The 72,089-nt window shown below is 38.5% G+C and overlaps 2 protein-coding genes and 1 pseudogene across 2 annotated transcripts; 1 reads left to right on the plus strand and 2 right to left on the minus strand.

Annotated features, from left to right (window-relative positions):
- Positions 1-22,806: 22,806 nt before the first annotated feature.
- Positions 22,807-23,512, minus strand: LOC121252591 (annotated as a pseudogene).
- Positions 23,513-27,920: 4,408 nt separating this feature from the next.
- On the plus strand, positions 27,921-28,490 carry LOC121253398. The gene has a single exon (XM_041153417.1). The coding sequence runs from the start codon at positions 27,921-27,923 to the stop codon at positions 28,488-28,490; it is 570 nt and encodes a 189-aa protein (XP_041009351.1).
- Positions 28,491-45,557: 17,067 nt separating this feature from the next.
- LOC121252374 (probable L-type lectin-domain containing receptor kinase VII.2) lies at positions 45,558-48,391 on the minus strand. The gene is made up of 2 exons (XM_041151967.1): positions 48,185-48,391; positions 45,558-48,148 (listed from the first exon to the last, which is right to left on the minus strand). The coding sequence occupies exon 2, from the start codon at positions 48,067-48,069 to the stop codon at positions 46,018-46,020; it is 2,052 nt and encodes a 683-aa protein (XP_041007901.1). The 5' UTR covers positions 48,070-48,148; positions 48,185-48,391; the 3' UTR covers positions 45,558-46,017.
- Between the last annotated feature and the right edge of the window lie 23,698 nt (positions 48,392-72,089).

Raw genomic sequence — 72,089 nt, forward strand, 5'->3', positions numbered from 1 at the left:
GTCATCCACTAAGGGCCTAGGGCTTAGGAAATCCTAATTAGGATTTTGGGCATGGGAGGCACCTACTTGGGAGGGGAAAAGCCTTTAGCTTTCCTTAGAAATCCCATCATTGGAACCTAGGGAAGAAGCATCCTTGCTTAGCATATAGTTGCCACTTGACAGACATGAATGAAGGCTTCTAGAAGAAGCCAAATTTGCTAGAGGAGAAGTCTAGGGTTTGCCACACATAGGGCACATGCCCATTGCACCACCTACATGCCACATGACTTACATGCAAAGCCTACCCCTAGACCACATTAAACTTGGATGTGAAACTGGAAGAAGGGAGAGAGAGAAAAGAGGGTCTCGGAAACCAATGTGCCACACGCCCACCCATGCAATTTTAGTGAATTCCTAGAAGATATAAATGATGAGGAATGGGAAGAGACGCATATGGAAGATTCAAAATCTGAAGCACAAGTCTCAAAGAGACTTTAAGGTTCGGCCAAAGGATCTACACACCTAACCACAAAGGCTAACCACCACTTTTGCCACTTGTCACATATGCATGAAGTATGAGAGTCTCTAGAAGGGTGTAATCATAAGGAAGAGGAAGAGGAAGAGAATGACACACATGACTTTTGAAGATTTTAGAAGAATCTTAATGGGAAGTGAAGTCAAAAGGAACAAAGAGAGGGTCGGCTAGGGTAAGACCCACACGCACGCCACTACCATAGGGTAGCCATGCACATGTCCCAAATCCTCTTGAAGGTTCATTGAACCTAGTCTCTTTAAGGAACACCCCAAGGGCATTTTGGGCCTTCCGTCTTATCAACTAGTTGTGCCATTTTTCCTTCATGCATAAGGGTCTTGATGTTTGTGAAATCTAGGCAAGCATGAGGGAAGAAAGGGAGGGTTTTGGCCAAGTAAGAAGCATGGTTTCACTTGGCACCCATGCACCTAGGTTTTGTTTTCTTCTATGTCAAAAATGATGATCAGAGAGGGGGGCTAGTGTGGGAAAATGAGGGACTATTTAAGAGGGGTTTAAAGGGCCAAGCCCAAAAAAGAGGATACCAAAGAGTCATTTGACATCTCTTCTTCAAGTCAATCATCACTCACTTCACTCTTTTCTCGCTTGCACGACCACCATAGGAGGAGACCAACTCCTTCATTTTCTCACCTACCAAACACAACTTTATCTCCAACCAAACACTTCTCACAACCATACCATTTCCATCCATGTAACCACACAAGTGAAAGGATAAGGCAAGAATCCACACGAGGAGGGGTTCACACGGTGAGAACCCCTAACTTTCACTACAACCTTATCACCTACACACACACACGAACACATGAAGTTTAGTGTGATGAAGGGCTTGTTAAGTGTCTTTTGCAAATTTGAAAGGGCACAAGGGATTAGGTCCATGTTTGGGTTTGAGCGAGTGATGTTCGAGGAAACTAGGGTTTTTCACAAGCATAACTACCAAGCCACTACTAGTGAACAAGAGTGAAAATTGACCCTTGAAAGGGTAAGGGATTATTGGCCACCATTAGGGTTTGAGTTAGGGTTTTCCTTTTGAGGGAGTTTTTGACTAGGAGAAATGATACTTACCATGCATGGCACGCACCACAGACGCAAACAAGCCATGCACACCACAAACACCAATCCCTTATGAACATGAGTGGCATCCGGTCTAGGGCAACCCCTTGAGGCTGAACACATGGAGAGCTACATTAAGCCACCAAGCAAACTCTAAACACACACACAGTTAGGGTTCCGTTATCTAATGGTTGTATCATATATTTTCAGCTTTCTTGTCGTTGGTTTCTTTGGATATTTGTGAGTTAGCTTCTAACTTGTCGTTGGATAATGTTTGTATGTACGATGTAAACTTTGCTTGTTTTTGATTAAATTTGATTGAGGAATTGTTATTGAAGTATGCTATGTTTAGGCCATGCCCACTTATGCCATGCTCAATTGTTGTTTGGATTTTGAGTAACGTTGCACTCCTTGGTTGTGCTTTTACATGTTTTGTATGTATAAGAATATAGCATGTTCTAATTCTTTCAAGCCGTAAATGTGATGCACTTCAGTACATGGCATGAAGACATGATTCCATTGCATAAGAGTTACACAGTTCATGGCATACATTTTCGGGTCTTACATTTAAGGAAAATGAGCCTTGTCACAAGAACATGTCACATGCATTTCAGGTTGTGTTTTTGAAATAGAAAAGGGATACATATTTTTTCACGATCCCAAATGCTAGGATGAGAAAATATCCCAGTGGAACTCCTATATCCACTCTAGAGTGCTTAAATTGGAGTCGTAATCCTTAGGTTGACGAAAAACAGTCAACGAATTTTGAATGGGTCATTCTTGAAGGATTCTGGAGCGAAGTAACACCTAACGCAAAAGGGTACAATGCATGGAAAATATGATGAAGGTGTTACAATCTATCATATCATATTGTAGACATAGTGAAGGTGAATTGCAAATTGCCATATCACATGGACTTTAATGTACTCACTCCCGGTCAAGAGGGCCGGTTATGTGATGTTTTAACTAGCAGGGAGCCCACAGTGCGTAGAGGAGTCGTGATGTATCCACCCACCTTTTTATATTAAAAAGATTACTAGATATTAACAAGGAATGACATTCTGTTATTCGGTTATACTATTACTTGGTTACATGGCTATGAGTTCACTATTAATCTATTACATGGATACACAGTCAATGATTTTGAGAAGAGCACAAGCAGGAAGCAAGTTTTTGGGTCAAATACATGTCCATGCACTCATTCTCATGGTTTGCCTCTACATGCTTGTATTATTTTCGTGTATGTTATTTGTTAATTTGTTGAGATTTCTCGAAATCTCATTGTGGTAGTTTCCACTAGCATTCTCCACCTGAAATGGTAGAAGTTGTGGCAGTATCCGAGGACTCATCTCTAGATGGACGAGTTGCCTAACCTGATCGAGGATAAGTTCACTTTTGAGGCCCGTAACTATTTTGTTATTTCTTGTCTAAAGCCTACTTCGTGCTTCCTTAAGGAAGTTAAGGACATCCTAAATAAGGATTATACGCCACAATGGTCACCCGAGCTTGAGGAAACTGTCAACCTAGAAAATCGAATGTACTACATGACTGACTATATAAGACAAGCATAAGAATATATGGTTGAAGCCCAAGAGGTTGCTTGAAGTTTTGAGATATAGCAACTAGGACTCTATGCCCCACGGGGAAACAGTGTCTTTTTATGTATCACAGGATGTGGTGAACTTGGTATTATGAGGGTTATGGTTTAACCCTCTCTTGTATTGGAAATATTTTGAGCAAGTACACTTTTGAGCTTTCTTAGTTATAATATATTGGTACCAGATATTAATTGCTGCAATTTTTACTTAGAATCAAACATTTTCCGCTACAATTATTTCATACTGCTAGAAACATACTAGGTACATTGCATGTTATCTATCATGAACAGGGGTATGTGGTCTTGAGTTACATATACCAATACTTCAGTCTCTGTCCAATCCCAAGTTGGGTTTGAAGGCATCACAAGCTATGAGTACATTAATATATGTGTTTCACCTGCTATTAAAAACGTAATGTATGTATCCCGTGACAGGTATCTGCTTTAGCACGAGTATGTATACATAAAAATTCAAAGTATGAGAGGCACCATCGACATTAGTGCTTGACTTCACTCTGGTAACCAGTTAATTAGGCCCCATTCAAAACCTGTTGATCTTTACCTTGTCAACCTAGGACATTTCACACTAGTTTAGCCACTCCAGCATGAAAAAATGAGTTCCACTAAGATATTACCCCATCCTAGCACTTAGGGTCATGATAAATATAAACAGATTTAACTTGATGTGAAAATATTATTTTCGAGACACTCTATACTCAAGAGATAACGTGATATGAAATCAAAAGGATAGATTACCTGACGTAACGTAACGCGACATTGATGTGAAATGAGTGGCATGGCATAACATGAAATAAATGAACATTTCGTGATATGAAGTAACATGTAACACATAACATTTCGTGACATGGCATAATGTGTAAAGGATAAACATATCATGACATAATAAAATGTGTAATAGATAAATATTTTGTGATATGATAAAATGTGTAGCAAACATACAGTTCATTACATGGCATATATAAGAAAATAAGAATATGAATAACTATTTTCTTGCCAACAGACACACAATATCTTGACAGTAAGTTAGAAGATATGTTACGGTGATCGTAGTATGAGGAATTAAAATGCGTAAAATACGAGAAACTATAAGAAAAGATTTCTAAACATTAGAAACTTCTCACTAAAAGTTATAGAAATATAAAAATATTGACTCAGTATGTGTATCTATATCTCTGTGTGAGTATGTGTTATGTGCATCAATCTTCATGGGGCGAGATGGAGTTCCTCGTGCTCATTCCTATGAGACTTTGCCATGAGCTTCTAACGGGTAGAGGGACTCCCCATGAATGATTGGGGTGGGGAGGTATCGTGTTGGCCTCACCTGATAGACAGGATGTAGAATTTTCCTGTGTATCATGTGTTGGTGTTTACGAGTTGGTTGGCTGGGTAGACGTTTCCTGGTGCAACATGTTATCTTTATGAAAGAGTCAACATGTGTTACGGTATAGGCAAGTTGGCTTGCACAATTCCAATCAAGTAGAAGGGACTTCCCTAATATCGAATAGTGGAGCAACTCATCCTCTGTTTGCCCATCAGGCAACGAAATGTCTATGTGACAAAATGTCTTTATGACATATCTCTATGTGTTGGTAGTTGTTTTATGGATTTGATATACTAGAGTGACAATTCATTCCTTGCCTAAATATTACTCATACTTTAAAGTACAATACACAAGAGGGTAACTTATGAGAGGGTGATTTCTCGCGATGCTTATATAAATATGTGTTTCACTAAGAGGGTGATTCCTTGCCATCTTTTATAAACCCATGCGTCTATACCCGAAAGGGTGATTCCTAGCCAAAGCATACATATATGTTTCCTTTCATTATTTACATGAACTGTTCATTGCATCTTCAGAGGTCTTATCTCTCATTAGCAGTTCTTCTCATAACGACCAAACCTATCTATGGTTTCATTTTCAAAACCGTAGACTTTGATGCAAAGTTAGAACCATGAGTGATGCCTGAGGAGGAAAAGCCAACCCTGCCCGAATCTTGAAGATGAAGGCCTGTCTCAATTCTAGGAGCCATGCATTATTTTGAGTTTTACTTAGCCCTTTGGAAGGGAGAGACCAACTATATTCGGCCTGCTACCTATTAGGCTATGAACATACCCTTTTGGGTTGTATGTTCTATGCTAATGTTTATGTGGAATGACAGTAATTATTTCTTAAATGTATTTTTGTTTTTGGTACTGCAAGGTCTAGTTTACCAATTAAACCTCCATCTTTTTTGCTGCGATGATATACCTTTATCCCACATGTGCACTTCCATACCAATGAGGAACGTCTCACCTGATCATATCTTGAGTGTTGACCACCTGGCTTGCACCACGTAATCTCATCAGGACCTTTACACGAGGGAGGGGTGCAATAAGGACTGTGTGATGCCCCCAAAATTTCTGTTTGAAATTTGGAGGACTCTGAAGCATCAGGATATGCAACATAAAGTTACCAGCCTTCGTTCATGGCAATTAAAGATGCAATGTACTTAACATGCCTTTAAGAATATGCAATATTCATAGAAGATAATGTTTTTTAGCAATACTATGTACCAGTAGTAACTAATCTCAAAACCATAAACATACTTCACAAAATTGACATAACAAATGTTCAAAAGTTAAGTATATGTCCAAGGATCTATAACAATACGAGTACTAGAGACAGCATTCCTTAAGTACATGTAAATACTACTAAAATATACTTGCCTAATCCTTCGAGTAGCTCGCACAACTCGAAAAAGGAAAACACCATACTACTAATGAATTGGTGCATTGAGGATATAAGCTCGTGTCGTGGCTTTGCCAGCTAATCAAGCTCCTTTAGTCAACCATTGGTCTCGTCTCCCGATCCTGGCACATGATCTACCATTCTCGGGGGAGTGGTAGTTGGGACTACCAAGTGGGATTTGATTATAAGACTCAGTAAGTTAAAAAATTGCTTCAACTAGTAGTAAATAGATGCATGCATGACAATGAAAATGCAAATGTTGAAGTGAACATGAATAACATGATATGACTTGGCAAATACGTGGCATGACCTAACATAATCTGGAACTGACGTGAACTAAACTTACATGACATGAACTTAGACTGTACGTGAAATAACGTGACATGAAAATTGAAAATTACATGAACTTGATCTGAATTGAACTTGAAATTGAACATGAACCTGAAATCTTGTTCTCATATTAACTGTTTGCTTAAACATGAACTGTGAATGCTACATGAATCCCCTTGAGTCATGTGTCCTTATCGATATTGCATCATATCATAGGTATCTGCACCAACTGTGAATGGGTTAACATACAAATAGAACCATGGTATCTATACCTACTACAGGTACGTAATGTACACATCCTATGACATGTATCTGCACTTGCATGAGTGCGTATAACATGAACAAGAATTATGGTTGGCACCATCGACATTGGTGCCTGACTTGGATCTAGTGACCAGTTACTTAGGCCTTATTCGAAGCGTGTTGATAGTATTTTGTCAATCCAAATAATTTCATACTTGTTTAGACACTCTATTATGAATAATGGAGTTCCACTAGGATATTACCATATCCTAGCACTTGTGGTCATGATAAAAATAAAATACTCAACTGACTTAAAAATATTATTTTTGTGACAAATTCCAAACTCGTGACATGATGTGATGTGAACGAAATGATAGATGACATGACATAACGTAACATGACATGTGTACGTGTGATGAATAACATGGCATAATATGAAACAAAAAAATATTTTGTGACATGGCGTATCGTGTAACATATAAGCTTTTTGTGACATATCATAAAATCTAACAGATAAATATTTTGTGACATAGCATAATGTGTAATCGATAAACATTTTGTGACATAGTATTTTATGTAACAGATAAACATTTCATGAAATAGCATAATGGGACATGTATAAGAGCAAAAGAACATGAATAATTGTTCTCTTATGAGCACACATATACAATATCTTGACAATAAGTTAGAGGCTAACTTATAACAATTGAAGCGTGACAAAAATTCAACGCGAGTAAAATGAACTGTAAGGGGGTATTTCTAAAGTTTAGAAACTCCTTAATATTACACTTAGAAAAATAAAAATCACTGACTTAGAATAAAATGACTATTTTACCTCCAACCTAAGGACTTCACATCCTAACTTCAAAACTTGCCAAAATTTAGGAATGTAAATTTTGTCCTAAATCTAAATGTCTAATTAGAAAATTTTAAAATACAACACAAGTATGTGAACCAAGCATATGCCGAAACATGAAAAGTGCTAAAACCCTTGATATTTGTTGCAATTCTTTCAAACCCTATCTTTCATGCCAAAACCGAAACATGCAACATACAAAATCACATCCTATGCCTCAATAACATGCTAGGAAAAACACAAAACCCATATCATAAAAATCATAACTTCCTTCATATCAGAATTTCAAGTTTTTTACCACAGCCCTTGATGTTCTTGGTCTATCCCTTTCAAAACAACTCCAAGAACTCCAAAAGTTCATAAACATACTCTAAATATGTTCATAAAACAATCCTAAGGACTATCATGCTATGAATAATTAAACCAAAACCAAAAAAATGCACAAAATCAACAGAACATAATCAGTATGCACCTATTCTCCAAAACCGAGTACTATGTGATTTGGTTTTCTATCAAACCATTATATTTCAAACTTCCATGAAGTAAATCATCAAGAAATAATATCATATGCTTCATATTCAAGTTTAAAATAGATCTAAGCATCAAACCTAAGATTAAATGGCAATAATTGCACAAAAACATAGATCTATCCGTGAGCCTCACATACAAGACCTAACTAGACCTTTGTATGCATAAAAGTTCCTAACTTCCTTATGGACACCATAAATCTTCAAAATAAGATTCTAACACTTAGATCAAAGTCCTAACTGAATCATATGTGAATATCAAAGTCAATGGAGGAAGCTTTCATAACGAAAGACCTAGGCTTTCCCAATGTTTTCATAATCTCAGTTTTCAACTTTTTAGATCTATGCGAACCTTTATAAAAAAAAATATAACATGCATCGAGTCTGCATCATACTTGCATATTAACATGTTAACTACAAAGTATTAAAAGATCAGACCAAGATCTTATCAAGAACATCATTAAAAAAAATTAAAGAATCACACACTATCCAGTTTGTCGCCCAAAATGACCTTTGCATGCTTAAACAAACTTCTCACCCATCAAACGTCCATGAAAATTTACACGAAATATACTAGTGGAACAAATTATGTGAAGATAGCTTCGTGAGAATCCAATTACAAAAGCTTCAAAAAATTCAAGCAAGAAAGGCCAAAATAGCTATACGAGAGCTCCTTTGGATTTCCCTCCAAGAAAGTGCTTCTAAAGTGACAAAGGACTAATGAAGTCAACATGGACAAGACTTATAATGCAGGAGGGGTTGAGAGGAGACGTGGAAGTGACTTTTGGGTGATGTCGTGTCGGCACAACCACAAACAAAACTAGGTGCCACAACCCATGGTTTTTTAGCCTACTGCTGCTGTGTGAGAGGAAGGTGGTGAGGTGGCTCTTGGAGTTCCCATCAACCATTATTTTGGGTAGACTTGGGTAGTAAAGGACACTAATGGTAGGGGAAGCTTCCACTAGAAGGCTTGCCTTGGTGGTGCAATTTCATGGGCCTTAATGGACAGTAACCGAATGGACCGCATTTGAGCTTTCATTGGGGTTTGGGTTTTTAACAAGCCCAAATCTAACTTTTCTTGGCCCAATTAAAATACTATGGTATAAAATAATTAATGAGGGTATAATGACATGAACTTGAGTGGTTAATAACATGTAAAAATGATTTGATCAAGTGATTAAACACTAATCTACAACCAGCCAACACTTAGGGTTTGAGGTTACAATTTAGGGTTTGGGAAATCATTTAGGGTTTTGACTTCCACAAGGAATTTTGGATTCCATGTATTTGGGATTTCACTAGGAATGAAATCCTCTTTAGTTTGGCACAAATCGGATGGTTGGATGCAATAATGTTTGGCGTAGCTACCACGATCACAAAGCATGATTTTCCTTCACATTTCCATCTCATGGTTTGTCTTTGAGACAAGGGTCCACTACTATTTATCAAGTGTGGCTAAGATCTTGCCAAGTGTCCAAATAAAACTTACCTAACCTAATTTTGACATTACACATTGAGATTTGAAAACAACTAGATTGAGTGCTACATGATGCTTACATAGGAGTCACTATTCACTTCAAAAATAGTGAAAATAACTTTGCACCATACAGTCCTAAAAAATCATAAGAAACTAGGAGTGTACTTCATTTTGCAAAATTCATATCCTAAGTGCCTCAAACAAATCAAAACGTGTTTTCAAACAACTGTTGTCCAGAAAATGAAAATCATTTTATTGCGCCGTAAAGTCCTAAATATTCATCTGAGACTAAAGGTGCAAAACGTTTTCTCACACTCCGAAGTACCTCAATTAAATAAAATTGTATTTGTGGCACCTAAGTGGGCTAGAAACTGACTAACACAATCAATCATATACTATTGCTCGATTTGTGAGACTTTCCTAGGTTTTCAAGATGATCCTAAAGCTTAACAAAATTCATCCACTGAGTTTATAACGCATTGTTACAGATTGTCAGTCATGGTCCTAACGAATCTTAACCTCTGATTGACTAAAAAGATGATCTTGAATCTCAATCTTCCATGTGTTGGCAAGACTAAATAATGGTAGAGACCCAGTGGACTAATGGGACAAAGCGACCACATCTCTACAGCTTGTCTCAGGATCAAGTTCGCAATCCTTCTCCTTATGAAAGTCTGGCTTACTTTTGAGATCAAGCGTATGGCTTGCAAGTCTGTATCCCTCCTTCCCCAAACATACTCCTATTGTGTCATCATTGATGGACTATAGGAATTGGTACGTCACCTGTTACCATCTAACGTCCTTTGTATTATCTCGGAGTGCTCCTAATCTTCACACCGAGCTTGCCTTTGCCAGTTGCTCGCTCTTCGTATGGTCAGCACGTCCATTGCTTGCCTAGTGTAGAATGAACCTCCTTATTTACCATTGTTCTCTTTTGCTGCTCGTACTAACCAAGCTTTCCACAACATGATGCTCGCTATGTTGTGTCCTTGGTCAGACGTTGCCTGCTTAGTTGCCTCCTTACTACTAGCATTTCACCTGCATAAGGGTATTCCCCTCAATTCGTTGGGTTCCACACATAAACAAAAGTTGTAGCAGAATGGACTACTACTAAAAACAACTCAAAGCACAAGATAGCTATTGCTAAAAGAAAATGCACACGGTCCTAAATTCAGACACGGAATAGTTGTGGATTAATTTGTAATATTATTTTATAAGTATGTGGTTTATGGAAAAATGTCTAGATTGTAATAACTTTTTTGTATATTTGTTTGTTTCTTTTTTTGTTTTTTCCTTTATTTGGAGTTTGGATATTGCAATTTTTTTATTATTATTAGGATGATTGCTAACCTTCATGGATAGATAAATAGTGATGGTGCGCATCTTTTAATATAACAAAAATGTAGTTTAAATGTCTTTCTAAAACATTTCTTATGAATAAGTCCCTAATATGTTAATTACTAATTTTTCCTAATTTTTCTTTAGGCAATTTTTAAGAACAAAATGGGCAAATGAAGTTAAATAGTTGATATTTTCAAAACTGGAAGTTTTTTAGTCTCATTTTTTAATTGGGCTGAAATAAATAATGTTTACTCAAAAGTTGGGCCTTTAGCAAAAAAGTGGCTATTTTGCACAAGCCTAAACCGATTGGACTGAACAGACAAATAGATAATGGTCTGGTCCAGTCTGGTCTCAGGGTGGAAAATAGGTTGACCAAAATTTTCAGTTCGGTGAAAAAATAGCCCTTAGGATTGGACCAATTACACTCCTAATCAAACTTTCCTATTTATTATAGTATAGCATTGCATTTTAATAGTGTTTTTAGAGTTTGAAAAGTGAGTTGTTAAGGTTTATTAGTGTGTTCTTAACTCAAGATATGCTTTTGGGTTTTCTATTGGTGTTTGGATATATTTTTTTAAATAATACATATAATTACACCAAAAAATTATTAAAAAAATCTAAATCGAAAAAAATATATATTTATATAATTCAATATATGTAAAGGCATACCTCTCAAGATTTGAAAGAGGTTGTCTTGAAATAAAATCTAACTCAGCTTTGTGTTGATGTCAATTTTTATATACAGAAGCTAACACTCTTCGGATCACTAGGAGTTGGATGGTGAACAAAGAAAAAATAAGGAGTTGGATGGTGAACAAAGACAAAAATAAATCAACATAAAAACTCTATAAGTAGAGAAATCGTGGGAGCAATATTTAGCATGGTTCGGCACTAAGACATACATCTATAGATAGACTAAGGTAAATTTCCTATAAAATGAGGAGGGCATAATATGGATTATGGAGTAAATCGAGCTCTACTATCTTTTTTTATGATAAATATTTCATTAAACTAAAAGGACATGAAGTCAAGAAGATGTGATCACTCAAGTGATTTTTAGCACAATCAATTGTTAAGGTCTTGTGAAGGGTGCTCTATAAGATCTCAATTGGAGTAATACTATTGAAAGCTAGACCCAAGTTGTTATTTGTAAGGGGATTTTCCCCCCACTAAGCCCAAGAAACCCATGGATGAAGGAGAAGTAAAGACCAATGGCCTAGCCCAGGGCAAATAGTTCCCAACCCAACCTGCGGGAAAAGTCCTCTGGACGCAATCCTGTAGGGAGATGGTGTTGCAAGGAATGAGACTCATCAATCTGGAGGACTCTCGAGTTGTGTCCAGTCTTCAAGTACCCGCCCACATAGCAGGAGTAATATGCGGGGAGCCTTTGATCTACAGATAGAAAATATCAATGGACCATGAAAAAGACAGTCTAAGAGAAGAAAGTTAGAGAACCACGCCGCATTAATGGCTCCACTATTCAGGCAACACGCTAGATTAATGAAGCAACCACAAAGCCACGCCGCATTTAAAGATTCTGACACAAGGAATAGTTTGAAGGATGCAGACTCCATGGGACAAGCACGATCTATCCCCCCCCCCCCTCCCAAAACTAATAGTATAAATAACATATACTAGGTATGAGAATATCTCTCTCTGATCCCTAGATTCCTCTACTTATTTAAAACTTTCAAAAATATTAACTGACTTTGGCATCGGAGGTTACCTGGCCCCTAGGCCGCCTTCTCCAAGCTGTACTTCTCTCTATTTTTTACAGGCCCATTTTTTAAGACCTGAGTTGTTGGAGCTTGACCCAAAGGCGTGCGCAAACGACGTTAATAGTGGTGTCGTCTATGGGATCGTTATAGATCTTACGTGTCTTTCTCATGCTTGCGACAACCCATCTTGAACAACTCAAGAGAAACATGGGAGACACCATGGAAGTGAGGTTGAAAACTATGGAAGAATGGGTAACAAAATTAACTAGGGAAGTGCAAACATTTTTCAAGAAAAATGAGGAACTTAGAAAACCTCAGCAGTAGTACGGCGGCGGAGCAGAATCCAACAACAGTGAATGTGTGGGGTCTCGGAACATGCAAGTTGGACAAAATAAAACAAGCAAAAGAACATGCAATATGAGCTGCGCAACCTTAAAGGGGAATATGAGGAGATAGCAAGGAAGGTGGGTACATCGTCAACAGTGGACCAGTTGCTCACAAGCACTGGTCAACCCTATACAGAAGAAGTGAAGGCGGTGCCCTTACTGCCAAAGTTTAGGATCCCTGCTATGGAGATATATGATGGAGGAAGGGACCTTATTGAGCACCTGGAAACTTTTGGGGCTTACATGATGTTGCATTGTTTCCTAGGGGAAGTAGCATGCAGAGCGTTTCCACTGACCCTGAAAAGGCTAGCTTGTGTATGGTTCGGGTCGTTGGCACATGAATCGATAGCTAATTTTTGGCAAACTTACCAGACTGTTCTTGACCCATTTCAATGTCCAATCAGAGGAGGCAAAATCCAATGGTGTAACTCCTCACCATCAAGCAAAAAGAGGATGAAAGCCTGAAGGCCCAGCTATCTCGGTTCAACAAGGAGCGCATGACTATCGACGATCGAGAGGAGAAGATAACCTTGGCGGCGCTTCTGGGAGGAGTTTGGCCATGATCCCAGTTTATGGCCAAGCTGGCCAGGAGGACTCCCGTGTCTTTGAAGAATTCGTGGACCAGGCCGACCACTTCATCAATGTGTAATACACACTTCGAGCATTGATGGAGCCTCGAAGGAATGAATTGGAATGAGCAGAGAAAAGGGCGAAGGTCATGACCAAAGCCAAGCCCCTTCATCTCCTTCGTAGAGGTCGACAAAGAGGGGGTTCTATAACCCCATGACGACGTGCAAGCAGTCATTATGCTTGTCACCAACTTCACCGCCTGTAGAATCCTCATCAATAACGGGAGTTTCGCAGACATCCTATTTTGGGGAGCCTTCACCAGAATTGGCATAGATGCTTCTCAGCTGTGACCTGCCCCCATGTCCTTGAAATGTTTTTCCAAAAGTATGGTTCAGCCTATGGGAACCATCGCGTTGTCTGTCCCTGCTAGTAGCAGCCCCTGCACAGCCCTGTCCTGGTTGACTTCTTGTTAGCAAAGAATCTGTCGTCATACAACGTCCCACCCTCAACAGCTTGTGGGTCATCACATCGACCTACCACCTCAAAATGAAGTTCCCAACGTCCTAGGGAGTGGGGGAAGTCCGAGGCGAATAGGTTTTAACAAGAGAATGCTACATCCAAGAGCTAAAACAGATGGATGGTGAGCCTGCCTTGGATGACTCTACAGGGAAAAAGTAGGCCAGACACCACTGAAGAAGCCATGGCAGGCTTCTATCTACAACTCACCCTACTAGGCTCGAGGGGGAGTAAGGAGCGATGCGCAACCCTAGATGCAAAAATGAATGACAGAATCCAAGGCCAAAAGATTCGTCTCCTGTTGTCATGTAATACTTTTTTATCCTGCATGTAGTTTCTTTACCTTTAAAGAGAATATGATTTTTCTAGACAATATAAAAAGTCTACTTCAAACTTTTGTACCATTAGTGAAAGCATCAACAAAGCCACTTTGCGACTAATAAAATCTACGACGACAAGTTCACCGTCAAATTAACAATTACCTCCCCTCGGGCACCATAGGGAAAGGTAGGCCTAAAGATTTCCTTATACCTCCCGCAACAGAGTGCGGGTCAGCGTTTGGGCAGCTCGAATATAAAGCCTTACCTTCCTTGCAGGGGTCAACAGGCGGGAACAGGTGTAGTTACAAACTGTCTAAGTAACGTACATCCCTGCGAGATTCCAAGGGAAAAGGTAGACCCAAGGGTTGCCTTATTCCTCCCCCAAAGGAGAGCGGGATCAGCCTCACGGCTCCTCAAATGAACTACCCTAGCCTCCACTGCAACAAAGAGTGGGATCCACACTAGTCTAACCCAACACTTACCTTCCCTGCTATAGCAACAAGTAGGAATGAGACCAATCTCAAACTTCCTGAACAATGTACTTCCCACAGGATCAAAGGAATGAACTAGGCCGAAGGCTGTTCTACCCCTTCCTCTATAGAGGCGGGCCATGCCCCCTAGTGACCCAAACAACTTATCCCGACTCCTATCGCGGCGAATGGCCAACTGGATTGCTGCCCGAAGTTACCTCTTTGCAGGATACCAAGGGAAAAGGTAGGCTTTTAAGGTTGCCTTATCCTTTACACTTTGGAGTGCAGGTTAGTCCTCAACAACTTGAAATCGGAAACTATACCTTCCTCATAAGAATCAACAGGTGGGAGCAGGCACAGTAATAAACTGCCCTAATGAATTACCTCCTTGCGGGGCACCATGGGGAAAGGTAGGCCTAAAGGTTGCTTTGTCCTTCCCATGGAGGAGAGCGGTTTTAGCAGCAAACAGTGTACTTACCCCAACTTCCGCTATGAATGAAAGTGGGTTCAGCTCCAGCCTGGCCCAAAAATGTTACCTTTACTTGTGATGTCAACTAGCGGGAGTGGATTCAGTAACAGACTGCCCGAATGACTTATCTCCTCGAAAGGATACTATAGGGAAAGGTAGGCCTTAAGGTTACCTTATCCCTCTCGCAAAGCAGAGAGAGTTTGGCCCTCGAGGAGGCCCGAATATTTGCGTTGAATGCAATCACAGCAAAAGAGAGGATTGGACCCATGGCCATCCAAAGAAGTTACCTTCTTGGGGAACCAAAAGGGGCTGGCTGACTTGAGGCACCCCAACCTCTCCACAATGGAGTGCGGGCTTAGTCTTTCGGCTACCCAAAGGAAAAAGAATCTCTAGAAAGGAAACGACGTCACACAGAAGGCTCAGGTTTGCAATATTGACTACCTTCTCCAATTGTGTAATGATAACCCCTATTTGATGAGCAGGAGAAATACAAAAATAAAAATAAAGAAGGGCTAATGTGGCTCCAAACTAACTGGGCAACCCCCATCAACGTGGACAAAGGAGATAGATCCAGCTCAAGGTCGTCTAGCCCCACCGGAAGATTTTACAATGAAAAAGGGATGAAATGGGAAAATAAAGTAGCAAGGTGAGCTAGAACCAGTACCTAAAGGCAGGAGGAAATAGCATGAAAAAAAAAACTATCAGCTAGCGAGGTCGACAGGGTTAAATCGGATGCCAGCAGGGTAGGTCATGAATCCTTGAACCCAACCCCAGGTTATGGGCACGTGAGAAGAAAGAGTGAAACAACGGGGAAGGTATGGTCGGGCATGGTCATCAAAATAGCAAAGTACAACTAACTAAATAACGAGAGGTTGGGAGCACGACTAAAGTAAGCAGGTACATCTAAACTGAGAAGGCATTGACAACAAAATCAATAGCCATGTCCTGAGGATGGTTGTCCAGAAAAGATAAACAAAGCGTAGCACGGCTGACTAGCAAGGTGGGTAAGAGCCCTACGAACTCCTATGCCAAAACTCTCTCGGGCTGGTCACCAAAGCAAAATAAAGAACACACTCAGAAAATAAAAGAGAGATAATTTTACTAATTAATATATATATACAAGTCGTTGGGTGACACATTGCAGGTACATGTACAACTAAAAGGGAAGAACAAAACAATGAAGCAGGATTAACCGAGTACATCAAGTCTTAGCTCAGGAAACACCAGCCTTGGTAGCAACAGGAGCATGATTATCCAACACTGCGGGAATGACTAGATCCAAGAAAGCATCATACATCTCCTTCCTTCCAAGATGGCTGTTGGCTTTGAAGGCCACGGTGCTTGCAGGAATTTTGTTGACTGCAAGTCCCTGTAGGTACTTTGTGAAAGACCTCGAACGTAGCTTCGGACTCTCCAGGAGGAATGTGCCTACATTGACCTATGACCCTCGACAATCCCAAGTCCCCATGCTTTGTCACAGATTCTGCACGAGGGATAAGTCATCTCAAAGAATTTGGTTAAGCCACTCCAATTGTTCCTTCTCCTCTTTCGCTCCCTCTTGTACTTCTTCCGGCAGCGCTCCAACTTCCTCACCCTCTTGTGCTCGTCTACCAGGTCAAGTTGTGTCCTCCCCAACTCACACACCACTAACTCCCTATCTTCTCTCTAGGCGCGATCACAGTCAAGGGAAATTCTGGTCACCGATGAAGGCACAAGTACTCTTGCACAATGGCCACTTGACCATCCACAATAAAAGCTACTAGTTGAGAAGTACCCTGCGACAAAAGAATCGACATCCAACAATCAGTAAGGGGAGGCAATAAAGAAAGGGAAAGATAGGAAAGGAATGACCAAACCTCAAGGAAGAAGCCAAACAAACACTTGACGACCCGACCGATGGCCTCATCTGAGACAAAAGAGGGAGAACTTCCATAGAACCCTTTACTTCAAACAATTTCGCAGCTTCAGGAGGAGCAGGTTGGTCCCCGCACAAACCCTCCTAGTTAAGGCAAATTACAACATTTAGAAGGGGATCTTCCTCTGTTGGGTGTTCGGCCTGGAAGGGTGGCTCGCCAACTATAACATCCAAAAGGGCATCATCCCACTCTAGATGCTCGGCCTGGCGAGCGGTTCAGCGACCGAACTCCTCAAACCCTCATGGGCTATAACATTCGGAAGGGATTTGCCTCCCGAGCGGTCCTCTATATCTACGTGGTTGCTGGAAGTAGCCGTCGCTGCCCTCTCGTCGGCGGCCTCGAGGGAGTGACTACCAACGAAAAAACAAGAGGAGGAAGGAGGGGAGATCCACGAACAAGAATGTTGCCCCTCACCAAGAATGGTGGCCGCAAAAAGACTCTAGAGTAGGGCCTCCATCTCAATCTCATCCCCGGGCATTTCAACAGTAGCAGTCGATAATGATGTAACCGGAGGATCACTAGCCTACTCACTCTCCGGCACCTTCATCTGAGTTGTGGTAACAATGGGACAGCTAGCCTCCAAGATAGCCAACTCCCGCGGTGGAGGATTTTGAGCCCTATAAGAAAGTCTGCTCTCAATCTGGGCACCCTCTTGACGAGGTTTCTTCCCCTTGTCCAAAGGGGGAAGATCTGAGGAGCCCTTCGAGCAAGGGAGGCCTTGGGAACTTGAGGTCGGGCAGTGATCGCCTTATCATCGGAAGCAAGGTGACCTATGGGAGGCAGAGAACTTCTTAAGCTCTCCTCGGAAAGGAGGACCTCAGAGAAAATACTTTTAGGGTTATTCTGCACCCATTCTCGGACAATCGCGATACACTGCGCTTCGTAAGAAGTAGCTGGCGAGCACACAACCTCGTCCTCCAGGACCTTCCCCCAGTTTGTCCGTATTGCGAACTCGCGGTGGTTCACTTGGCCTATTGGGACCTTCCATCTACGGCCATACACGAAGAAGAATTTGGGAGACCAGTCTTTCACTTTTCGATACTTCGGCTCCAAGGTGACTAGTAAGTGTATCGCCTTCAAACTGCAGACATTTTCCTTTTGTCGTAGCACTTTATTGGTAAGAAACAACTCATGACCGGTAAGATCCGCATCATCCAAGAAGGATTCCAGTAGAGCATGTCGCCAGATAATGCTGCAGCATATCAACAGTCTCCTAGCATTCGGGTGCAATTTGGGTGGAGCAAGACCCAGGCGGTCTAGAAGGTCGCGAACAGGGCGAGGGAAGGGCAACCTCAAGCCTCACGTAAATGTGGAAGGAAATAGGGCCTCCCTTGTGGAATGACCCTTTGCATTGACGTAACCCTCGTTGGGGCCAGGAACATCGAAAAATGCTGACTTTGGTACTTGGTAAGTAAGGGCCAAGGAAACCAGTGTTGGTGTTGTGGTACTTGAGCGCCATCCACTACCCCCAAACAATGACCCAGTATCAACAGAACCTCCACTGGAAACATTGTGTTGAGTAGATTTTTCAAAAGCCATCACCACCAATGTATGAGATAGTGAAGAGGATTGGGAAAAGGAAAGGAAAATGAGAAAAATAAAATAGCTGGACGGTTATAGTGCAGTAGACAGAAACCACACCCCACTCTGACTTTATGTAGGGGAAGGTGACGGTTAGTCTCTCACACACCGTGGCAAAAGGGGAAGAGCGTGTTGCTTTGAATTTTGGGAGCGAAGTCTACTAAGCGACACAAACACGAAGAGCTACTTGACATCCTCTCAATAATGAACTTGAAAAGACATCATCAAAAGGTGAGCCAATCAAGGACGATGGGAAGCGCTGACCAAAGGCCCAGCCCAACGCAAATGGTCTCAACCTAGCCCATAGGAAAAGTCCTCTGGACCCAACCTGCAGGAGGGACGGTGCTGCAGGGATAGGTAACCTTGAGTAGTGTCCAGCCTTTAAGTGCCCGCCTACATAGCAAGCATAATATGTGAGGCACATATTAGACCTGCGATGTGGGCGGGCACTTGAAGGCTGAACACTACTCGAGGTTACCCAACCCCTAGGCCGCCCTCTCCAAGTTGCACTTATCTCTATCTTTTGCACACCCGTTTATGAATACCTGAGTTGTTGGAGCCTAGCCTAACAACTCAGGTGCTAAAGGTAGCAAAGTTGCACAGGAGTTCGGCAGATTGTGAGGAGCAGCACATTGGTGGCAGTACTTGTCCCACACATACCGACCAAAATAAAATCTCAGCTGGTGAATGTAGTCACTGCTAAGGGGCACATGTAGATGATAAGCACAAATTGGAGCTCCAAAACTCCTGAAAAACCAAGCAAGAAGCCAAGAAAACAAAGGAAAAACTATATAAAAAGAACATATTTAAAAATAGAGAAAAATAAGAGATAGTAAAAAGATGAAAAAAGAGATGAAACACACCGAATAAGGTTGCACATAGGGCTCATGCCTCAATGAAAATAAGAAAATAGCGATATAGACCAGTAGATAAGGAGGAGGGACTTACATGGTAAGGTGTGTGGGGGTCAAGTGGTGAGATAAATGTCTAGTGGCACAAGCATATTTGTAAGATTTAAGAGAATATTTATTAATATTTAGTTTACTTTTCTTTTAAAGAGGTTTTGTGAGGTGATGTTATTATTGTATTGAGGATTTTTACTATAATTCTTGCTAAATATGGTTAAAAGTTCCACCCTTGGTACCGAGTATGATAAATCATATTAGATCCTATCTGATCAAAAGTAGGCCTGTGCAAAAACACAATAAGCCCGACCCACCCGACAAAACTGATCGGATCAGCCCGCATAAAATCGGATTAAAATTAGATGTAGGTTGGATGATGTCCAACCCTCTTTTAAGTGGACGAAACCGATCAAACCGTAGCCCCCCCCCCTCTCTCTCTTTCTATCCAGCACAAACCCTAGCCCTACTCCCTCTCTCTCTCTTTCTATCCAGCACAAACCCTAGCCCCGCTTCCTCTCTCTCTCTCTCTTTCTATCCAGCACAAACGCTAACCCCGCGCTCTCTCTCTCTCTCTCTCTCTCTCTCTCTCTCTCTCTTTCTATACAGCAAAAAGATGATGCGGATGAAACCTCTCTCTCTTCTAAATGCTTTCTTGCAAACTACAGTTCACCTAATAAGAGATGAGAGTCTCGAAGCAGTTCAGCCCATCCAAGTCCTTTGCGAACCGCAGTGACCTCCACTATTGCGGCTGCTTCTCCTTCTTAACATACGTCGCCAGTGGTGGCTATGACTGTGAGTCTCCCTACTGTTTCTTGTTCATGTCGATGCTGGTGGCGTTGGTATCACTGCGCCCCTTGGCGATGGAAGGAAGCCCTCACCTTTTGGCCCAACAACTCCGCACACATGGCGTCGAAGGAAGTGAAGATCATGGAATTCATGATTAACCTTTGTCTGATCTCTTTACAAAATATTTATTGTTTACGGAAAGTGCTGAAATGGTTTTTCCTCTCTCTCTCTGTTTGTTTCCCAAGAAATTTCCTTTCGGTTTCTCTTTTATTTTTCTCCTGTCACTAAAGTAAGAAGAAGACGCTAAAATGTTGCAAACTACACTTTTCATTTTTTTTTTTTGGGATGTTGATCTAAGATTAATAATTTGATATTGTGAACAGATCATACAGATGATAGAAATATTTTGTAAATCGATGCAGAAGTGAAGAACGCAGATTTTTTTCTTTATTTTTATTTTTATTTTTTTTTTTTTTTGCCCTCTGTGGTGAATGTCGGGTCATACAGGCTTGACCCGATCTTTGTTTGTTCGGGTCAAGTCGGGTCGGTTTGGAGTCTTGGATAAGAACAATCAGGTCAGGTCAAACGCAAACCCGATTGTTTCAAGTCTGGTTGTAGCCTTAATCAGAAGTGTGAGACTTGAGCCATCTCATCTATGATCAAATGGCCCCAACAAGGATAACATATGTGACTTAATTAGGTCATTCCTTGAGGCATTATAGGTACTTTAGATATGAAGGTGTTTCAACAGCTAAAGAGTCCCAGTTATTCCTTGCAGGAAAAAGAAGTTTTCTTTGTTGAAATGGCAGAAGCCAAAATTGGGGTATTTGGAACTTAATGTTGACGGAAGTACTTTGGGTAATCGGGGGGTTCTTGTGGACTTGTAATAAGGGATGAAAGGGGCTGTTTTGTAATAGATTTTTTTTCTTCCTAGGGCTAGAATTCTAACATCTGGGTTGAGTTCTTTTGGATGCAATGGGACCCAAATTGGACTCCCCCCCCCCCCCCCCCCCCCCCCCAACCCAGGCCCCCACCCAATAAAAAAAAAACATTTTGAAAACACAATATACCCTCTTAGATTTTATACATAATTATATGAATATAGAAAATTGCCCCCCAAAAAATTTATAATCTCCATATACTCTCTAAAATTTTCTAAAATTTCAATATACTTAAAATTGTCTCTCTCTAATTTTTTTCTTATAGTCCCAAAATTCTATATATTATTTATTTTCAAGGATGTGGCCTCTTCAAAATTAAACTTAAAACTGAGTTTAGGAGAAATAACAAACTTATTAATGTGGATTTTAAAGTTTCTTGTTATACAATATTGGGCTTCTTTATATGGAATACAAAGTGAAAGCACAAGAAAAATTATTTAAGGTCGATGATCTATATGAAAAATAGTTGCGAGATTTTATCCTATAAACTTCATTGAGAAAGAAAATAATTTATTTAAACTTTCAATTGTAGCATTATATGTTTAATGTGATACGAAAAAATCTAGATTTTGCATGAAATCTGATAAAGTAGCTTACATACTAGAATAAAAGATGACATTCTAAAAGATCTCTTGATAGTTTATATGAAAAAAATAAATTCTAAATATTTCATTACAAAAATAACAGTAGATGAATATTATACCATAAAGCATTATCGTCAAAATCTGAAACATATATTAAGTTGTACTTTTATAATTTTATTTCTACATATACGTAGCAAATTAACGAGATATAGTTTTATATGTAGTTATGTTTTAATGATTTTTCAATCTCTTTTTAATTTACATAAAAGAAATAATGTTGGCAGTCCTAGGATGTGCAAGCCCCACTTGCTCCCTTTGAAAAAAGTAGGTAAATCTATGACTCACATGAAAAAATTATTTTTTAATGATGGACTTCACTCTTTTTTTAAAGGAAGCGTGTAGTACTTGCACATCCTACAATTGTATGTATTATTACTCTTTACATAAGTGTGTCACACGATAAAAAAGTTGCTCCCCCCCCCCCCTCCTTAACATAATTGCTAGTTCTGCCACTATTTGGATGGTTTGAGAATCTGTTCATGCTTGAATGCTTCTGGTGTTGAAGTTGAATCTAATTCTGAACTAAATTTTGGATGACTAAGCTGGTGAAATAACACATTGGGCATATGTGGAGATATGGGAGGAAATTCAACTAGAAATAAGGAAGTTTATGATTCAGCTTAAATACGTATATAGAGAAATTAATATGATAGCAAAGATGGTCTAATGTTGTGATAAAAAATTTATAAGGTTAGAACACATCAACTCCTAGAGAGATCCAAGGTATCCTCACACAAGAAAGGGTAGGTTGTCCTAAGGCTGCAACCCAGCCCGTCACAACCAAGTTTACACCCGATCCGACCTGACCCGCTCTATTTATGGCACCAAACCGAAGCAACCCAATCCGATTAAAATAGACTTGGGTTGAATCCGTATGACCCAACCTTTACCAAACAAAAAAACATCTAACTTTCTGCACATCGATTTATCTCAGATCTAAGCCTCAAATTACAATATCAATCTCCATCGATCTCAGATTCTTCTCAATCTCAAGAAAAAACCCCAAAAAACAAAAAATGAAAAGAGCAAACTTTGCAGAAGTCATTCGGATGTAGTCATTTGCAAAAGTGGTAGTAGTAAACAAAAATAGTAGATATTCAGTCTTCCTCCTTGCCCTCATTCTCGACAATGTTGAAGTAAACATTCATGTCCTTGTTGGAAGCAATCACCCGAAGCCAGTCCCTCACATTGTGCTTCTTCAAGTACTTGAGATACTTTTTAGAGAAGTTGCTGTCAGAGGTGATAGAGATTTTGCTCTTTTCACGGACGACGGTGATGGATTCACAGAGAGCGCCGGCCTTGCCTCCGACCTTGATCCCTGAAGGAACTTCTCAAGTGAGGCAAGATCCATGATCTTTTCCTCAACCGGTTTCACGCAGTCAATCACGAATGTGGCTCCCTTCTTCTTCCCCTTCAGTCCCACCGCTGTTGCCCCGTGACTCATTTTCGCTGTGATTCTTCACTCCACAAACACGAGAGATAAGGGAAGGGTTTTCCGCTCGGGACTTGGAGTTGGGGGTGGCTAGGGTTTGATAAGTTTGTATTTATATTTGGACGGGTTGACACAAACGTAAACAACCCACGTAACTAGTCGGGTTGGAAACCGATCAGATGACAAACCGATAAAAGTTGGGTCGGGTCATTTTAAACGGGTCCAACAGGTTTTCGGGTAATCTGCACAGCCCTAGGTTGTCCTGTCTTGACTCTTGAGCTACAAATAGTGTAAATATGTAGTCTTTGTTGAGTTTTTATTTCTTTTCATATGTTTCTGTAGGTTTTTGTGTCTTTTATTGGGTTTTATTCTCTTGGTTTGTGTTTTTGTAACCCTGTCACAAGTGAGGGTATATTTGATAAAATTAGAATATTCTCCTCTAATAGAGAAGTTTAGTACCATGGATTTACAAAGAAAGTGAGGGTCCAAAGAAAGAAGTTTAATACCATGCTTTTTCAATTAACTATTTTTGTCATCTACTTGCCAGTTGCCACTAATTCTAAGCAACATTTTCCCCAGGGATAAACATATAGTTTTCACTCTATCCAACCCAGTATGTTCAGGATTTATAGGAATAAACAACCACCTAACGTTATTCTCTAATTATTTAATGACTCAAAATACTTCTAGTGCAAATTGAATATGTATAATTCAGCCATGATCACTATAGAACATCCCAATTAATACCTTATAAACACTCATTTTTCATTTTTATCTTGTCTTATCCGAAATTTTCACATTATCATTGTTCACTATTCACGGCATCTAGCGTATGGTTTCTCTCCAAGTGGGTTGCACCCTTTGCTCCCTTTCATCATCTAGGGTTGTCATCTGATAGGACTTAGTGGTCTACTACCACGAGTATGCATCCCCCAAGGACTCCATCCACCATTGGATGTATTACAGTATCTCATAATCATATTTGGTACCAATCTTAGAACCGGAATATCTTTAATTGAGTCTTTTAATTGTGTAAATTGACCAATACTATCTTCATGTTTCCATCAGCTTGATATTAGGATATGCTTAAACTAATATCGTTTGTGCGAGCATGTGCAACTTAATGGGTGACGGAAAAAGGACACAAGTTTGGCAATTGCAATAGTCATTTTCAGTTATTTGAACAATTAGCAAACAGATGCCGAAAAATGACAAGTAATAAATAATTAAAAAACAAATAAATAAATAACTATTATTTCAGCAATTGGTTATGAATCCAAAACAAAAATCAATAATTTCACTCTTTTTCCATTTCTTTCTTACCTCCACGTACGTTCCTTCCCTCTTTTCTTTCTTCCTCTCTTTGCTTTTGCTCTCCCGTCCACGCCCTCACCTTCTCTCGTTTTCTCTTCGTACATTTACAAATGATTCCCATTTCCCAACGACTGTTATATATACTTAATATATTTTTATTTATATTTTTATTTACAAGATTTATTTTATTTATTTTCTTTTAAATTTTAAATTTTATAATTTCTAGTATATCAATAACTGATATGTAAAAAAATAAATTTTTTATAAATTTTTCTTAAGTACATTTATGCCTCATTTATTTTTATAAAACTTTTTATTTCATCTCATCTTATCTCATATAATCTAATCTAATCTAATCTAATCTAATCATTACAACTTTCTTAAATTCTAACATAAAATATAATAAACAATTCAATTTTTTTAAATCTAAAAATAAAAATAATATTAAAAAAATATAATATAATAATATTTTATTCAATTTTTAAATTTTATTTTAATACTTCTCATTTTATCACAAAAATATTTAAGATTTTAGTATTTTCTATATATATATATATATATATATATTTATTCATATTTCTTTCTTAGTACTCAAGTTTCTTGCGTCAGGAAAATCTTATCACGTAGCAAGCACAAAACGTTGACCGGATTGAGTGGACGATTAGTTCGGCCATACACTTTCTTTTTCTCAAGTCGGTTGTGTCAGCCAACCTTATCCTGGCACTCCTACACTCTTGTATAGGTTTGGGCAATATTGGGTGGGTGGAGGTTCTTGTAGCTAGGTGCTATGATCATAGACCCATCCTATTATGTTTGACCCAGGAAAATACCAATATATGAAAGAGGAAGAGGCTGTTCGGTTATGAGGCCAGATGGTCTTTGGAGGAAGATTGTGAAGAAGTTATTAAAAGAGCTTGGAAAGTGAGAACAAAAGGGAGGGACATAGACATGGATTTGCAGATGCTATTGGAAGACAATAGAGGAGCTTTTCAAAGGTGGAGTAGGAAGATTGTTCAAGATAAGAGGAGACTTCTAAAGGAAAAAAACAGAAAAGCTTAAAATATTACAAGAAGATGAAGGGAGTCACAATATGGTAGAGATAAAGAAAATTCAATAGGAGATAGGGACCTGTCTTGAGATGGAGGATATGATGTGGAGGGAAAGGGCTAAGATGGATTGGTACAATCATGGGGATCGAAATACAAAGTTCTTCCATAGTTGTGCAAACCAAAGGAGGAAAAAGAATATGATCAAGCAGATTTTTTATGTTTATAATATGAGACAAACTAATCCTGAGAAGGTTGAAATGGCTTTTAACAACTATTTTCAGAATCTTTTCACCTCCTCAGACCCGAGTTTTGAAGATATTGAAGATAGCTTGAGGGAGGTGGTACCTTGTGTAACAGATGATATGAACATTTGCCTAACAAAACCTTTTACCAGAGGAGAGGTCGAGGAAGCTCTTAAACAAATGGCTCCATTAAAATCACCAGGTCCAGATGGATTTGGACCATGTTTTTATCAAAAGCATTGGCATATAGTAGGTGATGAAGTGTGCAAAGATGTCCTGTCATGGCTCAATGGTAATGCTCTGATTCCCTCAATGAATTATACTTTTCTTGCACTCATTCCTAAGGTTAAAGATCCAAAAGTGGCTAGTGACTATAGGCCTATAAGCCTTAGTAATGTTGCTTACAAGATCATGTCAAAAGTCTTGGCAAATAGGTTGAAAAAATTCCTGAATGTAGTAATTTCACCCAACCAAAGTGCTTTTATCCCTAGAAGATTGATTACTAATAATATAATGATGGCATATGAGGTGCTTCATTCAATGTAAGCTAGGAAAAAAGGCAAAGTAGGAAATATGGCTATCAAACTAGATATGTCTAAAGCTTATGATAGGATTGAATGGTGTTATCTAGAGGCTGTCATGGGGAAGTTGGGATTTTGCAGGAAATGGATTGAACTCATTATGAAGTGTGTTTCAACTGTGAGCTATTTTGTTCTATCAATGGAAGCCCTGGGTCAAGATTCTATCCTATGAGAGGTTTGAGACAGGGTGACCCATTGTCTCCATACCTTTTCATTTTGTGTGCTGAGGGGCTTAGTGCACTGCTAAATCAGTCAGACATGGAGGGTTATACAAGAGGAGTAACTGTAGCAAGAAGTGGAACTCGTGTAAACCATTTACTTTTTACAGATGACTGCATTTTGTTTGGAAGAGCCTTAGCAGATGAATGGATAAAAATACTGAATTATGAAAAAGCATCTGGGCAGTTTTTGAACAAGGAGAAAATAGCAATTTTTTTCAGCTCTAAATCAATGGCTAAAGAAAAAAGGAAGATCTTGGTTTTAGGAGGCTCAGTTATGAAGGTAGCTATGAAAAATATTTGGGTTTGACTCCTGTAATAGGGAAATCCAAGTACAATACATTTAGAGGTATAAAAGAAAGGCTGTGGAAGAAGATTAGCAATTGGAAGAACTCATTTCTTTCTTCAGCAGGCAAGGAGGTTTTGATCAAGGCAGTATTACAAGCAATTCCAACATATACTATGAGTGTGTTTAAACTTCCAAAGAACCTGTGTAAGGAATTAAACTCACTTATGGCAAATTTCTGGTGGGGCAACCAATCTAACAGCAGCAGAATTCATTGGTGCAGTTGGGAAAAACTTGGAAAACCAAAAAGGAAGGGAGGCTTGGGTTTCAGAGATCTCGAGAGCTTCAATGTGGCTTTGTTGGCCAAATAAGGATGGAGGTTCTTACAGAATCTAGGGAGTATGGCAGCTAAGATTTTTAAGGAAAAATACTTCAGTTCAGTCTCTTTGTTTGAAGCTAAGTTGGGATACAGACCTTCATTTATATGGAGGAGTGTATGGGGTGCTTTGAAGCTGTTAAAAGAAGGTTAAAGGTGGAGAGTTGGGGATGGGAGTAGTATAAGGATATGGGGGCAGAAATGGCTTCAAACACCCTCATCTTACTGTGTGCAATCTCCTTGCTCGATACTAGATGAGGAAGCAAAAGTCAGTGAGTTGATCTCTGAGGGAAAATGGAATGTGCAGTTGATAGAAAGAATATTCAATCAAGAAGAAGTGGAGCAAATCTGTAGTATCCCTATTAGCAAGCTAAATTCTGAAGATATAATGATTTGGGGAGATACCAAGAAGAGACAATTTTCTGTTAGCAGTGCATACCAGATGGAAATGAACAAGAAAGAAGCAATGAAGGGGATACTCGATGGCAGGAAATATGGGAAATGAATATTCCAGGGAAGGTCAAACTTTTTATGTGGAGAGCTACAAAGGAGTTATTAGCAACTAGAGATAACCTGTCTCTAAGGAAAATAACAGAAAGTTCAAAATGCCCAATTTGCAAAAATGATGATGAATCAGTGATGCATGCAATTTGGTTCTGTCCAGCAGCAGCAGATATTTGGTCGGAATCAAACATTGTCATACAGAAGTGGAGATCAAATGAAACTGAGTTACTAGAATTATGGGACAGATTGGTGGAGAAGGTAAGCAAAGATGTCTTAGAGGAGATAGCCATGGTTATGAGGAACATCTGGTTAAGAAGAAATGAATTCATCTTGGAGGGAGTTTTTAAAGGCTCAAGCCAAGTGATAAAAGCAGCTAGAGATGAATTAAGAGTGTTCCAACTGCTTCAACAAAATGCAAGACTTACCCCAGCTCCAAGAGTAGAAAGAGAGGCTGTCTTGTGGAGCAGACCAAGAGAGTCCTTTGTTAAAGCAAATTGGGGTGCAACAGTGTCCATAAAAGATAGAAAGGTGGAGCTCGGGGTGGTTATTAGAGATGAGGAAGGGTAGATTTTGGTTGCCGCAAGAGAACAGAAAATTTTTTTGACAGATTCTACAACAGCTGAATGTCTTGCACTTTGGAAAGCCATGGAAGTGTGTAGAGAGCTCAACTCCAACAGAGTTTTATTCGAAGGTGGTGCTCAAGTCATAGTGAATGCTGTCAATAAAGGGGAAGAGGATTTTTCCTCTTATGGGAGGGTAGTTGAAGATGCCAAAAAGTTGCTAAAAGCTATAGAGAACTGGAGTGTTAATTTTGTTTATAGGGAAGCAAATGAGGCAGCTCATGTTTTAGCTCATGAAGCTTTATTTTTACATCCTGATATACTTTGGATTGAAGAGATTCCTAATTGTATTAGGAGTATCATCTGTAAGGAGAAATCCAGTAATGAGGTTATAGTTCAATGAATGAATACAGAGGATTCATTTTAAAAAAAAAAAGGTTTGGGCAATATTTCTGACGCCCACCTTTCGTTATTTTATAAATAAAATTCTCAAAAATAACAATATCTATAGATAAATATAAAACTAATAAATAAAAATAACCTCTATTTCCTTTTGATAAAAGAACATGCACCACCATTACTAATCTGAACTACTTGCAACAAAATATAATAAAGACTACTTTAACTGTTATTTAAGGATAAATAATCAAATATTGGTATATTCTATCTAGAATAAAAGAGTGAGTTTGGATCCAACCATATAGGAATTCACTTGGCCCAAACTACCCCTCTACAAATCCTAACATGGACTGAAATATCCCAGCTATAGACACTGATTCAACCAGATTTTAAATAATTCATGTGATTGAAAATATTGTTATATTTTCTTCCGTTCAAATTTTAAATTATGTATATGTGGAACTAGAACTAAAGCAAAATTGCCTTGCTCGCCCCCGCCTTCCGACTCGAGCGCAAGCACTCTCACTTGCATTGTGCAAGATTTGTTATTGCTCGCCCTGGAATTCGAGCACTTGTTATTTGCCCAAGGTGTAGTGTCATTGTGTATTTTGGTCTAATCAATTTGCTCATTTTTCTGGCTTCAACCACCCTTTGCTTGCCACGGGAGTTGGATATAATTGGAAATCACGGGTATGATTTACATGCTTGGGGCCCAACCCCAGATCAAATTGGTTGAATCATGTGGGAGCTCAACTCCCATGTATATGAAGCGTAGCCCAGTCTCCAAAAGTATCAAACCCATATCACATTGGTCAGATTATGTGAAAGTTTGGCTCTGAGCATGTATAGGATCTATTAGGGGGGCCCTCCAAAGAATGGCCTAGGCCCAAAGAGATCAGGCTGTGGAAACCCCAGGCCCCTCAAGCGGAGACCCAAAGTACACCAGGAAGCCACGTATCGAGCCCAAGACCCAGCTACCCATCCGAAAAGGCCTTGGCACCAGCTTGACCGATCAAGGAGCCCACCATAAGGCAATGATCGCCTAGGACCTAGGTGGGCTGCCAAGCCTTGCAATAGGGTATGTAGCGCACAACTGTAGAGGGACGCAGGCAATTGGGCACGTCCGATTGTGGATGCACCAGGCCGGAGACACACCGCATTCAATGTGTGTCAGGGAACACAGCACACAATGACATGCTACTAGAGGTGTCGTAGGATGGCTCAGCCACAACCTGACACCCCACGATCTCCCTTGGCAGTCGGACTCAAGCCAAGTATAAATAACAGCAATCCATCTCAAGGTAAGGCTCTCTAAACTCTTCTACTATTCAACCCACTTAGCTTTCTTCATCACTCAAATATTCTCCACTGGCTTTGGCATCGGAGCGACCCTGGACGTCACCGGAGCCATTCTTCCTCTTAGCTACAGGTCCTAAGAGTTTGGCTACTGTGGTACTGCTCGGTCTATGAAACACGACATCAATAGTGGTGCCGTTCGTGGGATATTTTCCATAAAAATGTGTACTTCACATGTCGGCAGCAACACAGTCCCAAACTACATGGGGGGAGGAGAACCAAAACGAAGCAATGGAGGCGAGATTCACAGGGATGGAGGAGACAATAAGGAAGCTGACAAAGGAAACAAGAGCGCTCCACGAAGAGAACGTTGCACTCAGGTGGACCAACGAGGAGCTGGTGGGAAGAGGAGAACCTAGCGGCACTGAGCATGTGGATTCACTACGAGTCCCTGTGAACACCACAGCAGAGGAGGAAAGATGCAAGATACACCTCGTCAGTACTAACTTACCATACAACGCAGGAGTTATGGCAGTACCTCTCCCACCCAAGTTCAAAATTCCCTAGATAGAAGTGTACGATGGGTCCAAAGACCCGCTAGAGCACTTAGAGACATTCAAGGCCCACATGACCTTACACAGCTTCCTAGGAGAATCTCTCGTGCTTAGGACCATAGATAGCTACGACGAGCTCGCTCACCTCTTCATGGCACAATTCATGGCAAGCCGGAAGAAGAGGCGCCCGGCTGCTTTCCTCATGGTTAAACAGCGAGACGGCGAGAGGCTAAAGTTGTATCTCTCCCGGTTCAATCAAGAACACATGACCATGGACGACTAAGATGAGAAGATCACCTTGGCAAGCCTCTTGGGTGGGATTTGGCCTAGGAACCCGTTTATGGCTGAAAAAGCATGGAGGACTCCAACCACGCTAAGGGAGTTCATGGACCGGGCATATGGATTCATCAACAATGAAGACACCCTCGAAGCGCTAATGGCTACACAATAGTTTGAGATGGAGCAGGTGGATTGGAAGGCGGCTAGGCAAAGAGGAGGTCACTGCCGCGAAGGGGGAAAAATGGAGCGCCGGACACAAAGAGAAAGGAGGAAGCCCTGACCCGGCCGCATGCCTACACAAGTTTGGCAGCAGAAAGGGATCACGAACAGAGCCCTCGAAGGGAGCCTAGCCGAGCCCAAGTGAGTCACCAATACCGCGAATACCACATGACTGATTAGCACAACACCAAAAATTGCTATGCCATGAGAAGAAGAAGGGAGGAAGACCAATGGGACTAGAGACGCCAGTCAGAAGACAGAGAAGATCAGCGTGAGGGGGACATCTAGGCCCTTGGTAGGGTGCAAGTCCAGGAATTTGGGCACCAGACCCCAAGCCCTTATCAAGGTCTCACGAACAAGCAAGTCGAGTCCCTAGACTCGCTGCAGGGTAAGGCCAAGTCTCTAAACTTGCTAACCCCCAGTCCAACAAAGAAGTCGAGTCCCTGGACTTGTTGCGGGGTAAGGCAAAGTCCTTGGACCTACCAAACCCCCGTCCAATAAAGAAGTCAAGTCGTTAAAGTTTGCTACGGAGTTGAGGAAAAATGGGAAAGGCATAACCAGTCGGAAGAAACACACTTATTATTTCATTTATGAACAACGTGCAACCTTTACAACTAGGGAGGAGGAGGCGGAGGAGCACCTGGGGGGTATGGGAGATATGCACACCTCCCGAAGTTCTTAACGAAGGCTTGCGCCTGGAAGTTTGAAGGAAGGGAAGTCAAGGACAGAGTGTGCAGATCCAACCCGGGGTGCTTCAGCAAGTGTTCACGCATTCATTCAAGACCCTCTTGGTAGCCGTAAGACCAAGCTACGTCCCAAATAGCATTAGCCTTTGCGAATCGAGACTTGATTTCCACAGAATGTTGGGCGACGTTGTCCAAGCGAGACCTCAAACCAGTGATTTCTTTGTCACGGTCTATGAGGTCAATATTCTTCTTGGTCACTTTCTATGAGAGTTCACCAACATCACCTGCCACAAATGTTCCCTTTGGTGCTGGGCCTCCTAGGTGAATTTGAAGTGATGGGACAACAGCCTCGAACGTTGCCCGACGACCGAAGGCTAATCCCGGGGAGACTCTTCCAACTCCTTCCGAGCAAACTCTAGCTCAGCTTCTCTGGTGACCAAGTCCAGTGTGGCCACGGTGCAAGCCTCCTCTAGGTTTTTGCCCCTAGACGCCCAATGGCTGAGGTTCTCCTCAGCCTTGCACAACAGTTTTTTCACAACCTTCTTCTTCTGCTTATGCCACGCGACATCTGCCTCCAAGCGTTGGTTCTGCTCCTTCATGTACTCCACCTTGTTGACCAACCCTTTGTGCTTGGCCTTGAGGTCCTTGATCATCTGGGCCGCTTGCTTCAACCTTAAGTCCCCAAAGCATTCCAGCGTCCCAAGCTCTCGGTTGGCCTCCTCCAACTCCCCCTGCTCCTCGCCAATCATTGCAACCAACTGATCTGCAGCCTAAAATAGAAAGAATAGTTAGAAACGTCAAGGCAAGGAACAGAAAGGGCCAAACGAAATGATCTGAGTGTGGGGGAAAACCTACCTGGGCAAAGAAGGTTCGCAGCATCTAGGACGCCGACTTGGTTGCCACGGCCTAGGCTTTGTCCAAGTTCGAGGCCAAGGTTTGGCTTCTTCCTACCCTAATGGAAGAGGAGGGGTTGGCGACCTCCAACTGCCAAGAGAAGTCTGGTATCCCCCCTTAGCCTTGCTTCTATGTTCGACAGGAACCTCACCGGCCAAACCAGGACCAACCGATGATAGAGCCTGAGAGTCGTCGTCGTCACTTAGCTCCACAATGGAGTGGGAATCCTAGGGTGCTCCCTCGCAGCCAACGCTGATCTGCTCGGCAAGGGGAGATGGGTGGAAATAGTCCTGACGTGGGGAGAAGTAAACCTTGTGACTTCATCTTGATTATTGATCATGGGGGAAGGGGCCTTGGGGGAGGTTCTCCCCTGTCCTTCTGGTCTGGCTTCTTCTTCTTCTTCTTCTTCTTCTTCTTCTTCTCCTCCTCCTCCTCCTTCTTCTCCTCCAACTCCTCATTCTCCTTCTTGGCTTGCGGCCCTAGAGGCAACTGGGGAACCTCAAGGGGAAAGGCTATGCTCTTCTTCCTAGAGCCCGACCTCTGAGGTCATTTACGGAGCCTCACGAGAAGCGTCCTCCTTCAGAGTGTCTTCGAAGGATATGAATGGTTCGAACATACTAGGCCCGCGAGGGGGTATTCAGAAGGGAGCTGAAGAAAGGTGCCTAAAGGTCGCACTCTGGCAGAATGGCTCGAACATGAATGTCTAATGCCATGGCAGTGTGTCAGGTCGTGGCTGAGGTACATGGCACCTCTAACATGCATTGAATACAGTGTGTCTCTTACCTGGGGCGCCCACGATCGAACATGCCCTACCACCTGCGTCCCATTGCATATGTGCGCTACGTACCCTATTGTAGGGCTTGGCAGCCCACCGAGGTCCTAGGCAATCACTGCCTTAAGGTGGGCTCCTTGATCAGGTCGAGCTCGATGCCAAGGCCTTTCCAGACGTGCAGCCAGGTGGTGGGCTCGATACGCGGCTTCCTGGCTTGGGCTCCTGGCCTGCTTTGGGTCTCCATCTGAGCGGTCTTGGGGTCTCTGCGACTTGATCTCTTTAGGCCCAAGCCACTCTTCAGAGAGGCCCCCCTCACAGGATCCCCCATTCTCCAAAGTATCTAACCCATATCAAATTGGTTAGATATTTGATCAAATTGATCATACCAAAATAGCTCTTACGTCCAAAAGGGCACTCTAGTCGGACAAATATTTATAGTAGGGGTATCATGTAAAGCATACCCCAATCTCTAAAAGTATCCGACCCTTGATCAAATTGCTCGGATCTTTGAGCAAGTATAGCGTCCTCATTCTCCATAAGTGGTCAGATTACGTGGGAGCTCAGCTCCTGAGAATGTAAAAGCATGCATCAATCTCCAAAACATAATTTTTAGAGATTGAAGTAAGCTTTACATGCTAGAGAGCTCCCACGTGATTAAGGAACTCTTTGCTTGTTGTGGTGGATGAACAATTGTTTTGGAGATTGATGCATGCTTTACATGCTAGAGAACTCCCACGTGATTAAGGAACTCTTTGCTTGTTGTGGTGGATGAACAATTATCTTCCATAGCATTTTTAGAAAATTATTATTTTTTCTTCAAATTTGAAATTTTTTTGTATAGGGGGAACAAGACACATGCCTCCCTAGTATAAATTATAATTTTGGGAATATTACCTCAACAATAAAAATGTGTGATTAATCCTCTGGGTATTACAAGCACCATCAAGGAAAACTCACCACCTCAAGAATCAACCACGAGAGAGAAACTACTTGAACCGTAGGTGAGCATCGTGGAAGGCAAAGTGCTCACACTCCGGTGAGAGTGCTTGCAACCGATGCGAGCATCTAAGGAGAAAAAGTGCTCGCATCCTCGGTCCTATTGTATTTTTCTATCCTATCTCCATTTGTCAGTTTTTCGTCCTATCTTCATTTTCTTGCCCTTTAATTTTCCGTTCTATTGCATTTTTCTGTCCTTTCTTCCTTTTGACATTTTTTCAACCTATCATCAATTTTCGCCCTATCTTCAATTTCGGCCAAATCTTCAATTTTTTGATCTATTTCATTTGTTTGTACCATCTTCTTTTGTCAATTTCTCGTTCTATGTTCTTTTCCATCCAATGTTTAATTTTCTGTCCTATCTTCATTTTTCCGTCATATATTTAATTTTCCATTTTATCTTCATTTATAACAAAATTTAACTTAGCTATTATCGAATAGTGGTCAATTATTAATATATTTATGGATAAATATTTGCATAAATTCTAATCATGTGAATACTGCTTAAACTACAGAGTATGTATTTACTGTTCGAGTATTAAAAGTCTTGTTATTTTTCATAAGCAAATTTTCATTCAAGATGACTGAGAAAAATAATAAAAATAAAAAAATAAAAATCAATTAGTCTAGTCTAGACACCCATTCGCCTTCACAAATATCAATAAAAAATATATCTATTTTTTTAAAAATAAAAAAATTATAGAAATTTTACCTACTAGGCATAATCAAAATAAATTAGAAAAATTCAAAAATTATATAGAACCTTTTGAATGGGTATAACTGTCTATTAAAGTTTCGTTTCTTTTGATGTGTGGTTGGAATTTGTCAATTATGTTGAGATTGTGTTTTGCGGGTCTGGACAACTCCACGCTCATAGGGCTCAGTCTCTTTCCTGCAAGATGAAGAGAGGGGAGACCTCGGGGGCCATGGGGAGCTTGGGGGCCATGATTATTTTATGGAATGAATACTAATAATTTCTTCTTCTTTTTCTTTTGAGAATTTAAAGATAGCTTTTGTCGCCTTTTATGTTTTCTTTTATTGATTTTATTTGACTATTTCAACTCCTAACAACTTTGAACAAATGACATGTTGATTGTGTTTTCAGACAAGATTTCCAACATGCCCATAACTTTTTCATCATAATTACTATGAAAACAGCTTGTTTCTTTGACGAACTAGCAGAAAAAATTGTTTTAGTATTTCACGTTGTTTAAAAGATTTATGCTATTTACAAGTCTGTGTAACATACCGCTAACTATAGTACCCATTATGAGAAACAGGTAAATATTATGACTATCTAAAATATGATGAGAACTGAAAAAAGCTTTACCACATGACGAAGGTCCTCCTGGAGTGAGGTACTGTCTTTGCTCTGAGCAAAGTGAGTCCCTGGAGTTTTTGTGGCAAAAACTGCAGAGGATAGTATGGAGGCCGAACTAGAGAGACTATGGAGAGGATTCACATTAACAAAACAGGAAAATCAAGGATTCTCAGTCACAAAAGCAGAGGTCGAAAAAGTGGCAGGGGACAAAAAATTATGTTTGTTGCTCCTAGTGGTTGCTGAGAAACAGGTAAATAAGGAAGCTTTTAGAAACACTATGTCAAAGATCTGGGGTTCAGTTGGCTGGATCCAGTTTTAGGAAATGGGTATAAACAAATTCCTAATGGAATTCGAGCTAGAACAAGACAAAAACAAAGTCCAAAAGGGGCGTCCTTGGACTTTCGACAGATTTCTAGTCTGCATGGAAGATGTAGACTGGATAGTTCCTCCAAACGAAATCACCTTTTCACATGAATCCTTCTGGATTCAAATACATAACATGCCTTTGGGTAGTATGAATGCAGATATTGGTTCCCAAATAGGAGCAAGCATTGGAGAGGTAATGAAGATAGACACAGATAGTTCTGGATGTGCATGGGGTCAATTCCTATGTATAAAAGTTTGCATCAATATCACGGAACCTCTGAATCGTGGCAGACTTATGAAGATAGAAGACAAAACTCTATGGCTCCCTTTCAAGTATGAGAGACTACCAGCCTTTTGCTTTCACTGTGGCTTTATAAAACACAAGAAGGAATGATGCACAAGCCTAGCAAGACGTAGCCATAACTCCAACAAGCTCGAATACAGCCCTTGGCTTCAGGCAAACATTCCAAAATCTGATAGTTTAACCATGAAGCGTTACGAGGGAGGAGGAAGGGGAGAAGCAGAAAACTCATGGCGGGGAAATACTGCAACAGAAGAAACTATTCTTGGTCATAGGTAGATGGGACACAAGCCAGTGGATCCTCTCTCAATTCAGGAAGCAGATAGGGCGATAACCAAGGACACTGCTAATGAACAGAGTGGTGTCTCAGAATAGGACCTAAAAGGGTATGTTTTTAAGGCTACCCTACCCAAGGTGTTTGACTCTTCTCGAGAAAACAAGCATACATAGAACTCTGCTGAAATTTTGCACCAGGCCAGACCCGAAGTCCCAGGTTTTGCCAAGGGGAGTGGATATTCTGTTGTGGAAGAGGGGAAACGCAGGAAAATAAAGACCCAACTAGACAAGGTCCAACAGGTCTTAGCCCCTCTTATAAAATCAGGCCCATCCATTGCTAATCAGGTTAGTTCTCTCAACCTTTTCCTGGAGTCACAGATTAAATTCCTTTATACCCCTAATAAGAACACATGGAAACGAAGAGCAAGAGAGCAGAATCCAAACACAAGAGAAAATGAGAAGGAGGACCTTGTTATGGGGAGTGATGATTTACCTTTGAAATGAAGGGGGGATTGCCATCTTTTCAATGCAGACTCGCATAAAAAATAGAAGAAAGATGAGATACAAGCAATGGTTATTAAGCAAGAAGAAATGGTGGAGGCTACTGGGCAGCCCACCAACAACCATGATTTGTTTAAGTTGGAACTGCCGTGGGCTTGGGAACTCTCGGATAGTTCAAGAGCTTCACCTTTTGGTGAAATCCAAGTTCCCTAGTCTCATTCTCCTTATGGAGACTAAATGTATTAGAAACAAGATTGAGCTAGTTAAGAAAAAAATTAAGAATGCCTCACAGTTTCGTGGTGGATAGTAGAGAGGCTAGTGGAGGTGTGGCTTTCATTTGGAATGACTCAGTTAATGTGAATCTGCTCAACTACTCACAACATCATATCTCCCTTATTGTGAGCCTAGAAAATGACAAGTTGACTTGGACAGTCACTGGATTCTATGGCAATCCTGTTCCTAGGAAGAGGAAGTTAAGCTGGGCTCTCCTTCGTGCCTTGCAACCAGCTAAGAATCACCCATGGCTTTGTTTAGGTGATTTTAACGAAATCCTACACAATGGGGAGAAAATCGGGGGTGGACAAAGGCCTCTCTCTCAAATGGAGGACTTCAGAATAGTACTCTTGGAAACTGGCCTCCATGATCTAGGCTACAAGGGTGACCAATTCACTTGGTGTAATAATAGGGAAGGTCTCCAATTCACAAAAGAGAGACTTGATAGTGCATGTGCTATTTCCCTTGGTAGCTTTTATTTGGAAATTCCTCAGTCACTACTACAGCAGCTACCAGCTCAGATCACAGCCCACTTGTGGTGTCGATCTCTGTTATTGAACAGCTTGCAAACAGAGTTGAGAAACCCTTCAGATATGAGGCCAGCTGGGCTTTAAAGGAGGAATGTAAGAAAGTGATTGAGGAGTCTTGGAACAGAAATAGGACGATGCCCAACAAGTTGATGGTAGCTACTGAAAATCTAAAAAGGAGTAGAGAAAAACTAAGTTGGTGGAGCAAAAAATCTATGCAGCCTAATACAAAAATATTTCATAACAGGTTCCAGAAGCTACAAGCTCTTCAAAAAGCAAATAAAGGGGACCTCAGAGAGGAGATTCAGGCCACTAAAAACGAGATTAATCAGTTATTGGAAGAGGAAGACACTTGTTGGAGACAAAGGGCCAAGCATAAATGGCTTCGAGAGGGAGATAGAAATACCAGATTTTTTCACCAGTGTGCAACCCAGAGAATGAAGAAGAATACCATCAAGAGAGTAGTAGATGAAACGGGTTCCACAGCTTCTTCACCCAAAGGAGTTAGTGCAAAATTTAATTTTTTCTTTAAGAATCTGTTCTCCACTTCAAATCCTCAGGGCTTATCAGAGTCAATGCAGCACCTCAAACTTACTGTAACAGAGGAAATGAACACAAAGCTTATGAGAAGGTTTACAAAACAAGAAGTGGAGGAGGCAATTTTTAACATGAATCCATTTAGCTCTCCTGGACCAAATGGCTTCCCCCCTGGTTTCTATCAAAACCACTGGTCTCAAGTGGGGGACGAGGTAAGTGAAGTTGTTCTATATATTTTAAATTCTGGTGGCAAGGTTGATACAATCAATGAAACTCAGATTGTAATGATCCCCAAGAAGAAAAACCCCTTAACAGTTTTAGATTATCGTCCCATTAGCCTCTGTAATGTCATTTACAAAATGGTGTCCAAGTCAATTGCTAAGGCTAAAATATATTCTGTCAGAAATCATTTCAATCACACAATCTGCTTTTGTCCCGGGTAGGTTGATTTCAAATAACCTCATTGTTGGTTTTGAGGCTTTACACACTATGCATAGCAGATTAAGAGGCAATGAGGATTTTATGGCCCTAAAGCTCAACATGAGCAAGGCCTACGATAGAATTGAATGGCAGTTCCTGAAAGAAGTTATGCTCAAGATGGGTTTTGCTATAGAATGGGTGCAGCTGGTGATGAACTGTGTGGAGACAGTGTCTTACTCAATCATACTGAATGGCTGTCCTCAGGATTCCTTTAAACCAACTAGAGGCATTAGGCAGGGAGACCCGTTGTCTCCCTACCTTTCTATTTTATGTGCAAAAGTCTTAACTTTTTTGCTTGATAATGCCGAAAAAACTAAGGCCATAACAGGCGTTCCAATTGCTAGAAGAATAATCACCATTAACCATATGTTGATCGCAGATGACAGCCTCTTGTTTTGCAAGGCAAGCTCTCTTGAATGGAGTAGGATGCTGCATGTCCTCAATACTTATGAAAAAGCTTCTGGCCAACGACTCAACAAAGATAAAACTTCAATCCACTTCAGCAGCAAGACCTCCAAAGAAAATAAGAATCTGATTTTGAGTATAGCAGGGGTAAACTCCACTCAAAATTATGAAAGATACTTGGGCCTTCCAGCTTTAATGGGCAAATCAAGAACCAAATCTTTTAAGTCAATTCTGGACAGGATCAAACTTAAGCTCAGTAGCCATAAAGTTCAACTGTTCTCACAGGCAGGTAAGGAGGTGTTTATTAAATCAGTAGTCCAAGCTATGCCAACATATAGTATGGTAGTATTTAACCTCCCTGGGACTCTTTTGAATGAAATAAACAAGCTGATGAGGAATTTTTGGTGGGGACAGGTTGAAAACGAAAAAAAGGTCCATTGGATCTCATGGAAGAACATGGGCAAGGCAAAAACAATAGGAGGTATAGGCTTTCGAGAACTTCACAGCTTCAATCTTGCCATGCTAGCAAAACCAGGGTGGAGGGTAATCCAATATCCTCAAGCCCTTGTCTCTAAAGTACTAAAAGCAAAATACTTTCCTCACATGCAGTTTTTGAAAGCCAAAGTAGGATATAAACCCTCTTATATCTGGAGAAGCATTTTGGCAGCTAGAGCTTTGATAGAGAAAGGGACTAGATGGAGAGTTGGCAATGGCGCTAGCATTAACATACTGCAAGATAAATGGATCCTGAGGCCTACCACTTTCAGAATTCAATTCCCCTTGGCTAGTATAAGCACTAAGGCAGTGTAACTCCCAACTAGTGACACAAATATTCTCTCAAGAGAAGGCTGATATTATCCAATAGATTCCTCTCAGTATTTCCAACTGTGAGGATAGACTGATCTGGACTGGAACCCCTCAAGGCACTTATTCAATAAAAGGTGCATATCATTTGTTAAGGGAGTTTGATGAATTGGATAAAAGCCAAGGGTCGAAAAACACTCAAAGAGATCAATTCTAGAAAAAGGTTGTGGAAATTGAAGATAACTCCTGCTGAAAAGAATTTTCTGTGGAGGGCATGCAATGAGGCCTTGCCTACCAATTTTAACCTATTCAAAAAAAAGATTCTCGACAAGCCTCTCTGTCCCATATGTTTGCAAGATGAAGAGACAGCCCTCCATGCCTTATGGTCCTGTCCTGCTGCCCAAGACGTCTGGCACAATTGCTCCCGAAAACTCCATAAGTTAAACTCAAAATGGCACTCTATTCATGATCTTATGGTCTCACTCGACTCAAATGGCCTACAGGATCTAGTGGAGGAGGTAGCTGTGGTAGCCAAAAGAATATGGTTCAGAAGAAACTCCTTTGTGTTCAAACATGATTTTAAGGACCCTAATTCTATAGCAGAACTGGCTAAATCTACATTAAGGGAAATGAGGAGCATGCAAATTCAAAACTCAACAAAACTCCAAAGGCAGAACCAACAAAATGATACCTGGTCCCCACCCCCTCCCCACACCTACAAGATCAACTGGGATGTTGCAATCGATAAAATGAATTGTAAAGTGGGAATCGGGATCATAGTGAGAGATCATTCAGGGCAAGTGGTGGCCTCCTCAAGACTGAACAGATCACTTTTTCCTGAGCCATTCCTGGCAGAAGCAATAGGAGCTTTGGAAGCCTCCAGAATTGGCAACCACCTGGGTCTCACCAAGATCATCCTAGAAGTGGATTCCCTTCAAGTAATTCAAGCTATCAATGGAAGGGGCGAAAATTGGTCTTCAACTGGGATGATTATCGATGATATTAAGGGCCAGCTTAGCACTCTTGAGAGTTGGTCAGCAATCCATATACGTAGAGAAGGAAACAAGGCAGCCCACGTGCTTGGAAGGAATGCACTTGTAAACTCTACTTCTTCCTTAGATGTAGACTGTATTCCCTTTTGTGTCTCTAACTTCATTTGATGAATTGAATGAAGTATGAACTATCAAAAAAAAAAACTATAATACCCATTATATATATATATATATATATAAGTAATCAAAATGTCAATAGTGTGCCAATAAAATACTTGCAAATAGATTTATTCTTAGAGATATATGTCATCTGAATATGCTTTGGGTGCCTTTTCTTTTCTTGGTAAGGGCATTGGTAGTGGCTTATCCATATTTATATTCATCTTTAAATTTGAATAATATGTCTTTAAATTCATCTACATTGGCTTATACATATCTAAATTTTTGTATAGTTATGAACAATACTTCTTCAAATTTGAAGAAGTACTGTTTACTCTTCAAACATTATTTTTAATGTTTTTCTCTATCCGAACAAGTCTCTCTCGCGCATATTTCCTCAAAAGTTCTCTCCATCCTCTCTCTTGCTCGCTTTACTCTCCTCTTCTCTTCGACACCAACATTTACAGAAACAATATTTCAGCCTTTTCTCTGCTCTGCTACACCATTGCCCAAAGCAAAGCTCAACTACACCACCTAGCGGTTCCTTCATCAACAACAGCCTTTCTCTCTCCCGGTACTCTATTTCATGCAGCTGCTTGGAAACCCTAGAAAGGTGATTTCGTGCAAGCCACTTGTTTTGATTTCACAAATTATTTTGTGTGATTTCTCTTTATTAGAGTTTTTTAGGATTTTTTATGTGATTTTTCCTAATATTGAACGAGAATAGGGATACATAGAGTAGGGGAGTTTGGTTCTTGGGTTTTTTAGATTATTAATTTTCTTCTTGATCTTATACATGCCTCTGTACTTCTCGATCTTGGAAAGTAAAAGATAAGGATAAAAGACTTTTAAAAGAGAGGATACACATAAATTTCTGGCATCTTCTTCTTGAAGATTCATCATATATTTCTTTTGTTTTTTTTCTCAATTTTGATCTTCAACGGCCTTTGTAATAATCTTATTTCTCGTGAAAAAAATTCATGGGCTGTATATGTTGTCTCTAAAAATTTGGGATTTGCTTCTTATGGTTTGCAACTAAGAATGTATACTAATTACCTACACTGATTGGTATGATTTGCTTACGTTCTCTGCCCATTTATTGCCAAAATAAAGAAAATTATTTTGTATTTAGCTGAGCAATATGTTTTGAAAAATGATTGGTTGCATGTTCTTATAATGTGTCTATAATGTGCCCTTTTATTTTTGCTCGTTGTTACTCCAGTGGCACCCTTAAGTCAGCAGGTATGCAACTATGTTTTTGTATGCCCATAGACTAGATGCACAACATGTTTATGTATGCCTTTAGACAGATTCACAGAAATAGAAGGTAGGCATATTTATGTTTTTCTCTTGTGCACTGCATACATACTCTATTTTTCCCATGTATTTTGTTTTTTTCTATGTTGCATACATACTTTTTCCACGTGTTGTTTTAGTTACATTTTATCATTCAATATTTTGTTGAATGATGAACTATTTAATTGATGAGGATCCATTCTTCACCACACTGTTGGAAAGTGGTGAATGTAATATTAGCAACCCCCCCATGGGCAGTGCAAGTGTTAATGTCCAAGCAACACAACCCCAAAGGGAAAAAAGGAAACAAAATCCCAATTGTGTGTGTCATTTACTATAGAGGAATATACTCTTCTCATTTTAGCTTGGCTTAACATTAGTATCAATTCCGTATATGGGATTGACCAATCATCTATAAAATAATGAATATTTTATTATTATTTGGTTCAAAGATGCATAATCCAATATGAGAGTTTTTTTTCATACGCAAAATCAATTTTTAAAAGATGTGATTTTGCATATGAAAATGCATAAACCACTACTAATGCTCTAAGAAACAAAGCCAAAGAAAAGTCAGTTAGCATTCAGCAATGAATGCTCATTGAAAAAACTAGGAATGTATTTGAGAAATCTAATAACAAGAAATCAATTTGGTGGGAAACTTCACTCCCATATCTGTGAAACAAATTCGACTCCATTTAAAACGATAATAACTATTGATAAAGTATTTAAACTGCATGATTAAGTTGCTTAAGTTAATAAATTATTTAACCAAAAATGAATTAAACACTTAATTATGCAGTAGATTATAATATTTGACTTAAATTGATAATACCTGATATTTTACACTTAAAAAGATTCATAATGCAGCTGATTGTAATAAGGATACAAGTGACATTGCTAAGCCACATTAAGTTTAATATTCCAGCTTTGCCCTTATAGTGTGATAAGCACTTGATCCTATTTGCTGTAGGACATTTTTGGAAGATAAAATACCAACTGAATTGATGCTCTTTTTGAGGACTCACTCTATGTGCCTAGGGGAGCTAGCGAGAGAAGATTTTATGGTCCTAAAGTAATATGAACCCGTGGAAATAGAATCTCTTGAACCCATAATCAATTTGAAAACTCACTCAAGAAAGCCAAAATAAGCCAATAAAAAATTTAGACCCGTTAAGAAACTCGTTTCAAAAACCTAGATTCTATGAAAATCTAAGAATTTTTAAGACTTTTGTCCACCTTGGTGCCTATCATAATAATGGGGAGACAATCGGTTATGACAGCAAGGAAAAATAAAGGAGAAAATGGAAGGAAAGAGGAGGGAGAAGACGCACATTTTTCAGATTCATCCTGGGAGGAAAGCAGAGGCGAGCGAGAGGAGTTTTGGAAGTTTTTCCTCATCTTCTTTTCATCTCTTTTGTTGTTCTTCTTGTTAACTTTTCTGGAAGAATTGAAAATTCATCATGAGTGAGTAGTGCTGTAACTAGGCTCGGGAATAGCTCGGATTAGATTGTGGTTTGTTAGATTAATGTTCCTTTGGTTTTATTTCATCATCCTATGAAGTGCAAAGCAGTCTACATTGGAAACATTAAGGATTCATCATTCGAATCCTTGATTTATTGTTGACGCTGAGGCACAATAGAAGCTTGGAGTTACATTATGATTCCATTGTTATTATGTTCATTCTGAAATTGTTCTGCAACTAAGTAGGTACTTTTGGTATTAACTGGAAATTGGGATTTATTTGTTGAACTTTCCGAATGCTAGTTTCTTGACAGAGTTAGTATTTGAAAGGGAAAGGATTTGAGATTGAACTAGAACACAACCCATGAAGAGTGACACCCGTAGCTTAGGTGTTTGATATTTTGCCTCTTAGACTTAAATTTAGTTTGAGAGTCTCATAGTTTTTTTGTTTCTATTTCAGCTTGTTAAGCTTCAAACCATTTTTCTTGTTTTCAAGATTCTTTACATGTTAAGTTGTGGGAATGAACTTGATACTTCATCATCTCGATTTGGACTCAAATGTAGATATGCTTACAGCTTACTCTTGTAATTAGATTGCATAAATTCTCTCATACACTCTGTTTTTATATAACCATAAAAAGTCCAAAAAGATTTTACATAGCATCTCCTCTCCTTTATTTATACATATACGTATACATCAGATTTTACATGGTATTTTCAAGATTGTTTTGATACTCTTCTATCCTTGTGGAATACGATCCTTAATTTATCATTGATACAATTTGACATTTCTATACTTGGAAGAACACATTTAGAATCACGTCAATTATACACATCAAGGAGTAGTGGTTGTACTATCAGAACCTGTTCGACGAAAACACTCGGTTCAATGTTATTTTTCATCTTGATTTTTTTGTTTTCGCTCACATCAGATAATGTGATTTAGATAAGTGAAATATTATGTTGATCATTAAAATGAAAAATGGTTAAAAATATATATATATATATATATATATCGCATTAGCCAAGGCGATTAAGGATGAAATATTCCTTAACTCCCATAAAAAATATATATATATATATATATATATATATATATATATATTCCTTAGCAACATGAAAGTGGGCAACATTTGCATCCAATCATCATATATCAAATAGATTATATTTTTGTAATGTCAGTACATAAAACATAACATATATATATATATATATATATATATTAAAGAATTGTAACTATACAATCCAACAATCCAAACCTTATTTGGCAAACTAGAAAAGGAAACTCAAGCCAGCATATACATTGGTAGGCCAAACTTCTAGCACATACACTGGAGATGAAGCAAGTGTATTACAGCCAAGGGATCAATATCTACGCAAACAAGCAGCCAACCAACACGCACAAACCATAGCAGCAAAGGAACGAGGGCCACCACAACCATTCTTTTACAACAGAGTACCTTCAGAGCAGTAGGCTGAAATCATGCATATCCATTGACTCTAGTTCTAAAATAGAGAATATCCAAATATTAACAGACTAATCTACTCGTTCTACCAACCCAACAGAATCATGCCCAAGAGAACTCATAATACCAACAACGGTTTCAAAGCATTAATGCAGAATCCTTGTGAAACAATGTATTGATCCCGGGGAGGTTTGACAAAATTGTTGAATGTGCAGTGCAATTTGGAACACCAGTCATTAAAGAATTGTCAGAACTATGGTTTAGGATGTGTTCACCGGCCTGCTAGAATGCTGTCTGAGGCAGAATGTGCAGCAGACCAAGAAAATGACTTGATAATTTCATCAAATGTAGGGTGTCTGCCACCAACGATCTGGCTAAAATTAGATGACATTGCAGTTGCTCTAATTCTGTCAAACAAATTCATCGACATTGCCTCCCTATCAGGCTCAGTGCCCTGATTTGGTCCCTCCAACACCTTCACAACTTGCCTCATTGGAGGCCTAACACTAGGGTCTGGATAGGCACACAACAAACCCAGATGAAGCATACTCTCAACTTCCTCAATGCTATAACCACCCTTCGACTTTAGCCGCTCATCTAGAGCAAGATGCAGCTCTCTTCTATCCATTAGCCTCCATACCGATTCAACCAACCCTGGCTTTCCCTCTTCAATGGGCCTTCTCCCGCACACAACCTCTAGAACCAATATCCCAAAACCAAACACATCAGTTTGAGTGGAGGCTCGACCAGTTCGAACAACTTCTGGTGCCATGTATCCAACGGTACCAACTACTCTTGTTGTGCTAGCCAATTGGCCATGATGGTGAATTCGGGCTAACCCAAAATCCCCCAACCTAGCATTCATATCCTTATCAAGTAGCACATTGCTTGCCTTAATGTCTCTATGCAAGACTTTAGCTTCCCAACCCTCATGCAAATATGAAATCCCACCAGCCACATCTTTTAAAACCTTCATCCTCTCTTGCCAACTCAACATTAGGCTCTCATCACACTCAAAAATCCTCTTGTCCAAACTTCCATTTTCCATATAATCGTAGACCAAGATCAATCTGCCTATCTCATTCTTGCACCAACCTCTCAATCCTACCAAGTTCCTATGCTTCAATCTCCCCAGACTTGAAACCTCAGCAACAAACTCAGCCATCCCATGTTCACTCTCGTGAGGGATTCTCTTTACTGCGACTTCTACACCTTGCAAAACCCCTTTGTAGACCTTCCCATCCCCTCCAAATCCAATGACATTTTTTTCAGAAAAGCCGTTTGTTGCAGCATAGATGTCTTGGTAACCAATCCGATGTGGCCAATATTCCAATTCCCAATCTTCCATTCCCGCCGTTTCTTTATCTTTCATTCTTTTTCTTCTAGACAAAATCACATACACCAAAATTACACACCCAACTACAAAAAAGCCACCAACACTAACCCCCACAATAAACCCTTTTGATCCAAAAATCGACCTTTTGGGAGGCGCAAACGAAGGTAAATTTGTTGTCACCAAAGCATCACCGATCGAGAAATTTGAATTGCTAAAGCTCCAAGCCAATATCTTGTGACTCTCAACCAATTGCCCGGTTGATGCGCAAAATCCTACATACATCTCATCCAAAAGAACGCTAGAGAGATTAACAAACTCACTTATCAAAGGCTTTCGAGGTCTTCCCATGCCCGCCACAGCCATAGAAACATTAACCCGTGAATCCACAAAGTCAATCCACACTTGATAGTTCTCCCCACTATTAAGGTCAAGCTCCTCAAACACTTCACCATCTTGTCCGGTCCAAAACCCCGCTGTATATGAAGCAAAAGACGTGAGCGTATTTACGTCCACACCGACATGATTATCATCTATATCGTTGAATTCTTGATTCTTGAAAACATCGAACTCGATCGCAAACACATGGTTACTGGAGCTCGCATCATTGGTTAAATTGAAAAGACCCAGATGCTGCGAGGAACTTGTGCCGTTTATATCTGTAGAGGGGGCAAATAGAAAGGCAAGGCCATGGCCGGGAAGGAAGTTCGCGACTTCTGCGATGGAGAAAATGAAGGAGGTTGAGAAGGGGAGAGGCGCAGAGGAGTTGGCGGATTTTGTGGGGATTTTGGAAGGGTACAAGGCACGGCCTATGGAGAAGACGGTGTCATCAGTGATGGCGAGAATGGAGGATTGGATGGTGGAGTTGCCAAAGAGGAGGAGGTTGGTGGAGCTGAAGTTGGTGTTGAAGATGAACTCAGTTGCCGAAGTTGAACCGAGGAGGATTAAAAGAGTTATGGCAGGGAGGAGAGGCATAGTTGGGGAAGCCATGATAGCTGAGACCGAGAGAGAGAGAGAGAGAGAGAGAGAGCGATATAGACGGAAATGGAGAGTTTATTCAACAAGAAATGTTATCACAAGGTGGTAGCGAACATGGACAAGAAATGTTATCACAAGGTAGTCAACAGATGTGAGCTATCAGCTAAAGTTATAAACAATCTGGCCCCAGACATCTCTTGGGTAATATACTTCCACGGCATGGAACTCGAACTTACCAAATTCAGCAGAGGCTTCGAGGGAAGTGGGTGGCATCCACTTTTCGATTAGAAATAAACGCGGATAGAAAGTCAAAGAGGAAAGGTAACATTATTATTTTATTTCTGTCGACTTGGAATCCATTACTAACCGATGAAAGGGCTGAAAGGTATGGTTTCTGGTTTCGATACAGAAATCATTTTATTTTATTTTATTTTATTTTATTTTATTTTATAATTATAATTTTTTAACTTTTTATATAAAATATAATAAATAATTTATTTTTCTCAAATTTTAAAATATTAATAATATCAAAAAATAATATTCTAACAATATTTTATCTAACTTATCTAACATCATATCATCTCATCTCATTATCTAAACGAACCCTTCAAGCATTCACAATAGTTCTTTTATCTTATCATTTAAAATACATCACCAAACTTCACTTTTGTATTTTACATACTGACTTTTACAATATATCATACATCATCTTATCTTTTTTTTCTTCATATCATTTAAATAATATTTTTTTATTCTTTTTAAACATTTCATTTCTACCAATAAATTTGTAATATCCATATATTTTTTTTATATTTGCAACGTATTATTATATACAATGTAATATAATTCAATCTTATACACACAAAATAAAAATATATAAGCCAAATAAAAATTAAAAATAAAATCAAAATATGAAAAATTGGATAAATAATATTTCCAAGAAACTTTTTAGAAAAAATAAAATATAGGTGTTTTAAATGACGAACAATAAAAAAGAATTTGCATTGAAATGTAAAAGTAAAAGGAAATGATGGAGTAAATGAAATAAAAATAATAAATAAAATTGTTTGAAGGATGAACAGTAATTGCTACATGTAGCGGATTCCTGTAGTGATTTGTATTTTACATGGCCTTTTACATAATCGGATTGAACTCATTTTATGAAACATTCTTCAAATAATTTACATTTTTTGTATTATACATAAGCTATTGAGAATGTTCTTAAAAGTCAAAAAGATTATATAAAGTATGTGTGTATATTATATATATATATATATATATATATATATATATATGTATGCCTTCAGCACAGCCACATGACTAACTTAAAATATAAAATCAATTGACAATCTAAGCATCAAAAACAACAAACTAAGTAATAAATACATAAAATTAACATGTGATGTGATACACCCCCTCAAGATGGAGAGTACATGGAGTGAACTCCCATCTTGGTGATTAAATGCGAAAAATGTTGCCGTCCAAGGGATTTATGAGCACATCTGTTAGTTGGTGCTGTGATGCTAGATGAAAAGTCTCGATTATTCCATTTTCTATCTTCTCCCTTATGAAATGACAATCTAGCTCAATATGTTAGGTGCATTCGTGACACACCGAGTTGATAGCAATGTGTAGGGCAACTTGACTGTCACAAAACAATTGAGCACTTTGAGTATGAGGTATATGAAAATCAGAGAGTAGGGTGAGAAGCCAAACAATCTCGCAAGTAGTGGATGTCATTGATCTGTATTTAGTTTCAGCAGATGAATGAGAAACATGTGGTCGTTTCTTTGATTTCCATGAAACCAAAGAATCACCAAGAAATACCAAGAAACTAGTTGTAGATCGACAGCTGTCAGAGCAAATGCCCAATCTGAATCTGCAAAAACTTTAATTGTTAAAGAGTTATCAACTGGAAAGAAAAAACCATGTGCTAGAGTGTTTTTAATGTACAGTAAAATGCGATAAGCTGCTGCCAAGTGAGGTTGTCTAGGCTTGTCCATGTATTGACTGAGCCGATGAACTGACTAGGAAAGATCAAGCCTTGTATTAGTGAGATACAAGAGCCTACCAATCAATCTTTGAAAAACTGTTGGGTCTATCAACAACTCTCCATCACTTTTAGTAAGTCTAAGATTCTGCTCCATAGGAAATAAGGCTAGTTAGGCTCCAAGAAAGCTAGCATCTTGCAAAATTTCAAGAGTATATTTTCTTTGATACAAAGAAAGCCCTTGTGGAGATCTAGCTACCTCAAACCAAGGAAATACTTAAACTGCCCAATATCCATGAGTTTAAATTTTTTATCCAGCAAGATTTTCAAACACTCCACAAATTTGATATAATTACTTGCTATCACAATATTATCAATATAGACAAGAAGAGCAGTAAAAGAAGACCCTTGGGATTTTGTAAAAAGTGAGCAATCAGCTTTGGATTGCACAAAACCCATATCAATAAGAGTATTAGAGAATTTTGATAACCATTGGTGTGAAGCCTGTTTCAGCCCATAGAGAGATTTAGTCAATTTGCATACTTTGGACTCTTCTTTGATATTAAAACCAGTTGGCATTTTCATGTAGACCTCCTCCAACAAATCCCCATGCAAAAAACATTATTCACATCAAGTTGAACTAAATGCCAATTTTGGATAGCTACTATAGCAAGTAAAGTTCTAACAGTAACCATTTTAGCCAATAGGGAAAATGTTTCAAAATAATACAATCCCTCCTTTAGGGTGTAACCCTTGATATCAAGTCTGGTTTTATAACGTTCTAAGGAACCATCATCATGGTATTTGATTTTATAAACTCATTTGCATCCTATTGACGGTTTTCCAGGGGGTAAAGTGATAACAGTCTAAGTATTATTGGCTTCCAAAGCTACAATCTCAGCAGTCATAACATCTCTCCAATGAGAGTGCTTGACTCCTTGATGGTAAAATTTAGGTTCAATACCAGTAGTAATGGCTAATGCAAAGGATTTATGATTAGGAGATAAGCGATGATAAGAGAGAAAGTTAGAAAGATCATATAGTGTCCTTGAAGAAGTGAGACTTGCTCTAGAATCTGATGTAGAGTGTGTAGTAGAGAAGTTGCAATAGAAATTCTGCAAGCAACCAGGAGCACCTCTAATTCCATTGGATCTCCGAGGATGAATAGATGGAATATTAGGATTATGAACTTGGACAATAGGACTATGAAAAGAATCTAGTACGGAAGTAGGAATATTAGAAGGAGGAGAAGACTCCCCAAGAGAAACATGATTTGGGGAAGATGTTATTGAAGGCACAATTAAATGATCTATTGTTGAAGATTCAGCAGGTAGAGGTAAAGGAATGATTGAATTTGAAGGTAACACGGTAGAAGAAAGAGATGAGAGATTGACATCTTTATAAGGAAAAATATGTTCATGAAAAACAATATGTCGAGAGATAAAAATATGATTATTGGCAATATGCAAGAGTTTATAGCCTTTAATACCGAAAGGATAGCCAAGAAATATACACATATGAGCTCGAGGATCAAATCTGGTTCAAGATCGATGTAGTAGTGTAGAAGCAAAACAAAAACATTCAAAAGTCTTTAAATGAGTGTAGGAAGAAGAAGTTTGAAACAAAAGCTCAAAAGGAGATTTGTGTTTTAGAACAGGGGCTGGAAGTCTATTTATGATATGAGTGGCTGTAAGGACAACATCACCCCAAAAATGAAGAGGCAAATGAGACTGAAACATTAAAGCTCGAGCTGTATTCTAAATGTATTGATACTTTCTCTCCGCAATAGAATTTAAAGAAATTCTTCACAATGAATAAGATCAAAAGGCACTTCAGAGAAATTATTATTATTAGGGAATGAAAGCTTTTTTTGATTAGCTAATGGGCAAATTGAACATGGTAAGGCAAATACAACAAAGTTAGGAACAAAAGTATGCAGAAAATGCATTCTAGAAACAGAAGGATGTCCCAACCTATTATACCAAAGTTCAAACACAAAACATTTTGAAGATGCAGAAATAGTATATGGCTGCAATTTATTATTAGAACTAAAGATACAAGATAAATTTGATGAAGGAGAAAAAGAAGAGCCTGATTCTTACAGCATGTAAAGGCCTCCTCTTTCTTTACCCACTCCAATCAACTTACAATGGATCAGCATCAGCTATCGAAGAAGATGAGGTTAGCACCATAGAAGACTAAGGGCAGACTTGAGAGAATTCTATTTGGGCAGACATGAAAATCCGATACCATAACATATGAAAGGACTGGAAGGTTCTGGTTTCTTTTCACTTAAGAGTCAAAAAGATTGTAAAAATAGTATATATATATATATATGCCTTCAGCACAGTCACGTGCCTAACTTAAAATATAAAACCAATTGACAAGTTAAGTATAAAAAACAACAAACTAAGTAAATAAATACATAAAATTAACATGTGCTATCATAATTACCCTTTGGTCTAAGTGATCTTCAGGCAGGTCATGGTCTTATGTTGTGGTTTGGATAGTGGAATGATCTCACTATTATTCAATATTTTATCATTATTTTTTATTTACTTTTTTCTACTTTTTACTACTATTCAATATTTTATCATTACTTTTTCATCACTTTTTCACTACTATTCACAGATCATTTGAAATCACCTCAGTACCTAAACATAGCCTAGTGCCAAATCACACCCTCCAATAGGAGGCTCTCTAGTCAAGCTCCCATTTGTCTAAGAGTGAGGCTGCATAACCAGATTGGGAATGATTAAGGTCTTCAAGTGATTTTGTCAAAGCCACAGAAAGGGTAAGCAGGTTGGAAATGATTAAGGTCTTATTTGGATAGTGAGATGAGATAACATAATCTGTAAATAGCAATAAAAACATTTATGAATAATAGTTAAATGATTTGAGTTAATATCTTTTACAAGCTTTTGGGAAAGAATAGAGCAAAAATTAAATAAAAATATTATAAAGTTAAAATATTATAATAATTTTATTTCTTAACATTATTTTTGTTTTGGTATTTGAAAATGTTGAATTATTTTTTGTATTTTGTTCAAAAGTTTAGAAAAGTTGTAACGATTAAGTAATGATTAAATGAAAAAGCTGAAGATTTGAAATTTAAAAGTGTTTGTATTTATGGTGTTTGGATATTGAGATAAGATGGGATTAGTTGGGAGGCTTTTGCTATCCAAACCAAGCAAAATATTTCAGTCTAGAAGTCACTTGGAGGAGGTTTATACTATGATAAATCAATCTGAGATTGCCATTACCCATTGTCGTAACCGACAAGAATGTAATTGCCCAATCATTGTCGTCGATACTCATTGTAGACTCTCGCTAGATCAAATTCATATCTCTAGCATGACCAAGTACACTTTGAAATTGTCGATGCCCACCCAATGTCGTCGAAACTCGTCATAGACCATCACTAGACCCCGCTTATACCTCAGAATCAACCAAGTATAAACCCACTTCCTTAAATCGATGTTCTCTTGAACTTTATAATACTCCCCACTATCTCAGCCACAATATGTATGTAAAAATCTCCTCAATGTTTAACCAATATGCATCCACAACCCAAAACGATGAACATCATGTTAGCCAAACCTCTCTAGACAACCCTAGCTCATCGGCATCTTTGCATTTATGCTATAATGAACCACAGATTAGCAAATTAAAGACTAGCTTATTGATCCTACCATTACTGAGCAAATAACATAATGTACACCATGTTTCCATATTTGTCCTATCATGTGCTGTACATATTCATCCTTTAGGATGCAATCTGTAAACTTTAGGCTACAATTTCTCTTCTTGTATTTAAGTGTACATCTCTTGTAAATGAAATCATCAATCTTTTTACCATTACTTACCAATAATCATATAACTTCCCAGCTTGAGAATCTCTCACTCAACCAACCATTTTATGGTACTGGAGTTGTTACTGTAAAAAATGGATCAAATATGCCCATTGCTGATACTGGTTCCACTTCTCTCCTCACTAATTGATCTTCTTTGCACTTAAATAACATACTTCATTGTCCACAAGCTTCTGCTAATTTGTTGTCTATTCAAAAACTTTGTGCCAATAGCCACTGTCATTTTATACTCACTACTAATTATTTTTTTGTGAAGGACAACCACACACAGAGAATCCTTTTAGAAGGCAAGAGTGAAGATGGATTGTATCCCATTCATCTAAAATAATTTTTCAACAATAAAGCCCAGCCATATGCAGCTTTTCTTGGTGTCAAAACCTCCCTTCCCACTAGGCATAATAGGCTCAGGCATCCTTCTGAGGATATTGTTAATCATGTAGTCCAAAAATTTCAATTACCAATCAATATTATAAGCTCTTCTAATCTACATGAATCCTATCAATTAGCTAAGAATAAGAGATTACATTTTGCTGAAAGTTCTCGCAACACATCTTCTCCTCTTGACTTGATACATTTTGATGTTTGGTTTTCGCCTATAAAATCTATTGATGGGTTTCAATATTATGTAATCTTCATAGATGATTACTCAATATTCATTCACATGGTTCTTTTCCCTTAAGCATAAATATGATGTTTTAGCTTGCTTCATCAAATTTAAGTCTCTTGTTGAAGACCTACTCTCCCATAAGATCAAAAGTTTCCAATCTGATGGAGGGGGTTAATTCACCTCCCTTCTATTTAACAGTTCTTCACCACACATGGCATCATCATCACATCTCATGTCCTCATACAGCACAAAAAAATGGGTTGGCTGAAAGAAAGCATTACACATTGTGGAAATAGAATTAGCTCTTCTTGCCACATCTCACCCACCAAAAGCTTTTTGGACAGATACCTTCTCAACCTCTGTTTATCTCATAAATCGTCTTCCCAATCTAGTTCTTCAAATCTCCTCTCCTTATGCCAAATCATTTCACAAAATCCCTCATTATCGTTCCTTCCAAACATTTGGTTGTGCTTGTGTTCCTTACGTCAAACTTTACAATCAACACAAGTTAGAGATTCGAACTAAGAAATGCATTTTTCTTGGTTATCCCTCTAAATATCATGGATAACGTTGTCTTGATCCCACAACAAACAAGATATAAATCTACCGACATCTCACATTTGATAAACAATGTTTCCCATTGAAGGACATTTTCACATCTTCCTCACTACCCTATAAGGATTCTCACTTAGGTAATGGTTTCTCTCCAATTTCTCTACCACCTCCACTTTCCACTACTCTTAATGACTTTAGTCCTCCCTCTGTATCAGCTCCTCTTGCTTCCTCATCACCTTACACACAAACACTGATTCTTCCTCATCACCCTCTCAACCTACCTCCCTTACATCTCCTCCCACCTCTACTTCCCAATTACCCTTGCCTTCTCATCCCATGACCACAAGATCAAAAACTGGCACATCTAACCCAAAATCATTTCTAGATTACCACTTTTATTACTCTACAAAACATCTCATTCAAGCATTTCATACCACCCTTCTACCCTCTAAACCTAAAACCTTCAACCAAGCTGCCAAGCTTTTAGAATGGTAAGAAGTGATGACCAACAAATTCAATGCCCTCCAAGCCAATCAAGCCTCGACACTATGTCCACAACCCACTAATCAAAATGGAATTCATTGTAAGTGGTTGTTTAAGGTTAAACAGAAGTATCATGGGACACTTGACAGGTATAAATTAGGCCTCATAGCTAAAGGCTTACATCAAAGGGATGCTATTGACTATACCGAGACCTTCAACCCAGTAATCAAATTAGCAACCTTAAGAGTGGTCCTTGCCTTGGCGGTTCATTTTGGTTGGGACATCAAACAACTTGATATCTCCAATGCGTTTCTCCATGGTCATCTATAAGAGGTTGTCTTCATGGAACAACTACAAGGTTTCCTAGATACCAATTTCCATTATCATGTGTGCAAACTCCATAAGTCCATCTATGGTATCAAGCAAGCCCCAAGGGCTTCGTTTCAAATACTCTCTCAAGTACTACTTGCTCTCAGATTCTTAGAGTCATAGCTGGATCATTCTTTGTTTACTTTTCATCAAAATAACATCCACATTTAGTTACTAATCTATGTGGATGATATCATAGTTACTAGTACCCATGCCAGTCATATTTCTTCCTTGATTCAGCATATGTGTCAAGAGTTTTCTATGAAGGACCTTGGTGACCTCTCTTTCTTTCTTGGAATTCAGGCCATCAGAACTTCTTCTTGCCTTCATTTAAATCGGTCCAAATACAACTTAGACATCCTTCATCAAGCTCATATGGTTGGTGTTTGTAATGCCCGACCTTACGGTGTGACCTTAGAAAATAACTTTAGAAAACAAGACGGGAATTACTGAACTTTTTAAAACTTCTTCCTTCCCTTCCCAGGATATAAAAGATTCCATACTTACAAATTGAAATCTTCTTTATAAATATAAAAGAGGGTTTTTTGCAATGGAATTCATTTAATTAAAAATATAAAGTCCTTTTGTAAAACTGGTTTCATACATTACATAAAATGCCTAGGCTTCTATCACATCTTCCTTAGGCTATGTCTGTCCTGACGCTTCGTCCTCATTTCATTCCTAGGTGGGGTACACATAAAAATAAAATGAGTCAAATACTTAGTAACATTCTTTATACTGTAAAAGTATACTAATATACGTTTCATTCATGCATTTCTCATTCATATACGTACTTTACATAAAACATTTTTTTTTCTTTAAAAACATTACAAGGTAGGATTTTTCTTTTAAAAAGATTTTCATTCCTCAAAACATTTCCCACCTTCATAAAACTAAAACATTTCATATATCCAATTATTCTTATCACTTTTTCTCTGATCGATACACACTGTTACGCCTCGTGTATTAGGGTTAGCAGTGTTTTGGACTCAATTCTGCCCGTGGCAACTGGTTGGGAATCCCTCAGTTAGGGGATAGCACTGGGTGCACTACCAATACTATTTACCCGATATTGCAATCTACCCAATCCATTGGTACCATCATTCATTCATTAAGTCATGGCCGTTACGTAACTTCATAAATTAAAACATTCATTTCTTTTCTGTCATTTCTTTTCCTTTCATTCATTCCTGTCATTCTTTTCCTTTCATTATTTTCATTCGTCAGTCCATTCCATTTCATAAAACATCATTTCATAACATAAAACACAAAACCTCATCATTTCATTTCATGGAACATACATACAATACATACTACATATAACATTCATTCAAATGCATAAAATTATTCTTCGGATGCATAAACAAAGGCTGTCAAAGAATACCATTATATACATATACTTGAACAATAATACATTAGCATAGATTCATAAAGCGTCATTTCATTCTAAGAAAACATTTCTTTTTCTTTCATTTTTAGAAACCATTTCCTTTTTCTTCATTTCATAAAAGAATATTTTTCTCATAAAAGCATTTTGTTTCATTTTTCATAAATAAAACGTTCCTTGTCATTTTCATATCTTTAAAAAATTCTAGAAAAGTATAAATATAATACTTACCAGGACTTTATGCTATTTACATTTAATGCAGTCCATTTATGTACGTGTAAGATGGCAACATACATGCATACATAACTTTCCATCATTTCTTTTATATTTACAATAGAACATTAAACATAGAATTTGCATATTAAAAATACTCTAACTCTTAGTTCCTTCTCTTCCACAGGGCTTAACTTTCGATCGATTCCTTACTTAACTTCCTTTCATATAAACTAGTCCAAATAACTTCATCAACTACTTAGTTGCATACACCTTCATTGACACCCTTTCATTGAACTTACACAAGTCATCATTAATTCCTGGAAGCATAACCATTGCCATAAATCTTAAGCCTAAGCTACGAATCCAGAAACCCAACTTCATTTTCTAACTAATAAAGTGAGCTCCTATGCCTCACTTAAATCCTCCAACCATCACTCACAAGTCTATAACTCAATCCCACCTCACCATGAATTTCAACTAGAGTTGCAATACCATTCCTCAAACAATACCCTTCCTCTTTACACATACAATCAAATCCAACATCAACTTAAGTTCCCATTCACTTCCTCACCTATAAACATATTGCACAATCCAAACCAAATATATATATACAATCCACCAAACATACACGTGTCATACCCCTTTATCACCTAAGATCAACATATAATCCATTTAAGCACTAATTTGTTTTAACAAGCTCCATCCATACTCAATACATTTAATAAACACAAATCTATCCATTCAAAAACTAACATCATCATCATGCTTTTTAACTTCACTACAATTCCATCATGCCATCCCAATACTTCAAGATAATCCATCCAGACTTCATATATTCACCTCAAGCATCTCAATACAATTCAATTATAAACATAGTCCAACTCAAACATAACCAATCACTTCTGCGCTCACACATCCAACATAAGTGAAGCTAAAGTTTAAACTTAAATTCTATCCATTACGTACGATAAACTTCAATTGCAATCCCAACCAACACATCCAATATATATAGAAACTTGTCCAGTATTTAGAAACCAACTATCACCATGCTCCACCACCATTGTTCATGCCTAATACACCCGACATATATAAATTTGCCAAATTCTTGGACCTCATGGTCCTCATAAATTCAAATCTATAAATCATTGCATTCAAGTAAAATTTGGCCAACTCTTCAACCAAATTAATATACACACATCACTTAAATCCATTATCCAGTTAAACCCAATAAACAACAAACAACACAATGACATGGCTCCCCAATATCCCAACCTTCATAAACACTATTCTCAATCAATAAGCTTATTAACAATTAATACAACACACAAATTCAATTCATCAACCATTTAAACTCAATAAACAACAAACTCAAATAATCACACATACTACATAACAAGTTTCCAATCACCACATCAATTCTTCATAGTCTTTTGAAACCTACACATTCAATACGTAAAATCTGTCCAATATATTTTTACATCTACACAATACAAAATCACAAAACTTTATAAGTTACAATTTATATGTAATATCCGAGTTCTACTGCGTAGACTCTTACGTCATCTTTATTAATTCTTTAAGTGAAATATTCTTTTATGCATTTTAAAATGAAGATTTTTAATTATTTTATTTTAAGATGAGTATACTTTATTTTAAAATATGATTTATTAAAATAAATCAAGGGTATGATTTTTAAGACCTTACAATATTTTTTTCCTTAAGCTCCCTAATTTTCATTTATTCAAAAAATGGCACAAGCACTCTCCACCATTGAATGGGTAGGTAAGGGAAGTATCTTCCTGCACTTAATCTCCACTGTCCATCGCCCTAACTTATAGGACAAGCTTTGACTAAAGCAAATAAGTCCCTCATTCCCTTGGACCCTTCGGCTTCTAAGGCAAGCTATTAAATTCTTTTTTCCTTGCACCTGTCGGCTCTAAGGCAAGAAAGAAAAGAAATCCCTCAAGCCCAACCGTGCGACCTACCTCCCATTCTCTCCCATTTCCATTTCTCTTCCAATCTCAAGCCAAGCACCCATCATTTCTTCTTCTCAAGAGGAAAATAGCATGGTAAGAGTACCCTTAACCTTCTCCCTTGTGTATTTCGAAACTTAACCATGGTTTAATCAAGTAGGTTTTTCTTTTTTTGATTGTTGATGTTTCAGTTTTGGACTTCCAACCAATGGTTTGTGTGCTCTCTATTTCCCTAAGCCCCACCTCTTCTCTTCTCCATTTTCGTGTTTAGGGAAGGATACACCAAAGGTAAAAACCCTATCTTGATCCACTCGGTTTTAGTTGATTTTGGAGGCTAACTAATTTGTTTTAGCTTACATTTTAATTATAGTTATTATCTATGTTGTCAATGAAAGTAAATGCTTTGTTTTTTGCCCACATCGAGTATGTTGAAACTGTTTTTGCTATGTATTTTCCTATCATTCAAAAATAGTATTTTGCTATTTAACTTGGTTAGTCATAAGTGATGTTAGTTGATCTTTTGATATTATATATATATATATATATATATATATATATGTTGATGTTGTGTGTGTTGTGTTGAGGCCTAGTTGGTGACTTGTTATTAGGATGCTTGACAATCGATTTAAAGGGGTTGGCTTAGTTCCTTGTAATTTTATAGCTTGCTTGTAAAATACATTAAATGAGTAAACTATATTCTTGGGTGTTTAAAGTTTTCAAATTTACTTAATGGGTTTAACCTAGCTATTTTATGCTATGTTTAACCAAATAATTATGTTTTAATAAACTTTTCTTTGACTTAATGTCACTAGATTTGTAGTATAAGTTGGTATTAGAAGTAGATGACTATTCTGCATGTTATACTATTGTGTGTGAGCTGTCCAGAAAGTCTAATCCCATGTATATTAACTTGTTTTTATGACAAGTGAGCATTTTCTAATAAGGGACAACTAGATATTCTAAAGGGCATGTTTTTCTAAATTCATTAGCTTGTCCGAGATGCCAAATCTATCCTAAGCAAATTTCCTGATTTGAGCCTTTATCTCCATTAATTTCAAAGGTTAAATCCAATAAACTTTGTTAAGCCCATGAGTCCTCAACTACCTTTCCATATAAAATACCCAAGTGGTCGTTTCATGGACAGTTGACATGCTTTAGTATTAATTATGTGATTCTTGTAAAGGTTAGACGAGAGGGTAATTAATTGGGATAATGCTAAGTATAGAAGGAACGTTAGATTGTAATATCATGACTTTATCTTTTAAAGGAAGAGCTAAAGAATATTGTATGAGTATTAACACACTTATGCTATTTATTGGAATATGACCTATATTGGCGTTGGAAGTATCGAGGAGCATCGAGGTAAGTAGTTATAACCATGCTTCTTACACTAGGTTTTCTCTATGAAAGAATGTTTCTCTCTCTTATTGCAAATGCGAAATGTTTCTCTCTTATTGCAAATGTTCTTCTAAAGAAAAGAGTAAATGAATATAGTATGTACAAGCCCTTTCTTGATAGCCCCTGTTAAGCCTCCTATTGATTATAATTGTGTGTATATGTATAAGGTAATGCATGCACGTGGGTTCTAAATTAAGAGATTTTACACATGCTCTCTCAAGAAACTTATTGATTATCCCTATATGTAATATAGCATGAAAATGTATCTTGTTCATAAAAATGCATGTGCATCAGACTAAAAATGATGATGAAAATTTTTTGATTGCAGAGGAAAAGAAATGAATATCTCATGCCTTATGCATTAAGCGACGCTTTAAATGACGCGAAGAAAGTGTTTTAAAATGTCTCTATGAACTGATGTTTTATGAATGCCATGAAAGATGATGTTTAAGCTCGTGCTTTTAAAATGCCATTTTTCCATGAATGAACTATTAAATGAAAAGAACTAAAAAGAAAGGACTGAAAGGGCTTAAATGAATGAAAGAAAGAAATGACTAGATGAATGAATATTTTAATGTATGAAAATACGTAACGACCATATGAATGAAAATGATACCAAAGGAATGGGCAGATTACAATGCCGGGTAAGTAGTACTAGTAGTACACCCAGTGCTGCCCCTTGACTAAAAGGGATTCCCAACCTGTGGCCACGAGCGGAATCCAGGTCCAAAGGAAGACCGCTAATCCTAACACACGGGGCGTAATAGTGTATACTGGGCAAAGGAAAGTAAAACATGAAAGTATAGTTATTTTTTAAAATGCTTATGCATGAAAGTATTGCTTATTACTTAAAATGTTTATGCATGAAAGTATGGCTTATTCCTTAAACTGTTTATGCATGAAAGCATTGTCAAATTCTCAAAAGGTTTATGTATGCATGTTTTCAAAAAAAAAAAGAATAGATACCTAGTATGTTCACTGCATGGTGTACTACTTACTGAGTATTTGACTCACTTTGTGTTTATGTTTTAAACATCCAGGACATGACGAAAAGGCTGGGGCGTAAGGGATTACTGCAGAGAGAGAGGCAAACGCTTTGTGTCTTCCCTGTTGGTTCAACTTTGCATGAATGATGAGTTATGTTTATAGATGTTGTATGTATGGTAGGGATGGAGTCCTTTCCTAACTAGAACAGTTATATTTTTATGAATGTATGATGGATCTGAGTGTCTCTTATGGATGAATATTTGAATAGAATGTCTATCAAGTGTTCTCCTTTACTAAATTAGAAATTTAGAGTACACGTGTGTTATGCTCATACTGATCACATATTACTAGAAACAAAAGGAAAGAAAGAAAGAAAGAACATGTATGTACGTAGCGATTCCACCCTTTCCAGGGCGGGGTTGTTACAAGTTTGGTATCAGAGCAAAAGGTTATAAGGTCCTGTAGACTTTAGGGATGAACTAAGTTGAAGTCCTCTCTCTAAAGTATGCTAAGCTCTGCAGCAAGTTTAAAAAGTATTTTCTTATTGTGTATCATGAATTATGTTAGAATAATTGCAAGTCATGCATATTTGTTTCATATGAGTCCATTGCTATTGTTACTGTTATACGTGTTTTGGTATGGCACCGATAGACAATACTAAGAAAGACAATGTTGGGGGGGTGATCCCGTTCCCATTGTGTAGAGAATCAGTAGGAAGTTCCTAGAGATATGAGGGACCTCACCAATGCACTTGCAGATTGATAGATACCGTTATTTATGGATAAACAAAGATGAAAAGGCAAACCCAAAAATCAACAACCTTTGAACTATTCAATAGACAGCACCCTCCGATGTTTGATGGCAAGTCTAGCAAAGTAGATGTTGACAGCTAGATCCATCAGCTAGAGAAGATCTTCCGCGTAGATGAAATTTGATGCTTACAACTTATTTGACGTGGCAAACGGGAGTAGGAAGTCTACTCATGGGCTTATTCGACAAGAGTTAAGTGAGGCAACTTCAATTTCGTATGGGTCAACAGGCAAGTCCAGTCTTAAGGCGGCCTGGCCTGTCTCAAGGCGAAGTGCGAATTCAATCTTTCGATTGCTCAACATTACTTTTAAGACAACATCTCCACCAACAAACATCGGGTGCTCGCACTTGTGCCATAACCGCATCTAACGGGTTACCTTCGGGAACGATCCTTCGGAGTTAACGTGCCTCTAAGCTCCACAACCGCCTGAAGTGGATCTAAAAGGTCGACAGGCTCCCTGACCACTTCACGCGGGTTACAACAAGCAAACTCTAACATTAACCACAATCTGCATCAGAAAATGAAAATTCACCAACGTCATCAACAACGAAAACGCCGAAAGAAAGTACGCCTTTTAACAAGACTTACGTCGAGTCCAGTCTTACGAACTACCCCCCGCCCCCCCTTTTACCATTTTTATAAAAGTCAACAAGTAGGAAAGGCCAAGGATCGCCTGGCCTCCCAGGTGTTCGAATAGGCAAGCAGGTTGCTTGACTGTCCTGCCAACTTTCTTACGCATCTTATGCGGTTGAGCCTACCTCCCGCTTCCCTCACCATAGCCGACCAACTTTCATACCCGCTAAGTGCGTTCAAGCCTACCCACCGCTTATCTCTCCAGGAGGTGTATGCACCTTACGCATCTTAAGCAGTCGAGCCCATCTCCCGTCTAATCCCGCGCTCAACAAATCTTTACTACTTAACGCAAGAGGAAGGGATAACCAAGACCACCTCCCGGAATTTATTTCTCAACGGACGAGGTGAATTAGGTCGATTACATATTTTACTTTTAAAAGATTCTCAAGATCACAAACTACTCTTAAGAATCACGAGCAACTTTGAATGGATAAAATACACCAGGCTCAAAATAGTTGTCAAGGCCTAACCCATCAAGGGGGCATCACTAAAAGACAAAATATGAGAGAAGGAGAATGTGGGAAAAAGGGAAGGAACAAGAAGGGACTAGAGGCATGGAGGTGTAAGGACAAAGGGGAAAAGGAGAGGGGTCAGACATGCAAAACAGACATCCCTCGCCACTATCGAAGTGCATGCATGAAGAGGGTCAGATAAAAGAGTCAGGGTGCCTACTGTTTCAGGGACTTCTTTTTTACTCGGGGACTTTTCGATTATTCTTCAACTGCTTCTTCAACCTGAGAACTCCAAAGAGAACCGCTTCTCTAGCAAATAAATCTACAGCTCCCATTTTATAATGAGAAATGAGAGGCTATGAGAGACTTAAAAAAAAAAAAAAAAAGCTTGTTATAGTGAAATCTCCCTTCTCCAAGCCCCCATTGACATAGGCTTAGTGCCAAACCACGTAAATTGTGTGTTCATCTCTTCTTGTTTCCTATGCATTTAATATTGTTCACCACCATGTATGTGCCTACTAACACCGTATAGCTGCACCGGACCACTGCCGGGGGCTCCATGTAACACCGATTGAGGCCTAGCCCAGCTCAGCTCATCCCAGAAATAGATCTCTCTTCCCTTCTGGACTGTGCATTTTTAAACAGAACCAATATATATAAATATTAATCTGCCTATTTTCAAACACAATACCAGCAACATCCATACAAACTACATGACATAATACTCTTTGAGGCATGGAGATAGAATTTAAACCACAATGTGAGGGGCTGAGCAGCGAGGGAAACGTGCTGCCGAAGTGGGTTGGCTCATGGCTGAAGTGGTCTGACGTGGGCTAAACCTGGGGTTTAGGCATGTGGCTGGTGGCTTGTGGCTATGGGCCTCATGGGATAGAATTACCATGGTTGAGATTGAGAGGGAGAGGAAGATAGAGGCATTGGGCTGAGCTTGGGTACGATGGTGGCATGGGGGTGGTTGCAGTGAGGCTTGGTGGCGATGCGGGGAGAACAAGGCTTAGGTCGTGGTTTGAGAGAAACAGAGAAGGAGAGAGAGATGTAAGGGTTGGGGTGCACGACAATGGGCTATGAGGCCGTTTTGGGTTGCTACGCTGGTAGCTTGCAGTGGTGCGGCGTCCTTCGTGGCAACGGCATTAGGTTATCGAGAGAGAGGAAGAAATCAAGGGATGAGATGCAAAGGTAGGCACGATGGAGAGTTTCGGATTTTGGGGTAAGAGAGAGAAGAGATGAAAGAAAAGGGATTAGGGTTTTAATCATAGCCCAACATCTAGGGGTTCCTAACCTAGATCCAACGGTGGAGATTAAACATGGAGAATTAAACCAACTAAAATAAAAGATAAATAGAGATATGGAATAGAAATAATTGCAAGGGAAATACACTGAGTTTTAAACCAACTTTTATTCTTGATCTGAAAATAAGAATCTTCATCATAAAATAAAATGATGAGTTTTTTAAATATTTCTAAGAGAAATAAAAGCATCAAAATAAATAGTGTTTTTAATATAAAATAAAATAATGAATATTAAATAATATGACTAAAGAAATAAAATCATTTAAATAAAATGATTTTCTAACACTATACTATTTTCGAGGCTTCAAATAATATAAGGAGGCTTACTCTAGAAATTAGGTTTGGTCTAATAACACTGAAAATACTCCATTTAAAATAAGTTTGGACTTTTAAAATATTTCGTGGATTTTAAAATACTCGTCTCACTCTAAAAATTATCTGTGAAATAGAAATTCAAAATTTAAAACATAGAGGAAAAACTTATGACGAATCGAGAAAAAAATGAGCGGCTCTAATCACAATGTCAAACCACGCTTTTCTCCACTTTTTTATTTCTGTATATATGTAACTTGGAGAGGAGAACTATAAGGTAAACGGTTGTCATGAAATTTCCTCATTTTGGGTTACTTCCTTTAGACTATTTGTCACAAACACGTGTGATCTTGTGCAAGTATTATGGGGTGAGAAGATGTTGGAGTGGAAGGGTTGTAGTCTGTGAATGGGATATGGCAGTGGGCAAGGTGCTGGTTGATGGAGGTGCTTCTGTGTGTTTGAAGACAGAAAAGGAAAGTGGTTAATGCTAGAAAGGGAAGGTGATATTTGTAGTTATATTAGAACAGACTTAGAACGATGTCGTGTATTATATAGAATTAGTTAGTTGTTTCTTTAGTAAAACGTTATCGTTTAGTACTTTTCCTTCTATTAATTGTAATGCAGTCGTTTCTTACTTACTAAAAGTGTAAGGGATGTTGTTAAACACTATCGTTTCATATGAACACTCAGTATAAATAAAGATGGTTGGAGGGAAAAAGCTCTCAACCAAAGTACATTCAGCAACATAATTCTTCCTCTTCTCTCAACTATCATTCTCTCTTCTTCTCATATCTCTGGAGAGTGACTCTCTCAAACTAGTCAGTTTGGGTCCATTACAATTGGTATCAACCATGGTAGAAGGAACGTGTTCGTATGCTCAAATAGTTGATTCAATGAATCACTTGCAGTAGCAACAGGAAAGACAACAAAAACAAATCGAAGATGCCATTTGTTTATTGTTGAAACAGCAAGAGGCTGCACGATTGGAAAGGAAAGCACAAGATAAAAAGTTTCAGGAGGTTTTACAACAAAGCTCAAAGATTTCTTGTCAAGAGTCTGAGGATCCTAATAATATACATCGAGATAATCATGATCAATAAACGTTGCACAGAAATGAAGATATGGAGGATGGCAAGGGGGAAGTGCGCCATAGAGAGCTTGTGGACGGAGGTTTTGTAAAAGGAATTAAGCTAGATTTTCCTAGGTTTCGAGTGGTAATCCATCACCATGGATTTATCGTGCGAATCAATACTTTCTGTATCACCAGGTCCCTCCTAGACAATGTATTTTCATTGCTTCTTTCCACATGGATGATGAAGCTCTGATCTGATTCCAGGATGCCAGTGAGGCAGGAACCTTTCATTCTTGAGAGGACTTCATCAAAGCTGTTCAGATCCGATTTGGATCTACTCCATACGATGAGTCACTTACTCAACTCAATCAGGTTAGTACAGTTAATGACTACAAAGTTGAATTTGAGATTCTTTCCAATTGTATTAAAGGCTTGTCAGAGAAAAACAATTTGAGCTATTTCTTGAGTGGCTTACGTGATGAGATTAGATTACTTGTGAGGATGCTGAATCCTTCATCTTTGAATGATACTTTTGGCTTAGCCAAAATTCAAGAACAATATGTGGTGAGTATAAGGAAACCTTGGAGAAATTCACTTACTGATTCGAGTAAGTTTAGTCCAGAGTCGAGTGTTTTAAAGCTTGGACAAACTCCTTCAGTTTTAGGAGCACCAAGAGTTTCACCTTTAACTAGGCTTCCTTATCATAAGGTTTCTGAGTCTCAAATGGTAGAAAGGCGTAAAAAAGACGTTTGTTATTTCTGTGATGATAAATGGCAACCAGGTCATATATGTGCAAGGCCAAAAATATTCTTATTAGAAGGTATGGAATTTGGTGAGTCAAGTAGTGAAGAGAATACTGATGTTACTGGTGAGGTGGTTGTTGAACCTGTGGAAGTTGAAGCTGAGATGGCATCCATTTCATTACAGTCTATGGTAGGTGGAGGAGGACCTAAGACCATGAGACTTATTGCTTATATTGGCAAGAAAAAGTTGGTAATTTTAATTGACACTGGCAATACACATAAATTTGTGGACACTGTAGTTGCTGCTCAATGTAACTTACATGTGCAACTTGGCCAAGCTATTAGTGTTAAGGTGGCTAATGGTCAGCTCATTGATAGTACTGAGAAATGTATGGTTGTGTCTTTGTCAATTCAGGGCATACCATTCACAGTTGATTTTTTTACTCTTCCTATGGGAGGATGTGATGCAGTTCTTGGCATACAATGGTTATCCACATTGAGTCCTATTCTCTAGGAATTTTTCAATTTGAGTATGAAGTTTCAATGTGATGGTCAAAAAGTTTCCTTAAAAGGTTTGACAGTATCTCAGTCAGATCTTATTGATGATGATGAGTCTTTTGAGACTTTTGGTTGTGGCGGCAAGGGAATTTTTCTGCAGATAGCTGCTTGTAGCTCCATTCAACCTTCATCATTGTAGGATGAACAAGTGCAGCACCTTTTACAGTAGTACAAGGAAGTTTTTAATGGACCTACTAGATTGCCACCCAATAGGTTTCATGATCACAAGATTAATTTGAAACAGGAAACTTTTGCTATCAGAGTTAGGCCCTATAGATATCCATTTTATCAGAAAACAGAAATTGAAAAAATTGTTAAAGAGCTCTTAAATTCTGGGGTTATTAGGCCAAGTCAGTCACCTTTCTCCTCTCCTGTTTTGCTAGTCAGGAAGTCTGATGGTACATGGAGAATGTGCATTGATTATAGAGCATTAAATGAAGCCACTATTAAAAACAAATACCCCATTCCTGTTGTGGATGAGCTCTTAAATGATCTTTCAGGTTCTACAATTTTTTTCTAAATTGGGTCTTAGGGCAAGATATCATCAGATACGCATGAGGGATGAAGATGTTCATAAGACTGCATTCAGAACTCATGAAGGGTATTATGAATTTCTTGTAATGACTTTCGGCCTCACTAATGCCCCTTCAACATTTCAAGGCCTCATGAATGAAGTTTTCAGGCCATTCCTTATACAGTTGTCATTGTTTTCTTTGATGACATACTAGTTTACAACAGGCACATGTCATCTCATTTAGATCATCTCTCTACTGTTTTACAAACTTTACATCATCATCAACTTTATGCTAAACAGTCGAAGTGTAAGTTTGCATGCCAAGAAATACAATATTTGGGCCATTTGATTTCAAGGGAAGGAGTGAGGGCAGACCCTAAAAAGTTAGAGTCTATGGTTATTTGGCCAATACCAAAAAACCTAAAGTCATTAAGGGGTCTTTGAGGCTTGACAGGTTACTATAGAAAATTCATTAGCGGCTATGGTCAGATTGCTACCCCTTAGACATCCTTGTTAAAAAAAGATGCCTTTGCTTGGACTGATTCTGCTACTAGGTCTTTTAATGACTTGAAAGTTGCTGTCACTAGCCCTCCTGTTCTTGCCCTGCTTGATTTCACCAAAGCATTTGTCATTGAATGCGATGCTTGAGCAACTAGGAGCAGTTTTGATGCAAGACCAAAGACCCTTAGCCTTTTTCAGTTAGGCTTTGAAAGGAAAAAATTTAACTCTTTCCACTTATGAAAAAGAGTTTCTAGCCTTAGTGCTAGCTGTTAAGAAATGGAGGCCATATCTTTTTGGGTAGTGTATTTGTGGTAAAAAATGATCACCATAGACTTAAATATTTGCTTGAGCAGAAGATTGGCACTGTTGCTTAGCAAAGATGGCTTTCTAAACTCCTTGGCTATGAGTTTACTATTGAGTATAAGAAGGGTGTGGAGAACAAGGTGGCTGATGCCTTGTCTCGTAAAGATCAAGTTGATGAACTTGGAGAGTTGGCAGCCTTATCATTTCCTACACCAACATGGCTCTCAAAATTAAAAGCAACTTATGATGCAGATCAGGATGTGCACAAACTAATTATTGCATTGCAGTTTGATCATACTTCTAATTCTTCATTTAAACTAAGGCATGGAATTTTGTTTAAGAAGGACAGAATTTATGTGCCTGACTCTCTACGATTGAAGCAACAGATTTTGAATTACTTAACTCTAGTCCTACTGCTGGTCACTCTGGTTTTCACAAAAGTTTGCACAGAGCTAGAGTGGATTTTTATTGGCCTGGTCTCAAGCATGATGTCAAGAAGTTCATTCGTGAATGTGAAACTTGCCAAAGGAATAAGATCCAAAATGTCCTACCAACTAGTTTTTTACAGCCCTTACCAATCTTAGCAAATATAGACTGGTCTCTCAATGGATTTTGTTGAAAGTTTGCCCATTTCAAAGGGGTATTCTGTTATTATGGTTGTAGTGGACAGGTTGTCAAAATATGCCCATTTTATATCCTTGAAACATCCATTCACAGTTGCTCAGGTGGCTTCCCTATTCTTCAACAATGTTTTTCAGTTGCACGGTTTACCTAAAACCATTGTTTCTAATCGTGGCTCAACATTTACCAGTTCATTTTGGAAAGAACTTTTCAGGTTGCAAGGGGTTAATCTTTCTTGCTCTTCAGCATATCACCTTCAAAGTGATGGCCAAACAGAAGCTGTAAACAAGTGCCTAGAATACTTTCTGAGATCTTTTTCTGGTGATAAACCAAATTTATGGGTGGATTGGCTTTCATTGGTTGAATGGTGGTATAATTCCACATTTCATACTTCCACAAATATGACTCCCTTTGAAGCTGTTTATGGGATTCCTCCAATTAGGCTTCAAGCCTACATTCCTGGTTTAACAGCAAATCAGTCAGTGGATCAATTATTGCAGACTCGAGAGCAAATTTTAGTTACACTTAAGTCCAATTTATCACTTGCTCAAGATAAAATGAAGTATTATTATAACAAGCGTAACACTGACAAAGAATTTTTAGGGGGATTGAGTTTATCTTAAACTTCAACCCTATAGGCAGCAATCTATTGAAGTTATAAGGAATCTTAAAATTTCACCTCGATATTTTGGGCCATTTCAGATTACTCATAGAATTGGCAAAGTGGCATATCGATTGTGTTTGCCCTCAGATTCACTCTTGCATCCTGTTTTTCATGTTTCTGTGTTGAAGAAAAAGATTGGAGACCAGCTCACACCTTTCTCCTCCCTACCCCCAGTTAACTTGCAAGAAAAGTTAAGGCCTCAACTTGAGAAAATTTTGGAGCGTAGGAGTATTAAGAGGGACAATAGAGCTACGGAAGAAGTCTTGATCCAATGGGAAGGTACTGGAGTGGAAGACTCGACATGGGAACCTTATTGGAAGCTTTAGCAACAATTTTCCCACCTTGTGGGAAAGGTGTTTTAAAGGGGGAGGGTGTGTTATGGGTTAAGAAAATGCTAGAGTGGAAGGGTTGTAGTCTGCAAAGGGGATATGGCGGTGGGCAAGGTGCTGGTTGATGGAGGTGCTTCTGTGTGTTTGAAGACAGAAAAGGAAAGTGGTTAATGCTGGAAAGGGAAGATGATAGTTGTTAGTTATATTCGAAGAACAGACTTGGAACAATGTCGTATTATATAGAATTAGTTAGTTGTTTCTTTAGTAGAACGTTGTCGTTTAGTACTTTTCCTTCTATTAATTGTAACGCAGTCATTTCTTTCTTACTAAAAGTGTAAGGGATGTTGTTAAACACTATCGTTTCATATGAACACTCAATATAAATAAAGATGGTTGGAGGGAAAAAGCTCTCAACTGAATTACATTCAGCAACAGAATTCTTCCTCCTCTCAACTCTCATTCTCTTTTCTTCTCATATCTCTGGAGAGTGACTCTCTCGAACTAGTCAGTTTGGGCCCATTACAGTAGGCTCTCTTTTTATGACTTCTCACATCTAGAGAATGTGGTATAAAATTTATTTACATTTGTTCCCGCTACACATATCAATATCATAGTTTAATTTTTATAATTATAATATAAGTTTTACATATATTTTAGCCTAATTTTTTACTTATAAAAAAAATATATATATATTAGCCTAATTTTTGAATTCATAGCTACATCTTCTTCTTCTTTTTAATAAATACATCTCTACATCTTAGTCCCTATCAAAATTAGGTTTGGGCAAAGTTTTAAATTCCATTTGTGTGATCATTCCAGTATAAGCAGTGAAATAGAATATTTCAATATTGGTGTGTTCCAGGATACCGTTTCAGAATAACTATATATATATATATATTTATATTTATAAATAAAGTGATAATTAATAAAATAAATATATTGCGAGTGTGTATAGTGTGTGTAAGAATTGATGATTTGTAAATGAATTATATACGTTGAAAACATTAAAAAAAATATAGAGATATTGGTATTAAATGATAATACTAAAAAAAAATACAAATTTGAGTTGAGAAAAAAAAAGTAAAGAAAAAATAAATTAAAGAGCAAAGAAATCATTAAAAATAATGATATTTTAAAATAGAGAAATTGATTGGACATACTTAAAATTACAAAAAAAAAAAAAAAAAACTAAAACTATATAAATACAGTTTAGATTTTAAAGTTATAAAAATATCATCTAGATTTTAAACTTATATAAATACCAACCAAACTTAAAAAAATTACAAAGTTGCCATTAAAATAGTCAAACAGAATAGGTCCAGAATTGAAATTTGAAAGAAGAAATCTCAACTCATTTCATTTCATTATTACAAAT

Source organism: Juglans microcarpa x Juglans regia, chromosome 2S, assembly GCF_004785595.1.
Source record: "Juglans microcarpa x Juglans regia isolate MS1-56 chromosome 2S, Jm3101_v1.0, whole genome shotgun sequence".
NCBI classification, from domain to species: Eukaryota; Viridiplantae; Streptophyta; class Magnoliopsida; order Fagales; family Juglandaceae; genus Juglans; species Juglans microcarpa x Juglans regia.

Excerpts from the sequence above, each read along its gene's own strand:
- LOC121253398 (XM_041153417.1), top strand. The coding sequence starts at position 27,921 with ATGAATATTCCAGGGAAGGTCAAACTTTTTATGTGGAGAGCTACAAAG.
- LOC121252374 (XM_041151967.1), bottom strand. The coding sequence starts at position 48,069 with ATGGCTTCCCCAACTATGCCTCTCCTCCCTGCCATAACTCTTTTAATC.